This window comes from Zingiber officinale, chromosome 4A, assembly GCF_018446385.1.
Source record: "Zingiber officinale cultivar Zhangliang chromosome 4A, Zo_v1.1, whole genome shotgun sequence".
Lineage (NCBI taxonomy): Eukaryota > Viridiplantae > Streptophyta > Magnoliopsida > Zingiberales > Zingiberaceae > Zingiber > Zingiber officinale.
The window spans coordinates 8861994-8917733 of NC_055992.1; the positions used below are offsets into that span (position 1 = coordinate 8861994).

Here is a 55740-nt window from a genome sequence, read left to right on the forward strand (position 1 = left end):
TAGCATCGTCACTGTTTGATGATGCCCTATAACTAGTCCTTGATATTCAATTAATCAGTCAACGTCTACCTTTTAAATTTCTTTATTCATGCAGTGATGTGGGTGCATACTGACCATTAAAATGCCTTCGTTTTTTTTTTCCTTTTAATTAAAGACGACAACATCGATCACTGTCTCAGGATGGCTCCCCTGCTTCAGGACAAAAGATTTCATTTTTTTTTTCCTTTCATTTTTATTGTTTTAAAGAAGAACATAAACAAGCATTAATCTGAAGTCTGGTGGAGGAGGAGGACTGGAGGAGGAGGAGGAGGAGGAGGAGGAACGTTGCTGTAGTACAGAGAAAGTTTGGTGAGTTGCTTTGTGTGCATTAACTCCATGCATGTTTCTTGCAAATGTAAGGAGATATTAGAGGTCAGTTCGTGTCCCCTCGCCATGCACCAGTGGGGGAATCTCTTAATCTCATCCAAATTGATTAAAAAACATTCCGTCGTTCAGCTTTATTTCAAATAAAATAACAAAAAAATAAATATGGAAAATTGTTATACGGATGTGATACTTTGCACATTCACAGATGCGCAATATACAAATTTAAATTTAAATTATATGTTGAAATGGCTTGTGCGATTAATGATCATTACGTATCGAATTACGAAACGTCAACATTTCTCTCGATCATGTTAGTTATTTCACTTAGATAAATTTTACCTCGATCGATATGGTATTTAGCATGTACAGGACGCGCTTGCACACGAGTTAACTTGGTTTAATGGAATACAGGTCTTAGATTTGCACTCCCCTGTGCACCCACGCGTAAAAGAGAGTCTCTCCCCATACATTTGTTCACATCATCGAAGTATATGAATCAATATAAATCAACCAATAATATGCCAAGAAACTTTCAATATAAAACTAAAGTTTCATTTCTAATGAAATTTCTATCTCATTCCACCTCTTCTCTATTCACTCATATTCAACAACACTTTCGCGAATGAATGATTGAAGCATCTTTAAAAACAATGATCTGAACGCTCAAAAACGTTAAACTACACACCTTGGTTGGAGAATTTTTTTTTTTAAGTTTATGAGTATTTAAGCCGTTTAAAACAAAAAAAATAAATAAATAAAAATAGGTGCTCACAAATATGCAGAATTCAAGGATTAGTTATAGTATTAAACATAATTTTAAAAAAAATAGTGTGCACGAGTTATGCGGTGTAAAGTCATTACAGTATGTATATATATTTTTTTTTTTATTTTGATTTTTTTATTTAATATTATAACCTAACCCCTAAAAAGTAAAGGTAAAATCTAATTGTTTAAATAAAAAAGAAAATAAAACACCCCATTTACATCCAAAAATATCTTTCAATTTGATTTTTTATTGTTAACATTATAATCCAACCCCTAAATACTAAAGATATAATAAAAAAAATAGAAGATTCAATGACACAAGGAGAATAAAAATAAATTTTCACACGCTTTCATTTAACGTTTATTTATAGGCTAATGCATAATACATACTCAAGAGCCCACTAACTTCACTAAGATCTCAAAGTTAATCATTAAAAATATCCATATCAATTACCCCTATTCAACAATTTTATTATGAAACTTAGATAGGACATCAACTACTCTATTCATTCCTTAAATTTGATATTTATTAATAGTACTTTTTAAATTAGGAACTAAAATTCGCTTTCTAAATAAAAAATGAATATCTAAATTTAATAAAATAATTTTTTTATTTTAAATTATATATTTTGGATAAGAAAACTGATCATTAGTTATTCTAACATCATATTACAATCATTATCCTATTATTTCTACACCATTAACTCAATTACTAATTAAAATGCGTTAACTCGTCAATCCACTAATACCATATTACAATGACTATCTTATTATTTCTCGTACACTAACTCAATTATAAATTAAATACGTTAACTCATTAATCTATTAACATACTAATTTTATGAGCAGGTAAAATTTTATTGATATAACTTATGAGTTTAGAAAAATTAATCAAACAGTCCGGATAAAAATGCTTTATAATAATAATAATAACAATAAATAAATAAATAAATAAAATCTGTGTTTGCTGTTTGATACCGCAATAGGGATGAATAAATGTGGCGGACCCATAACATTCACTTAAGCGTACCCGGTTGCGTCAAGACTTGACGCGTCGCATCAACGTCTGTCCTGGATGTCCATCCCATCCAATTTGCGTATTTTTTATTATTGTTATTCATGTAACAAAGTTATTATATGATTTAAAAGGACATTTAGTTGAAAACAAAATAAGAAAAAAGAGGGATTTTATGATATTTGTTTTCTTGCATAATTTATTACTCGTCTTGTCTCCGTTTGATTTGATGTCATTTAATCGTGCAGGCTACCACATAAGGAAACGAATCACGATCATTTTCAACGCCTCAATGCGTGGGTCCCTGCCGAGAACTGTGCCACTTGTTTGTTCCTGTTCTGCACGTTGACCGAATTTTGCATGCGTGGGACATCGAAAGAGGGAGCGGTAATTTCTTCCTTTTATCCAATCGCCATTTTATTATATTTATTTTGCTAAATTTTTTTGTTTATTTTCTAAAGTGGATAAAGAGATAAATAACTTTAAAATATTTTATACCAAAATATTCTTTATTTTATCCCCTTAAAAAATATATGCTTATATGCGTTCAAGCAAAAAAGAATAAAGGGAAAAGTATTCTTTCACCTATATATATATATATATTTGTCTGTAAATAAAATACAGACTTAAACATATTAAAATATGATTTCAAGGAACAGTTGGAGGACGGAGATCTTCATGAGAGAGAGAGAGATAAACAAACCCATGAACAAATGGCCAACTGATATCAATAAATACAGGATTAGATTTTTTTTTTTATTAAGAAACATGATTGGCGGAGAGTTTGATGATTCATTCCTAAGACGATGTTATTGTTGGAGTAGCAGCAGTTTGTCAGATTCAAGTGCACTGTTGGAGAACAGGATAGATGAAAACATATCAAAATCTTAATTAATCCTTTGAATTTTATGGTGCATGGCAATAATTTAAGACCTCCCTTCCCCCTGCCATTTCTGATATCATAGTTACTGCAAAAACAGATTCGGGACGTTTCTGTGTCGTTCTTAAAGGCTCAATATTTCTTCACAAATCCATTTCTGAGAAACTGAATATATATATACACACAATAAATTTAAAAGAACAAGATAAATATTGTTATTTTATTTGACTCTTCTGAATTGCTGGTTTTCTCTGGAAGCTAACAGCAGTCCCGTCACATCAAACTGAGCGAGGGATGTTCACCACAGACGAAACACCTCCATCTTTTGTTTTTTGCACGTACTTTTTTACCCTTTCTCAAACTTAAGGGAACAGTGGCAACAAAACTGAATCGTTTATTTTTTTTGTTTTTTTATTTTTTTGAGAGAGAGGAAGAAAAGCTGATGAATTCTTCAGATCTTTACCTGTTTAAAGAGGCTTCTCATGTCTACAATGGTTCAAAATCATGACAATTAATTTCAAAGATAATTATCAAGCTGTTATCCTTCTAATTATCAGACTCTCTAATCCATTTAGATCATAAATTAATATAACAGTAGTGTAGTTTAAAAAGAGAACCTTTGGGAGGAATTTCAGTGAAGTTTAGATTATTCTACTTTAGCCGCTATCCAAAAATAATATAACAGCTGTTCTTAAGCACTGTTCAAAGCTTGTTTTGGGAAACTTCAATGAAACTATGGTCTAATTTTAGCATCTACGTTCACTGTTCTTGATTTGATCCATAATAATCAATCTAATAAATGGATAAGAAGGAGCAAAATAAGATTTTTAGTGCATGCAATGAAACAATATATCTTTTGAAGAGATGTCATTTGAATAAGTATGAAGTAGCAAGATAGATGGTAAAGCACAAGTATTAATTATATATAGATGTTACAAAGTTTCTCTTCATGTATTGATCACTTTTCAATTTTTGCAATTGTCAGAAGGGAACAAATTAATATTGGGTATGAGAATCCACAAAGATATAGAAATATATAATTTTTTAGGACAAAATGATCTCATATATGTTCTAGATAGTGACAAAATGATCAAGCTATAGCATGAGGTAGCTAGAAGAAACAACATGCATCCAATATAATTGATAGCTACAAAATAGTTAGGTAAACACTTGGGAAAATAGGGAGAGAAAGATCAAGAGACATAGAAAAGATATATAGAATTCCAAAATCACTCATGCTAGCTACCTCAACAATAACAGTATTGATTCATGCAATGTGAACCCTCCACATCAAAGGAAAGCAATGAAACAAAAAGAAAAGATCTGTACACCAAGAAATAAGAAGAAGAGGATCAGCTTCTCAATCCAGTACTCCTCGAGCCAAACCCTAATTATCATGATCACACGCAAATTAATTACCATGTCGTACAAACCCTAATTAGTGCTTGTTAGATTAAGCTGAGAAGATAGCATATCCACCATTACACATGTCCAGAGTCGCTAATTAACAAGCATAATTAGAAAATTGAGGATTCATAATATACATACTGACCTTGGTGCATATATATGATCTTGTTCATCAAATAGAAGTAGATGTTTATTATTTGACTAATCAATTGAGCACTGAGAGCGGCAAGACCACCGCCGATGCCGAACTTTCCCCGCCGGCGGTGTCCACGGAGGGCATCAACAGATGGCCGTGAACGTGATGGTACTGGAAGCTGCCACCATTCAAAAGGCTAAGTTCGGGCGGCGGCAGAGGCGGCCTAATTGCATATCCCTGCACGACGTCCGGCGGCGGTGGCGGAGGAGCCACGACCATGGGAAGTGTGAGTGGCTGCTGCTGCTGATGATGATGTTGATGAAGAGGCGGCGGAGGCGCCGGGCGCTTCCGCTTCTTCTTCTCGTAGGCGATGCCCCTGGCCTTGGCCTGGCTGTCCCTGACTTCCCTGAGGTAGAGGCGGACGGCGCGGGCGGCGAAGGGGTTGGCCTCCGGGGCGCCTCCGTTCTCCTCGAAGGCCGCGCGGAGGCGGCCGACGAGGGCGTCGAGAGAGCCCCAGGCCTGGCGGAGCGGGCAGGGGCAAGGCGCCGGCGGGTGGGGGTGGCCGAAGAACGGGCACCCCTCGGCGTGGACTTTGGTCTTCCCGAACTGGTCGAGGTACCGCAAAAACTCCAGCACGTGCGCGCCGCTGCACCGGGACAGCTCCAGCGGCGGCCGGTGGTTGCGCAGGTACTGCCGGAACGTGTTCCAGTCGCGCCGCTTCTGCGACTCGTACCGACTCGGCCTCCGGCTCCCAGCTGCTGCCGCGCCGCCCCCGGAGTTGCCCGAGCTGTCCGAATTCGCCGACGACATCGAATCGATACGCTCTCTTCTACAGAAGCAGCAAAATCTGCAGCAAATTGAATCACCACATCAGAAGCTTAGTCTCTCTCTAGATCTCCGCGTAGAGATTCAAAGAAATCCAAAACAGAGACTGATCAAAGACTCACTATCTGTCTCTACCTTGCCAAAAATACATGAGATCTAATGGCCAAACGCTAGATCTCGGAGATACATATGCAAAATTTTCAACACGTACCTTTAATTTACATATGCGTAATCTCAGCGATTAGCAAGTTAATCAACAGCACTGGGAGCTTTAGTTATCATAATTAGATAAGATTAACAAGAAGATCTAAGAAATGGAATATAAGGAAGTGGAAATATTGAGAGGAGTAGGAGGAGGAGGAGAGGAGAAGAAAGAGGAGGAGGAGGAGAAGAAGGCAGGAGGTGGGTCCATGAACGTAGACATCCACCTCGTGGGAATGATGGGTTTCCTGACGAAGCACACTGCAGTGAGAAACGTCTTCTCACACCACGCTTAATTCTCTTCTCTAGCTAATCATAGCGTTTATCTTCTTAATTACGTCAATTAATCTTAATTCCCCTGCAGATCGCTTCATTTAATTTAATATCTGTCATTTTTAGTTCATTGTCTCTTTCACTACAACTCGTGACAGGCTTGCTTAGCTTTGACACTCAAGTGGTTGGAACAGATACAAATTAAACTACATTCAAGTCCCAAGGACTGGTCGAACTAATTGTTTGACCTAAATATGTATCCACTGTAAGTAGGAAGATTGTTGTTAAATTCCACTTTAAAAGTTCTCTGTATACAACAAATTTCTAAAATTATTATTATTATTATTATTATTATTTTTAAAAAAAAAGAGAGAGAGAAAATAGTTTGAGTGAGAAGGATGACAAGACCATTCGCTTTCTGGGCAAAGTGCATGGAGTTCCTCGCCTCGCCACCATGAATAAAGCTCCCTCATGATCAGTCAGTGCCCTAGCTATATCTTTCTTCTTCCCATGCCACCTTTGAATTTTTTTTCTTCTTCCACAGGATCCGATTCACTTCGCCGGCCAGTAGCAGTTGCAGAAACTCCAGTCTCATAATTCTGCATCAATTAATTATATACAAAATATTTGCGTCGAATAATTTAATTTAATTCTTCTTGAGTAATTTATCTTTCTGTGTCAGTGTGACTTTACATCTCAGAAACAAAAATCCAAGAATTAATTGCCAGAGCAATTTAGAGTCTTCCCGAACCTGTTTGATTTGATCGATCGAGAAGGAATATTAGATGAACTTGAGTTGAAGTTTTTTGAAAATATTTTTATATTTACCCTTCAAAATTTTAAAATTCTTATTAAATGTTCTTCCACGATTGTTGAAGGGGCACGCCTAAGAGTTTAAATTATCTAAAAGGTCTTTCCTCTCTCTTTCAACATTACAACTTAAAGCGCGGATATGGTATTGAGAAAAGATTTTTGAAAACATGTAATAGAAACCGATTCAGCAATATTTTATTTTTATTTTCAAAAATATATTTATAATATTTAAGTTGTATTACTGATGTGGTTTAATTAACATATTCTATCTTTCTATTTAAACTAAATTTTTAATATATTTAAGTTGATTTTTTTTTATGTGCACTATTCTACGAATCTATTTAAATAAATTTTTTTTAAACATATTTGTCTTGAAATTTTGAATGTGGGAATATTACATCTTTCTATTAAGTAATTCACAACCTAGTTGTCTTGAATTATTTGATGTGCAATTATTTTATCTTTAATTTTATTTAACTCTCTTAATTAATGAATGATTTATTTTATTTATTTAATATTAAATTTATAAAATAAATAAGTTTTTATAACAATTATTTCGCTTAAATAATAATTTTTATGAAAAAAGAAATATCATTTATTTAAAATTAAAATTATGTATATTAGAAGCTATCATTAAATATATATAATTGATTACAAGATATAATTTATATATATATATACTCCATTTAGATTCATAATCGGATCAACGGGCTAGTTTCGATTATTAATTTTTTTTTTATAAATTTATAATTTCTAAATAATTTTTAAGTAATAATAATAATAATCTAATACCATCTTGAACCGTGAACCATAATCATCTTAGCCGGTTAAAATTAAGTGTCAACATTCTAAAAACCGTCAAACTACAATTTCTAACTGTGGTCGGGTTTGGTCCATATCTTATTTTGACATTTTTATGATAAGTTATGTGTATATGCCAATTACTTTAAATTCATAAATTGTTAATGATTTCAAGTTGATATCTAATTGTATGTATGGACTCTAGGGTACTTCAGAAACATGTAGCACTTGGAATAAATCCGATCGAAGCTTTTTAGGTCCATCAAATAGTTTTGACCAAAACATATTAACATATCTAGGTAATTTGATTTTTGAAAAATTGGCATGTAAGAGAAGAAAATAGTGTAGTGAAGGTATCTATGATGTCTATGTCTAGTTCTAACATCCCAATGATAAATTATGTGTATGTGTCAATTGTTACTTCATGAACTATAACTTTTGACTCGGGTATCAGAATAGGATGATCTACGCATCAAATCGAAACTCATTCAAAGATCTATATTTATTATGGAGTGAAACCCATAACAACCTAGTTTCAAACACAAAAAACATCGTTTAAAACCTTTTTAGATCCATCAATGAGATTCAATCAAAACTCATTGATAGACCTAGAGAGTTGTGGTCGGACTCATTCCATGTGCTATAAGTTTCTGAAATGTCTTGGAATCTATATATGCTCAAAGATATTAACTTGAAATCATTAACAGTAGTGATCAGAAAATTTCAAAAGTTTATAATTTTAAAACAATTGTCATATACACATAATTTATCATAGAAATGTCAGAACTAGGCATGAATACCATAAATATCTTTCACTATACTATCGTCGACTTCTATTACATGTCAACTTTTCAAAAATTCAGATCTCCTAGATTCATCAATGAGTTTCGTTCAAAATCCATTAATGATCTTAGAGAGCTTCAATTAGATCCGTTTTAATTTTTATGAATTTTTGTAGTTTTTGAAATTAAAATATATCATTTTTTATTGTTTTTAAAAAACTAATACCATAACGATGCTGATGTTTAAGTTATGGTGCTTATATTTAAAAACTAGCATCAGTGTGGTAAAATCAGCATTATTGTCATTCTAGTGTGTTAAACTATGATGTTGATTTTTAAAACCAATACCAAAGTAATACTAATATTTAAAAATGAGCACCATAACGATTTAAAGCTTTGGTGCTGATTTATAAAAACCAGCACCAAAGCTCTTTTTTATTATTTTTATTATAAAATTAGTTCTCATTTTTAATTTAATTATTATTTTTGTTCCTTTATATTAGATATTAAATTTTTTTTAAAAAAAAAGTATTTTTTTTTATATTTTTATTAACTTTTTTATTTTATGAATCCTGAATTAAAAATTATCATCTATTGAAAATTAAATACTCTTTTCGGAGTCCTGCATCAAATAAATCATATTCCAATTTTATTTCTCCGTGTATGTTAGTTTTTTTATCTTTCGTCTCTTTTTGTATGCCACAATTTTAAATTAAATTAAACTTTAATTTAAACATCCTCTAAATTTATTTATTTAATAATTTTAAAAATTTATTAAAAAATTAAAGCATATAAAAAAGAGTTTAATAAAAATAATTTATTTTATTTTATTTTAATATATAATTATAAAAAATAAAATTAATAGCGAGAACTTATTTTATAATAAAATAAAAAATCATTTTACTATTTTTTTTAAATAACACAAACCTTAAAGCAGCACCCAACATCACAACTTCAACACTAATATATCTCAACATTGATTTCTAGAAAATAGTAAAAAATAATATATTTAGAATTCCAGAGAACTATAAAAGTTCATACAAATTAAAATGAGTCCAATTAAAACTTTTTAGATTGTCATAAAATGGACCTTTCATATGAGATTTTTTTTTAAAAAAAATTGACATGTAATGAAAAATAATAATATAATAAAAGTATTTATAGTGTTCGTGCTAGATCTGATATCAAGTCAGGCCCGAATCAAACCTAGCCTAGCCCGTAATAAAGTCACTAGGTCAGAACCAAAAGCGACCAAGCAAGGGGTTAGGCCGATTACGGTTCCAATCCAATAAAAATGGTTGGTTAGGTAGTTTTTTTTTAAAAAAAAAATATATATTTATAATATTTAAATTGTATTAATAGTATGATTCGATGTTCCTATTCTACCTTTATATTTAAATAGATTTTTAACATTTTTTTTAATTCTTTCGTACGAGACTATTCTACCTATCTATTTAAATTAATTTTTAAAACTATTTACCGTTTTTGATATATATGAAACTATTCAACATCCACACCCTATTCAAAAATTTAATCCTAAATTTTAAATAGGGTAACTAAAAACCTTGTACATCAATTATCCTATCTATTCCCTAAATTTATATTTAAGTGATTATCTAAATTTAGGAAATGAAATCTTTACCCTAAAAATAAAATAATATTTCTTTTTAATCTCTTTCCTTCCACTCAATCTTTCTCCTTCCACTCATTCTATAAAAATAATAAAAAAATTAAGGATGATAGAAATTTTAGGATATTTGATGTAGTGTGTAGTGAAAAGTGATTATCTAAATTTAATAAAGTGAATTATTTATGTTAAATTTTAGATATAATAATAAAGAAATTGATGTGGATGCTAACTATGTATTAATGTAATCCACAACCTATTTACGATGTGGGGTTATTCTATCTTTAATTTATTAATAAAAATCAATGATTTTATTTTATTTAATATTAAATTTATAAAAAAACAATAATTTTTTTTAACAATTGTTTAACTTAAATAATAACTTTTATGAAAAAGAAATATAATTTATTTATTTAATTATATATATATAATAATAATAATAATAATAATAATAATAATAATAATAACAATCTTCAATCATTTTGAACCCTGAACCATAATCGTCTTAGGCAATTAAATTTAAGAGTTGGTAGGGGTGTAAATGAACTAAGCCGCTTATGAGTTATTTGAAGCTCGATTTGATAAAAGCTCGTTTAATGAGGCTTGTTAAGATAAACAAACCAAGTTCAAGCTTCACAATATTCGGCTCGTTAGACTCATGAATCAACTTTTAAATAAAAAATATAATAGTTTTGATATTGAATTTATAGATTTTACACTCTACTTATGAAAAAACATAAATAAATATATTAAATTTATTTATTAGAATAAAATTATAAATTTTAATAAAAATATTATACTTTTCTTTAAATATATAATTTAGTTTTTAATGAATATTTAAATTTATAATTTATATTTATTACGCTCATTTAGGCTCGATAAAAACTCGAATAAGCTCGTGAATCATGAATATATTTGTTAAATAAATCTCGAGCTTGGCTCAATTATAAATGAGCCAAACTCAAACATTTAAGAGTTTGGCTCGACTTGGCTCGATTACACCCCTAAAAGTTGGCATTATTGGAGCAATCTGGGTACCTTAGATTTTGATATTTTGGCAAAGATTTAAGTTAGGTTTATTGTTGTATTTGATATGCATTATGAGTGTGTAGGATACAGGTATAACAAGGAGAGTCTAAGTATGATCTTGGTAAAAGAGGAAAGTCCAAGGGTGAGTCTTGGCGGTGTAAGTTCAAGCATGTAGTTTTGGCAACGTAAGTCCAAATGTGACTTGACAATAAATAAAATCCCGGAGGCGCGACCTCTTAACAAAGGAACACTCGACAACAATGACAAGACTGATGGAAGCTCTAGAAGGCAAGGCGTGAAGAATGAGGAGGCATCCGAGGGACGCGAGGCTAATGAAGGAGGATAAAAGTCTAGGTCTAGGTTAGTCAAGCGAGGACGAGGTATGAGAGATTGTACTCAGGATAAAATCATATGTTAGCAATTACTGTAGCAATATCGTAGTAGTTACTAGTGTTTTCATCAATCGATTGGTAGCCAACAGAATGCCTCTGTTTTCTCAACCCATGTAGATTAGTTGACTGATATTTTCATCAGTTGACTGGTATCGAGCCGTTGGCCTGTAACGATCGAATTTCACTTAGGACCAGTCGACTGGTGTTTTTACTAGTCAACTGGCGGTGGGAAAATAGTTTGGTGTTTTCTTCCTGAGTTTTATTTAAGAGAGCTTGGGGTGCTTGGGCAAAGTTGACGAAATTAGTGGTCGTTAACCTTAATTAGAGTCTCCAAGTGTTCAAGTGATCTAGTGTGATCTTGTTTGAGTTGTGGTGAGGTTTCTCTACCCACAAGAAGTTATGCGAGCTAGCCGGAAGTTCTTCGGGGAATCATCCACCGACGGATCGGGATTGTCTACTTTTCGAATAGTCGTGGAGTAAGAGCTTTATCTCCGAATCACATTAAATCAATGTGTTAGATTTGTTTTCTCTTGTTAGTATTTGATTTTGTATTCCGCTGTGCGTACTAACGAGTGTAGGAAGCAATGTTTTGGATGAGATGTTATTCACCCCCTCTAGCGACGTCAAGGTCCCAACAGACATTACAAGAACCGTAGAACTGGTAGTTTTGAACCGGGGTCGGGTATAGTCCATGCCTGGTCTAACATTCTTATGATAAGTTATATGTATGTGTTAATTTTCTTAACATCATAAATTTTGAATACTTCTGATCACTATTATTCATGTTAAATTTTGAATGCACTTATAGACTCTGGGTCACTTTAGAAACATGTAACACTTGGAATGGTCCGATTGAAGTTTTTAGGTCCATCAAATAGTTTTGGCTCAAACTCATTAATGGACTTAGGGGATTTGGATTTTTAAAAATTGATATATAATGGAAGAAGATAATGCAATGAATATATTTATAGTGTCGATGTCTGATTCTAATATCTTTACAATAAGTTATGTGTATCTTATTGGAACTCCAAAGTTGTTTTGGTGTGATCAACAAGTTAAGTTAGGTCTTGTGTGTTTTTAACCTGTGTCTAAGTGTGCAGGAGCTTAGGAGCACAGGTAGTCGAGTGAAAGACGCAACTAGCGAGAAGGATGGCACGCGGTGCGTTCGAGGGACGAGGCGCTGCAGAAGAGTACACCGGCGGACGAGAAGGAAGCATGCGGTGGTTCCAAGGGACGAGAAGCCGGAGCGGAAGACTGCTCGAGGAGCAAGAGACGCAGCTAGCGAGAAGGTCGGCATGGGGTGCGACCGAGGGATGAAGACTGTGGATGAGTACGCTGGCGGACGAGAAGGAAGCACGTGGCGATTCCGAGGGACGAGAAACCGGAGCGGAAGCCTGCTCGAGAAGACCGGAAGTTGGGTTCGGGTGAGTCATATTCTGGATGACAGAGATCACCCAAGCTTGTGGAAGACTCGGTCTAAAGCGAACGGAGCGGAGTAGAAGACCCGAACTAGAAAAAGTCAATGGGGTTGACTTTTCCCTCCGAGGCGCCCGGAGCTGTCCTAGGCACCCAGAACAGTCCGGGGCGCTCGGAATTGGCTTTTTAACCGGATCGATTTTTGACTAGATCTGGACGTTGGGGGATAAAGTTTATCCCCCCAGGGCGCCTGGAACCCTCAGGGCGCCCCGACCAAGGCTATAAATATAGCCTTGGTCCAGAAGCTTTTCAACAACTCAAGCAATTCATTCTTTCTACACTTGTACGCTTTCTCTGTAGTTAAGCTTCTGTTTTCTACGCTTCATCGTTGTAAGAGGCTTCTCCGCTTGAAGGAGTTCTTAGTACGATCATTTTCCTTAGATTAACAACCTCCCCGGTTGTAACCAAATCAAATCTTGTGAGCCTCGTCTTTTTGTTTGTTTAGTTAATTATTTATGCAAGTGTTAGTTTAAGAGTTCGAGAAAGGTTTGATTTTTATTTTCAGGATATTCAACTCCCCTTCTAGCCGGCCGACGCGATCCAACATATCTATCAATTGTTTGCTTCTAGAGGCCATAACTTTTGACTCATATATCATAATAGGTCGATTTACACGTTAAATCAAAGCTTATTCAGAGATCTACATTTATTACAAAGTGAAACCCATAATAGACCAATTTCAAGTCCAAAAAACATTGTTTAAAGTTTTTTCAGGTCCATTAATGGATTTTAATTAAAATTTATTAAATCTAGAGAACTTTAAACAAACTTATCCGAAGTGCAGTTTCTAAAGTATCCAAGAGTCGATACGTACCCAGAGATATTAGTTTGAAGTCATTAATAAAAATAATGATAAGAAAGTTTTCAAAATTTATGTCTTTAAGGCAATTGACATATATACATAATTTATCGTAAGAATGTCAGAACTAGGCATGAACATCATAAATACATTTCGCTAAACTATCCTCATATATTATATGTCAACTGATCTGGTGGTCAAGGCAGGGGACCCCATTGCAAGAGGTCAACGCCACGTGGAGATCAAAGGGTCGGGGGTCCACCGGAGGAGGATGAGCCGACCGGACTCGGAAGAAAAGGATAGACCGATCGGCTAACCGAGGAGCATCCAACAGTAAAAGGTGCCCTGACAGGGGTCGGGGTTCCGACGCTCAATTGAAACAATGTCTAAGAGCTGAGCAGAAGGCACTCGCCCGGAAGTCTCCCCAGCCTATCAATGCAAGCGACAGGCGAGGCGTGAGGGGCGTGCCGCCCGGCCGGCGCAGGGGATGAGGGCCGTCCGGATGACGGTCTCCGTCCAGCCGGCCGGACGTACGTCCCGGCCGGCGGTGGGTAAAGGGGGATAGGAACATCTTCTGACAGCCGTCAAGTCTTATGGCTAGGTCATACTCCAAGTCTGACAACGAGGTGTTCTGTTGTCCCATCGAAGACGTGATTGGACTGTAGCAGTATGATGTCAGGTAAACTTTCTGACAGACACATACCGAAGTATGGGCTGCGGACATGTATGTGCCTCGGTGGACGCACAGGAACCCTTCCACCGTTCTATATAACGAGCCTCATGCTTCGCCGGAGGTACGCAGAAAAACACCTTTGGAGCTGCTTTTTTCCACCACTTGCTTGCCTGACTTGAGCGTCGGAGGGTCGCCGCCGGGAACCCCTTCCCGGCCCGACTTCTGTGCAGGTTCGCCGGAGCTTCGTGCCTCCAGTCGAAGATCCACGTCAGCAGTCGGAGAGCGCCCCGTGCCCAGCGTCCGTTGATTCAGCATTCGGACAGGATCAATTTGGCGCCGTCTGTGGGAACTCTCCTGCATCCGAATGGAAACAATGGATGAAGCTGGACGACCACACATGGTGATGCTCTCCATGGAGAAACTCGACGCTCTGATAGAGGCAAGAGTAGCTAAGCTCGTGGAGCAACAGGAGCAGAAGGCTTAAGTAAAAGGATAAAGCAGCAGGCCACCTCCACCTTGGGGGGGCCGAGCGACCATGGGGGACCGACCGGGAAGTTTCGCCATCCTCCTAGCCTTGATAAATTTCGGCGAGTACATTGTATCCACCTCACTCCACGGGTATTCGGGAGTTGAGAAATTGAGTCAGATCTTATGCTGATCGACAGGTTAGTCTTTTAGATATAGTTTCTTTCGGGAATAGAATTCATCGTAATTTTCCGAAAGAAGGCCCGTGCCGTTCGGCCGGGCGTATATCATCGGAGCCAAAGGCTTGACAACGAAGGCCCCGAGCCATTCGGTCGGAGGTATAATATCCGAGCCAAGCGCTCGACGAAGAAGGCCCCGAGCCATTCAGCCAGAGGTATAGTATCTGAGCCAAGCGCTCGATGCCGAAGGCCCCGAGTCGTTCGGCCGGAGGTATAATATTCGAGCCAAGCGGTTGACGAGGAAGACCCCGCGTCGTTCGGCCAGGAGTACAGTATCCGAGCCGTTCGGCCGGGAGTATGTTATCCGAGCCAAGTGCTCGACAAAGAAGACCCCGAGCCGTTTGGCCGGGAGTATGTTATCCGAGCCAAGCGCTCGACGGAGAAGACCCCGAGCCGTTCGGCCGGGAGTACGTTATCCGAGCGGGGTGAAAGGTGCGCTAAATGTAAATTTATATACATTTCGGTCGCCTATGTCCTTGTAATGCAGGAAGCAAAATTATAAAGATGGCAAATATCTTCGCCGACCGGCTGTGTTAAAAGTAGCCTTAAAGGCCGTCGAGTTCCGATGTTAAATATCGAGAGACGAGCCGGCGTCTATAAACGTCCGAGCGGAAGACCGTCGAGCTCCGACGTTAAATATCGAGAGACGAGCCGGCGTCTATAAACGTCCGAGCGGAAGACCGTCGAGCTCCGACGTTAAATATCGAGAGACGAGCCGACGTCTATAAACGTCCGAGCGGAAGACCGTCGAGCTCCGACGTTAAATATCGAGAGACGAGCCGGCGTCTATAAACGTCCGAGCAGAAGACCGTCGAGTTCCGACGTTCAATATCGAGAGATGAGCCGACGTCTATAAACGTCCGAACGGAAGACCGTCGAGCTCCGACGTTAAATATCGAGAGACGAGCCGGCGTCTATAAACGTCCGAGCGGAAGACCGTCGAGCTCCGACGTTAAATATCGAGAGACGAGCCGGCGTCTATAAACGTCCGAGCGGAAGACCGTCGAGCTCCGACGTTAAATATCGAGAGACGAGCCGGCGTCTATAAACGTCCGAGAGGAAGACCGTCGAGCTCCGACTTTAAATATCGATAGACGAGCTGGCGTCCATAAACGTCCGAGCGGCTCGCATTGCAAAAATCTAGCAAAAACCCCTTTGAGGTAAGGCGCAAAGCAAAAGATGGTTAATTAGAATTAAAAATGTGAGCACGTGAACGAGTGACGTTCGCGCGCCTAGCGGCTGCCCAATTGCATGGCGAAAGACGTTATTGACGGCAAGCTGCTTGAGTCCACGTTAGAGCGTGAAGTCGAGCGGAGGAGTTTTAAAGAACACTTAATGTTACGAAAGAAAAATTTCTTACCAAAACAAAAGTTGAAGGAATGGAAAAGATAATCTATTTATGCCAAGCACTGAGCAAACCAAAAAAGTTACGGCAAAAAATAAGTTTGGCCGAACGGCAAGGGTACAAAAAAGTTGATGAAAAACACTCCTCACGCGTCAAAATCAAAAAGTGCACCAGGAATGGCGCCCATCACGGTAGCCAGATCCTCTGGGGGGGATGGTCAGCTCGGCGGGAAGGTGGCCCTTGGTCTTCAAGTGATCCATAGCCGCCTTGATCGCCTCTTCAAAGGTGAGGGAGATCTTGTCAGTAAATTTCTCCCCAAAGGCATCCGAGCGGACGAATGCCTTCCTCACTTCCTCAGAGCGAGCCGACTCCCCCTCCTGATACTCTTTGAGCGCGGCCTGGGAGGCATCGTTGGCAGCATGGAGAGCCTTTAAGTCTTCATCAAATTTCAGCAAATCGGCCGAGCGGCTCTCCTTCTCGGTGGTCAGAAGGGCATCCAGATCCTTGATGCGTTGCTCTAGCCCTCTGATCTCCACCTTCATTCGGTCCATGTCATCGATGGTCTGGCGCTTCCGAGTGGTCGCCGTCTTGATCTCCTTATCTCGTTGTTTGACCACCGCTTCAAGCCGAGCGACCTCGCTCGCCAGATCAGAAGCTCGTTTCCGTTCGGCTTCCAGTAATCTTTTGGCCTTCTCCAGAGCGGCCGTCGGTTGTCGGTTGTCCCCTGCGGCTTTAAGTTTTTTCAATTCATCCTCCAGCTCGGCCAACCGGTTGCTAATGGCAATCTGCTCCACCCAGTTCTGCGAGCAAAAGTGAACAGGTTAAAAACTTAATTCAAATACACGAACAAAGAAAAAGAGCATACCTCGGTGGCCTGTTGAAGGTTGCTGTCGCCGAGCTGCCCGGGAGTCATCGCGGTTATTCGGCACCGAGCATCCTCCCAAGCTTTTGCAAGAGGGCCCGTCAAGGTGATCTGCTGCTCGGGGACCGCTAGCCGATCAGCAGCAGCCATATATTCCTCTGAGGGGAGGCGCAGGACGGTTTTAATTAAATTCGGGCCGCTCGGCTCGCTCTGAGAAGCATCGGCCTTACCGGATGGCCCACCCGGTGGACGAGGAGGGAAGCTCGCCCAAACGCCTGATACGGCGCATAGTTCTTGAAGGGCTGGACGGCGGCACCTCATAGCTTGCCCTCGGAGAGCCATGTGGGGTCGGGGTACTCTCTAGAGAAATGGTCCCAGATAACATCGGAGCATCCGCGCCCCGCTCGGGTTGTGGCTCATCAAAGGCAGTTGATGCAGATGCCGACTCTGGCCGTCTGTGCTTCCGAGTGAGCAGGGGAACATCATCGGCCGAACGGCCCACCACCTCGGCTTGGGTAGAAGGTTCTGTGCCGCCCGCTGCCTCGTCGTGAGAGGTAGTAGCTGCTAAGGCTTCAGGGGCATCCTGAGTCGCCTCACCTACTTCGCCGGTCGGATCAGCTGGATCAAGGCCCCGCTCGGCGACCCCCTTGTTCTTCACCGCCTCAATCTGAGCGGCTTTCAATTTGAGCTTCTCGGTCGCCTTAGCACGCCACATAACTTCAGCTGCAGAAACAAAGATTAAATCAATTAGAACAAAAGAAAAAGGAGGGATGAGAATCGCTTACTCATGCTGCAGGGCAGATCGGCTGGGGTAGAAGACAGGCCGAATATATACATTACTCCCGGAAGGAGCAGCTTGTCAATGTGATAGCGCTGACCCACCAACCGCTCGCCCGCATGAAGGTAGGCCGCATCGCCTCTAAATTTGCCGAGCTCCAGTTGCACCGGCATCGCCGTCTGCCACTTGGTACGGAAAGTTGGCGGCTCGGGAAAACGCACATAGAAAAAGTGCTCCTTCCAATATTTGTTGGAGCTTGGCATATTATCAAAAAGGACGAAACCTATCCTAGACTGGAAAATAAAGGTACCCCACTCGGCTTGCTTGGGATAAAAAAAGTAGTGAAAAATCTTAGGGTCGAGGGGGATGTTGTTCAGTTTAAAAAGGACTATCACTCCGCTCAACAGCCTAATGGAGTTAGGGACTACCTGGCCGAGCGGAATGCGAAAATAATTACAGACTTGTAAGAAGAACTTGTGGGGTGGAAAACGCAGCCCGGCCAAAAATTGGTCTCGGAAGAAAAGAACGGTGCCGGGCGGCGGTTCATGTGGCCGGTCGGTGGTGTCAGCTACTATGATGTGGTAGTCGGTCGGCAGATCATAGGTTCGAGTGAGGCGCAAGGCGTCCTCCTCGTCGAACCAACTTTCCATGGTCGAATACCAAAAACCAGGAGCACCGCCGGTCAGCTGTGAGGTACTGTCATGGTATAAGGCCAGGGATGGACGCGTGATGGAAGGAAGGAGAAATAAAACTAGGAAAGAGTGCGGGATGATAAAAGAAATAGCTAATAGAGAGAAGAAAGGAGAGGCAGCAAGGAAAAGGAAGCCTTACGGGCAAGGGAGATGATCGGAAGAAGCTGTAGGGTCGCCGGAGAGCCGGAACGCAAGGTCGCCGGAGAAGAAAGGAGCAGCGAGACGTCGGGAGGAGATGAGGCCGAAATGCGGCGGAAAGCGGAAGTCGGAGCTTTATAAGGGCGGCCGCTATCAATTTCAGCCGTCCGATCCAGGTCGTCGATAACGAGGTCATCATCCAGCCGTTCATTTCAAACGGCGGCTGTCCCATCGGAAGTGACGCCACTGCCATACCCTGACAAGAGAAAGGTAGCCACGTGTCAGCAAGTTACGGGTTAACGCATGTGGTTGACAGACGCCTCGGCATAATTTCCAAGGCACGGGCAAGATATCGCCGAACGGCCGAGCAACCCTCAGCCTGTCCGAGCGGACTAAGGTATTGGTTGCCACTCGATCAGCTCGGCAGTCCAGTCAGTCGGACTTCGCCTCCTTCGACTAGACTTGAGGGGAAGGCAAGTGATCCGGTGGTCAAGGCAGGGGCCCCCATTGCAAGAGGTCAACGTCACGTGGAGATCAAAGGGCCGGGGGTCCACCGGAGGAGGATGAGCCGACCGGACTCGGAAGAAAAGGATAGACCGATCGGCTAACCGAGGAGCATCCAACAGTAAAAGTTGCCCTGACAGGGGTCGGGGTTCCGACGCTCAGTTGAAACAATGTCTAAGAGCCGAGCAGAAGACACTCGCTCGGAAGTCTCCCCAGCCTATCAATGCAAGCGACAGGCGAGGCGTGAGGGGCGTGCCGCCCGGCCGGCGCAGGGGATGAGGGTCGTCCGGACGACGGTCTCCGTCCAGCCGGCCGGACGTACGTCCCGGCCGGCGGTGGGTAAAGGGGGATAGGAACATCTTCTGACAGCCGTCAAGTCCTATGGCTAGGCCATACTCCAAGTCTGACAACGAGGTGTTCTGTTGTCCCATCGAGGATGTGATTGGACTGTAGCAGTATGGTGTCAGGTAAGCTTTCTGACAGACACATACCGAAGTATGGGCTGCGGACATGTATGTGCCTCGGTGGACGCACAGGAACCCTTCCACCGTTCTATATAACGAGCCTCATGCTTCGCCGGAGGTACGCAGAAAAACACCTTTGGAGCTGCTTTTTTCCACCACTTGCTTGCCTGACTTGAGCGTCGGAGGGTCGCCGCCGGGAACCTCTTCCCGGCCCGACTTCTGTGCAGGTTCGTCGGAGCTTCGTGCCTCCAGTCGAAGATCCACGTCAGCAGTCGGAGAGCGCCCCATGCCCAGCGTCCGTTGATTCAGCATTCGGACATGATCATCAACTTATCAAAAATTTAAATTCCCTAGATTCATCAATGAGTTTTAGTCAAAACCCATTGATGAATCTAAGAGCTCTAATTGGATCCATTCTAATTTTTATGGATTTTTATAATTCTTCGAAATCTAAATATATCATTTTTTACTATTTATAAAAAAATCAACACCGATCCTGTCGGAAATATGAGAAGATGGAACTGCAAAATGACATGGCTGAAACGCAGACCAAGTCGCCATGACCCAGAAGGGGAGTGTGATGAGCTGTCTTCTATGTTGACCCTGTCGTAAAAAAATCTCTGATCAACGCTATCTGCAGGCAGGGCCCGGGATTCTCCGGTCTCTGGCACCCCAATGTTCGAGGCAGATCCCACGGATATATAAGGAACAGATTAATGGTAGAATAATGAAATAAATAAAGAATTAGTACAGTGACATACCCCTGGCACAAGGGAGCACTCTCGGATGGATTGGTGAGCTAATCGCGAGCTAATCGAGTTGTCGTGATCCGGAAGAGTAGATAAATGTGAGCCGAAGGAGTCGGATCTGATGTCACAGAGCCGGACCTGACGACATGGAGCCGGATGCGATAGGGATCTGTCGGCACATAGTTGGATGCGGTCTGGATCGCCAGAATATGACAGCGACCTGTAGGTCGGAATACAACAATAGCTCGAAGATCGAAATACAACAACGACTCGATGGGCGGAACAGAATAGTGGCTCAAAGGTCGGAGATAGGCTATATCAAAGGAGTGAATGCTGGATCATCATCGGGCATGTACAGTCGGCTGGATCTGAGGGGCATACGGTAACGATGATGATCCAAAGAACAGCTGAAGACGTGTCATCCGACTGTGGTCGTCGATCGGCTACAAGCAACATTGGTCGCTGGAGGTTGTGAGGAGGCCGAAGACGACTCATGGGTCAAAGACGGCTCGTGAGTCAGAAAGGGGTGTGCCTCTTTCTTCCCTTCTCTAACTTTTATATAGAGGGGACCTACCAAGGGGGTGTGCCTCTTTGAGGGAAGGTCAAGAGTTGCATCCCATTGAAGAATGTCATAAAGGAGAAGGGAAGGAAAAGTCTAAAAGATGTTCTCTATTAAAGGAGGAAGAGAAATCTAAAAAGTATTCCTCTTAGAGGGAGGAAGGAAAAAAATCTCTCCTCTCCATATGGCTCTTATCCATCCCACAATTCCTCTAAGAGAGAGGAAGGAAAAAAATCTCTCCTCTCCATATGGCTCTTATCCATCCCACAATTCCTCTAAGAGAGAGGAAGGAAAAAAATCTCTCCCCTCTATATGGCTCTTATCCATCCCACATCCAACATCATATTGATACTGATATTTAAATTTTTTATGTCGTGGTGCTTGTTTTTATATAATTATACTACTGTGATACTGACTTTAAAATTAAAGTCACAGCAGTGCTAATATATTAAGTTATGGTATTAATTTTTAAAAACCAACACTATAATTATATTGATGTTTAAAAATTAGTACCAGGTTTAAGATTTGATCATGTTTTTTAAAAATCATCCCCAAAAGATCTTTTATTTTATTAATTTAATTATTAATTATTAATTTTTTATAATTAGACATTAAAAAAGTTTATAGTAACAAAATCACAACGGTATATTGCTCGTTTTTCTGGGCAAACTGAAACTTTAGGGCCGGCGCCCTTTGCGAAATTGCCGAATGTTTTTTCTTTATTGACGGGATAGCCATCAAATAATTGTGAGCGTTTTTTATTTTATTTATTAAAAAAGACTTTTTTAAGATAAAAAAAATAAGGAAAATTGAGTCGTTTCTGTTTATGTGTATACAAAAGAAACCGATAGCAATTAACAAGTCAGTTTTTTATTATTATTTTATTACAGTTCATTGGTTAGCTCATTTTTTTATTCTCACCCAGCAACCTCCGTAGGTTACGAAAGGGAAAGAAACAAAAGGGCGTGAATTCTACAAAAAAGGGAGTGTATTTATTATAGTTCTCCATCCCCCCGTCTCCGGCGACTGCATGGAGGACCCTGACGGAGCCTTCAGTTTCGACTTCGAGGGCGGCCTCGATGCTGCCGCCGACCTATCCGCCGGATCCTTCGCGCCGCCCGACCATGCCGACGCCGCTGCGATCACGGGCGCGACGCCGCCTTACTCGGCGGGCGGCGCGCCTGCTGACGGCTACGGAAGGCGGAACTTTCGGAAGACCGTATGCCGCCACTGGCTTCGTGGCCTCTGCATGATGGGCGACGCCTGCGCCTTCCTTCACCAGTATGACAAGGACCGGATGCCAGTCTGCCGCTTCTTCCGGCTCAACGGAGGGTGCCGCGAGCAGGACTGCCTCTACAGGCACATTACTGCGGACATCAAGGAGTGCAATATGTACGCATCCCTCCCTGCACACTTCTCTTCTCCTATATTGTGTTTTTTTCTCTCAAAAAGAAGGAATTTTGCTTCTGCTATTAACAGAGATACGGCCGATTGAGTGTGTGTTTTTTTTGTTAACAATTCTACTGTGCAATTTGTGATCAATGTCTCGAGATGAACTATCAATTACATATGCAGCGTTTAGCTGATGCTTGTGTTGGTGAATGTAACAGGTATAAACTAGGGTTCTGTCCAAATGGACCTGATTGCCGATATCGACATGCAAAGCATCCCGGCCCGCCGCCACCTGTGGAAGAAGTTTTCGAGAAGATTCAGCAACTAAATTCTCAGTTATGGTTCTTCAAGATTTCGTCCAGTCACCATCAACCCCTGGATTAATTAATCAAAGCAGAGTTAAACCAACTTTGGTGTTGATGCAACCACTATGACTGACAAGAAACTATAATTTTCTGGGTGGACTTGGAGTTTACAGATTTCTTGGCATATGAAATGTTGTATTTTATGCTGTCATGATTTATTTTTGAGATTATCTATATTGTATTTGATTTACAAATTTATCAATAACATGGTTGGGAGCTCAATATTAGGTTTCGTTTGTTTCTTCTTAATTGACAATGAGGAAGCAAGCTCACTGGTCATGAATCATATGACAATAGAACAGAGCAAAGGGACAAAGAGTAGCTAATTTAAAATTTACTTTGTAACGTTAAAATGAGATTATGTTTACCTTCATTGTTTCTTATTCTAGTACGAAATTGTTCTCGTATAGATCATGAACACTGTGCTCTCAATTAGTTCTTAGTAACTCACTCAATAATGAAGATGAAAGCAATAGAGCTAACGAACCATCTCATGCACAAAAATAGTAATATTAAAGCACAGGTATGGTACAACACAACGTGTTCTTATAATACACAGCATGAAAGCAAAACAAGGTCGTATTAGCTTGTTGCTCCGTTTTTGAACAAGGTGCCTTCTTTTAAATGATTGAACTAGGTGAAGAATTTGGTTCAAGGAACCACAAAATGTTCACACTATTATCAAAACCACATGTGGATTTATAAGGGAAAGAGAAAAAAAAAAGTTTCATATTCATGTACTGTAAACTGAACCAAACTATACGATGCTTTCAGAATCTTTACATGTCTGTCGACAGTTGTTTCTTGTGTTTTGCAAGCTTCAGTTGTTCTTTCTCGAGTATCTTCAAAGCGTCCATCTCTTTGCTAACGACATCCCCGCTCGAGCTACAGATCTGGTACCTGAGATTGGTTCTGAACTTTCTCCCACTCCCCCTTGTTAACTTCTCGAGTTCTTCCCTCATGCTTGAACACTCCTTTTCAAGTTCAGAAACCCTCATCCTCATACTGTCCATGCTCACCTTTAGTACCTGATTCTCCCTGACGGCTGATGCCCACATGCCCTCCTCACCTGAGATTGGAAGACCACTCCTCAAGGGTCTCGACTGGTCGAGGTTGTCAGATACGAGAAAACATCCAGCAATTGATGTTTTCAGCTGAAGTTGTTCAAAGAAGAGGACCTGAACCACCACTCTAAGTGGAAGTCTCTCATTCTGGGCTGCGTGGGTGCAAGCTTCTAGAGAAAGCTTCTGACAGTTCATCAGCCGACACAGTCCTTCCCTCTGATTCTCTGTGAGCCATGGGTGGGCCTGTTCATCAATGCACAAAATAGAACATAAAAACAGAAAATCGAAGTGTTAAGCATTACAATTCTACAGAAGAATAATGAAAAATGAATAGGAACTGATCAGTTACCTTTAAATATATGTCGATGGCACGATATAGGCCATCATCTAGTGGCCGGGCATCTTCCGGTATAGCAGCAGCCAAAGCTTGAAACTTGGATGGCATTAGATTACCATCAGATGCAACCTCTGCCAGATAACTGTCAACTAACCTTGCAACTCTAGTTATTGGTATCAACAATGGTGATCCTAATAACTGCTCATCATCATCTACATCAGGAGAGGCCCCAGCAGTCATTGGATCCTGAGCCAAAAAGTGCTCAACAATTCTCTGAATACAGTCTACATCATAGAGCATTTCAATTGACTCAGAAAAGTTAGGTATCAACAAATCTTCCAAGGAAGCCTGATCTAGTTGGATTCCGATCCTTCTCTCTAAGTTAGAAATGCAGGTGGAACTGGCTCGCAGAATCATAGCTGTGCGAAGAAGTCCAAATAAAAGTTTAGTGGGTATCTGACCTATTTGTGATGGCAAAAGTTTATCAATCTCCTCAAGAAGATACTTCTGTTCCTCTTCTGATGGAGGAGCCACTAATGTTCTAGATTCTAGACGAAAGTTGATTTCAGATATGCTCTGACGCCTGTCAAGGCCTGGCAGGTGCCTGTTAGCATAGAAGGTGATAGACTCTGAAATTATCTCTTGTCTGACACCATGTGATTCCATAGCTGAGATAAACCTCCTGTACAGTGAAAGATTTAACAAAGAAACATCCTCATACCACCAATCAGAGCTACTAACTCTTGGTTTGGCTCCTGTACTTATACCATTCCACAGAATACTGCCGCCAGGACTTTGCATGGGTGTGTGCTCAACAATGGGCCACTCAACTAAGTTTGTGTCCTTGCATGCTTTCCTAGCCAAAGAATCAATGCACCTTTTAACAATTTGAAGATCTTCTGCATGAGGAAGGACATCACCACAAGTTTGTAGTGCCTTAATAGTGTCTTTCCAGCTACGAAGAATGATTTGGTTAAGAAAAGCTTCAGTTTCATTGATCAAGTTTCCCTCAGCAATTTCTTCTGTCATTTCAAGGTACTCCGCAGCACAACGCATATGAACAACATTTGCAGCAGTCAGTTCCAGTTTCATACCATAACAAAATTTGGCAGCGAGTTCCAAAGCTTTCGGCCCACCAGGGCAACCACGCAATTCTATAACACAACTCTCTTCTCCCTCCTCAGATTTTTCTCTAATCATCTTTTCCAAAAGACCAGACTTTGATAGAAGAGGGAACTGCAACATAGAATTAGGAAATACTTGCTCATATCTAACCTTACAAATTTAATAGGAGGATTCTAAACAAAGTTGGAGAGTATCATATACCACGATCAGTTAAGTAAATCTGAAATTATAGTTACCTTGTGAAGATGAAATGTCATCTCATCAACTTGTAGAGTCACATCACTAGGTAGACCAGTTGTGCAAAACCTAGATAGAAAGAATTAATAAAATGACAGTAGACTAGATACCAATTATAGTTTGGTAACATTCTGAACTTTATTAACAAAATGCTAACTTAAATAGCAGTAAAGTTTTTATTGAAAACAAACTAATAGAACATTGAATCTTCAATAAATAGTTACTTCAATATTCCAAGATTGTTTACTAAAACATATGCACAATAAATATTCAGATGGCAGAAACAAGTAACAAACAAATGCAAAAATGGATACTAAATTCAATTTCTTCCTTGGCAACATCATTGCCTAAACTAAGGGAAACAGAATAACACGCGATTCATCCTAGTTTATGCTTAGAAGACCAATGCAATGATAATGGAGAAAAAAACAGAAAAAAGCTTGCTTTTTTGACAGGAAGGCTCATTTGATTAGCTGTGTTTGTACAAGGGCTACCAGCATGCACCATTTAAAGGAGTGATCTACTGGGGGAATGAGAAAAATTATGTAAAGATACAGGATGAAAATACTGGATGGTGCTGCTTATAAGACAAACCCTAATCCAAGGGAATTGATTACTGGCAACCAAATAAGATACTTCGATCTGAGTATCTGCTATTACAATTTCACATTATTTTAACATGTTAATAGGCTTTCAAGCTGCTATGTGAACATGGATGTCGTACCTGATATCATCAGGAAGTGCATTTTTAATCAAGAAATCTTTAATTAGGCTCTACACCAAACAATATATTGTGTCACTTTTAACCACGAGTTCAAGTGTTTCAGAGGATTGGTTCATTTGTTTACATGGTTAAACATGTCAGAATCATTTGCAGAACTATGAACCTAGTTTCAAGGAATAATTATAATCAAGACCCACAAAAGTAAGGTCAGTTGCTTTTGTCAACAAGATCATCAAATTCTTTGGAACAACCTTTTAGCTTGCACAACACATAGATTCCCTCTAAAAATATATTTAAAAAGAAAAGCTACCACATGCGTGGAATTCTTCTGTAATAAAGTAAATGATTTGGCATCATTCTTAGGTTAAGATAAATCTAGCTTTGGATAAAGTATATGACTTTGCATTAGGAAAAAAAAAAAAGAGAGAGAGGTTCTGATTAAGTTTTGCTTGAGGAGAAAAGCTAGAGAGCCATCCAGAACAAAAGCAGTTTATGTGAATAACTAAGAATACTTTTTGCCCATTTGCTATCAAGCCTCATTATAAAAAAACATAAATCTTCCATACAATACCTATATTGGGGAGTAATACTCATAGGATTCATCCGTTATTCACGGGGGACTTTTTTTAGCCCATTTCTATTAAATCACCCTAAGCCCTTTATGTAGTTTTAATAAAAAAGTGTATCTGACAAAATAAAGTAACCCATAACAAAAATACAAATTCATTGATAACTAACAAGCTTTCTGAATAACCTTAGTCTAGTGCTAAAACTGAGAAAAAACACATAGGAAACTTGGAGCACGCATTCATCTAAAGAAAATAAGTTGGAAACAACTAGTTCCATAGGCAAAATAAAGTTGCAGAACAAATATTTCACCTGAAAATACATGATGAACAGAATGTCCAATCCGATTCACTGTTAGCATTTCACAAGTCCATCATATATAAATTCTTCATTGAGACACTACATATATTAATCAGACAAGCATATACACAAATTTGGTTTCGGTTTGAAAGGCATTATTTCAAGTAGTAGATGTAACCATCTAAGTTTGATAGGAATCCCATTTAACATTAAATGTGCCTATCGATTGAGAAACTCTAATCAACAAAATCAATAGTGAACAAATAGTTACACGAAACAGAGGAAGCAGCATACCATGTCCGCCCTCGCCGTTGTAGTCCATCAGCTTTGGATCCTAGCTTCACGCATGCCATCTCGAAAATTACCAAGAAATCTGAGTCCAGAATCCCTCCTGGAAGTCTTACTTGTTGCTTAAACAGATAAATTTGCTAAATTATCTTTCATCGCTCCCATCTTCACTAAATTCTTCGCATCAAGTTCATATTCATCCACCAAACTACAGATTATTTTTCTCAACCGAGAGTATATCTAGGGCTACGCATCAAAAGCCAACCCAAAAAGAAAGACTATAATCTCAAAGAGCCACACGAAGTTGCACATTTCAGGCGTAGCCGACTAGAACAAAAAAAAAAAAGGAAGAAGAAACCCTAACCAAATCCACCACAAACTAACACGCTACTCTTCCAGCTTAATCCCAAGCAAAATAAACAATAAACAACCCAAACCAAAAGACAACCCTCCTCGAATCAGCAGCAAACGCAGAAAGAAACGGGTGCTCAAAGATCACCTGCCTTATCGCAACTTTGACCAAGTCGAAGCAAACTCAACCAAAAAGCATCAGGCAAATCAATAGGAAAAAAAAAGGCGAAAACTTTCCTAGATTTTCATCTGCAAACCCCACGACCCGCGAATTGCCCAATTGGAAAACCGCAAGTTAAGCAAGTTAAGCGATCAGCTCCATGAATAATCTAACAATATCCACTTCAATCTCACGTCCAACCAAGACATGAACCAGAACCAGAACCAGACCAGATGAAAGAGGAACTAGAAGGCCCTTCTGCTACTCATCCACCAAAGTCCAGTAGAGAACAGGTTCCATTCTGTCCGTTTGCACTCGAATTCTTGGAACACGCTCCAAGTGAAATACTTTAGAGGGATTTGCAGGCGCCGGACGGTGGCGGGGCGAGGAAGGAGACAAACGGCTGAGGAAAGGTAAAGGCTTCGGTGGGAAGAAAAGGACAAAGTAGGCCACCTTCTTCCGTTCGCCTCCGGAGGAAATAAATAAATACAGAGTGCTTTTCAAATCGCCCCAAGGTTTAGCAACTTTTTTAAAAATACCACTACGTTTTTATAAATTAAAATATCTCTAATTTTAGATAACGATCTAGAAAAGGAAAATAGTTATTTTAATAGTAATATAGAGAAATTAAAAAGACTTTTAGTATTCATAAGATCTCAACATATATTTTTAGAAATTAGTGAATTTAAAAGGTATTTTAATAATCATCCTAAAATAATAACTGAATGAAATCGGAAAAAATAGATAGAATAAATGCAACCTTAAAACTGTAATGAATGCACATTAAAAAATAATAATAAATGGGAAATGGAAGGTGAATGGAACCTTGCGATATAAATATTGCACTGTAATTATTATTTAAAAATATAAATTTAATATTACCAATTCAGTTGATTCATGATCAATTCGATTGACTTGGTGAAAGCCGATTAGTTTGGGGCTAGTTAAGTTAGGTTGATTGGACTTTAAAAAAATCTTTCTTTTTCCTGATCGGTAATTATTGTTGGCTCAAGATTTTGGTAGAACTGCAAACTGGTCAACCTCCCTGCCCCACGCCGAATATGGTGGACCTAAACAGAACAGTGGTAGTGGTCCTCCACAAAGTGGGCAACAGGCATACCTTCTGTTCAAAGCTTCCTCCAATCACTCAGACAGACGCAGCTTTTCTTTTCCCATTTTTATTTCAATTTCGGTGGGTGCATGATCGCCTGTCTCTCCCTTTGAAGACCGCCCCTGCAAAAACTTGATTTCTCTGGTTCTTGTTCAGCATACTTCAGAACAAAGAACAGTATTGAAATAGCATTACGAATCCAAACGACCATACATCTGGTTCTTATTTAACAATCCACACTGCGTGTGTCCGATTTATTCAAATACAAAGCATCCGCATTGCGGTTTACTACATACGGGAGATGAGCAAAGGGACTGAGATGGAAGCGGCTTCTTCCCCCATAGCTGGGTGGAACATCTCTAGAGTGTCTGGATTTCCATATTTTTCGAGCACACGCATCCGGCACTCTTCGGCCGCTATCAACCCGGTGGAGAAAGCACCGTGCACGGTGCCTGTATACTTGATGCTTGTAGCTTCTCCGGCGAAGAAGAGGTTGTCCACAGGGATGCGCAGCCTCTCGAAGTATTCGCGAGGTTTGCCAACTGCGTCGTAGCTATAAGAACCGAGCGAGTTCTCATCCGACCCCCAGTGAGACACGAGATATTGGATCTGAAACCAAGTGAGAAAGAAACTGTTTAAATTGAGACATTTTCCAGGCGATTATTAATTTCTTAAATATTTCCTTTCGAGTTGCAATCTTCTCTAGTTGAGATTCATACCTCCATAAACTAAACAATGAACCTATATATCATGTTACAACATGAAAAACGTATGATTAATTCAGCCAAAGAACAAGAATTGCACAAACTGCACACAAAATTTGATACTGCCAAAACTGAGTATAAGATACATATCGCGAAAACATTGAGGTTTTATATATTGAAACATTTGAGAAACAATATAATGGCAAATAACAATAAGGAAGAACCATGAAACTAGAGAGCAATGCATACCGGTTCATTTGCATCTGGAAGGATCCTTTTTAACTGACTAAAAGCAAACTTAGCAGCATTTTCATCGGACATTTTCTCAATATCATAAGCAAGGCAGCCTGCAGGCATGTAAACGAGAACAGGGTGTCCGGTTGCCTTGTGAAGATTAAGAAAATAACTGCAACCGTATGTATTGGCTGAGACAAGTCCAAGAAATTCCACGTTTGGCCAGAAAACCTTGTCAAAGTGAAGAGCAATTTTGTTCTCTGTCCCAACTCCAATTCCATCTATTGCTTCTTCTTTCCAATCTGGAAGTCTTGGTTCAAAGTTGATGGTTTTGGCTTTGAGAACCCCCAGGGGGACAGTTACAATAGCAGCATCGACAGAAAATGATTTGCCATTGTTGACCTTTACCTCTACTCCCTTTGTGCCCCATGTTATTTTTGTTACACTGGATGAACATTTAGGTAAGAAAGTTACAAAAAGGCCTTTTTTGTCTGAATCTCAAAAAGGCTTTTAAACATGTGAATTAACCATCAAAATTACTAAACTAGAGAAAAATAATCATATCTAGAAACGACAATATAAACAAATATAGCTTAACTAATCGAAATTAGTAAATTATTGGTAACAAAGAGCTTACCGGTGATTCAGGCGAATATCAAGGCCTTTTGAAAGTGTGTTAATTATAGGACGGTAACCTCGAACCATAAGACCGTGACCACCAGGGAGCAACACTTCCTGCATTTTGTGGATCATTCTGAACCCATCAAATACAAGCTGACTCAAGATATACCTATATATTAAACTTGTAGAAGAGCTTGCAAAAATTAATCATGTTTAAAACTTTTTAAGTTTTGCAAGTGGACTACAAGTTTGCAAAAAATATTTCAAATATATTTACCTGATCCCAATTCTTTAATGAGATGTTGTCAGCATCCGTAGCAAACCAACCTTCCATTCTGCACAGGTACCACTGCAATACATTGTTGGCAAGGCCCTCTTGTCTGCAGGAAACAATTTGAAATAAAGAAAAAGTATAAATACTTCATAAGATTAAGTGAAGAAAAACAAAAATGGCCAATCTAACCTTAAATCTGAATGTCTCTCCATTACTATCTTAATAGCTCGTGCTATAGATATATCTTCATCAGTTTCGTGCCTGAGTTTGTTAGCCTGGAAATGGAAGAGTTGCTTAAAAGACATTTTTTTAAAAAGTTCTAAGCATATAAAGGATGGATAAAGACTTGCCTCTTCCAAAATCTTTTCAAACACCTGGCCAACCTTTTGGACTAAATCTTGAGGAACTTGACGTCCATCATCTTCAAAAAGTGCATAACTGAAAAGAAAAGTAAATTTCGTTCTCAATAACAGCATAATTTTCATAATATGGTATCTCTTATCTAATTAAAACTGAATCAATAATCAAATTTAAGATATACAGTCATCAAGTTGACCATTACCTCTCCAGGTCATGATCAAACAAAACAGAATTGTCACCAGAAGTTTGATAAATTGGTAGGCCAAGTCTTCCAATCCAAGGTGCCAATGGATTCTCTTTGCCGACACCATGCAACCTGATGCATCAAAGTTAACAAATTTGGTCATGGTTAGAATTTGCAACGCTGGTCAAGAATGCAGAACCAGAACAACAAAAGTAACTTACCAGGCTGCTCCCATGTCCACGGGGAAGCCAAATGAGTGGTCAGTGTAAACTCGACCACCAATTCTATCCCGAGATTCTAAAAGCACAACCTGAGCAGCAAATTAAAACATTATGTGATACAAATTTAGCCAATTACTTGGTCTACTATAACAGCAGAACTGCCAATGAAGATTTTAAACATACTTGAAAGAAATGTTAAATTACAACCTCAAAATACCTGGAAAGATGCATTTTTTAGCGCATGAGCAGCTGCAATCCCTGCAAACCCAGCACCAATGACTATGGCAGAAGGAGAGCGAGATTTTCCCTCGGGATTCATATAGTAACAGGCTGCAAGGACATGAAGTCTTATCAGTATCTATCCATGACAGTGAAGGATAAACCATAAACATGAAAGCTTGATAGAAAGTGATTTCTGGACTACTATAGGCATGCAAATCCTCTATGTTATTGGAATATTTTACTGAAAAGTGTGAAATTGGTTGATGTTAAGTATTCAGATATATGTTTTATATAGTTACAAAATCGCACGCCACAGCATTTGGCCATATGCGTTGATATATTGATGAGCAAACAAAACAAGTAGTCAAAATGTTTCCTGGGAATGCCCGCATACAGACGAATTAACTAAAATACATGAACACCTCAGCTGAAAGAAGGGAGAAAGGCGGAAGTTTGATGTGATACAGATTTCTGGGGACCACGGTCGAAGATCAACGACTATATCAGACATCCTTTTTTTACTCTTTTTTCTATTTCGGATAGTTATTTTTAATCATAAATTCCAAAATTTGTTTTCCCTGCGAGCGGGCTAAAGCCTAAAACGATAATATCACCAATTTCATGCCTAATTTTCAGTTGCTTTTGGCCGATTACCAATCGCCCGATATTTTCGGCAAATTTCTGGTGATTTTATAGCAGGCAGCAGATTTCTCAGGATATGGAATCTTCGATTCCGACCGATCCTGGTCGAAATCCGACGATTTTGCGAATTATTCGATTAATAGCATAAAACATGAACGGAGCTAACAACTCCGACTGGCTCGCATCACAATCGCCGATTGTGGAAAATATTTCTCAAACAATAAAAGAAGAAGCTTCAAAATATCTAAAAAAATAATGAAAAAAAAAAGGCAATCAAAATTTCCACATGAAAGGAGTCACCTTTGTTGACGCCGTTCCCATCACAGCGATTATCCATGGCTACGACACCGACGATTGAATCTCCAGCAACTCTTCGAGCTCAGAATGGAAGGGGACGATTGGGGGGAGTAATGGAGAATAAAAAACAAGAGACAGGTGACGAAGTGGCTGGAATTCGAATTCAACCCCAAGTTCACGAACCAGTTCATACGTAATCACCGGGGAACCGATGGCCGCCTCGGGAACGTAGCGATTCCTCCCCGAAACCACGAAAAGTGACGATCGCCGCAACAAGACCGATCAGCCGAGAGATCGGAGCAGTCCCATACTCAATCCTCCGGTCGAAATCGGGGTTGCTGAGCAATCGGGAAGGAAAAGGGCAACCTTTCCGTGGAAATTGGAAGGCAGACAGACGAGAGAGAGAGCGAACGAAGCAAAAAAGGGAAGAAGAAAAAGGTTTAATGGCTTTCTCCGTCACGATTCTTTTACGCTGCTTAATGGCTTCCATTTATAGCTCCCGCACAGTGTTTGGATGCTCCGCACGAATCTTAAGGTATTAATCCAGACGAATCTTAAAGTATTAATTACAAAAATCAGCTCTCATTTTTAAATATGAAATTCATTAAACTTTTATTTAAAATAGCAAGTAAGGACAATAATTTACTTGTAGATTCATCTATGAGCAACTGTACACGTTTCCTATGTTGGGAAGAGGTGTAAAAATAGTTAAAATAATTAATCAGTTGGGTAATATGAATCGGGGTATGATTCTATGACACCCTATTTGAAAATAACTTGAGTGAAGGAATTGAATTGAATTATATTAGGAATTGAATTCAATTCTTATGTTTGGAATGAATTAGTGAATAATAGAATTGAATTGAATTCCTTAATTTGGAATCTATTTGAATTGAATTCCATTTTTATACATTTACCATTTTATCCTCATAACTAATCATTTAATAATCAAGTTAAGTATTAAAGAATAGGAAGAAGGGATCGCACAGTTAAAACAGCAGTATGAAGAAGGTGGCGCACGGGAGAAACGGTACAAGGAGAAGTTTTCGACACAAGGAGAAACGGCGCACGGGAGAAAGACAGGAGAAAACAAGAGAGCACGGGAGAAACGGTACAAGGAGAAGTTTTCGACACAAGGAGAAACGGCGCACGGGAGAAAGACAGGAGAAAACAAGAGAGTTGGCAAATGGAAAAAAAGGTTTTAAGTTAAAAGGACAATTAAGTAATTTTAGTTGTTCATAGTAAATCCCTATCCAAATCTGACCATTTGAAATCTGATTCACTATTCACATTTTGAATGGAATTGGAATTGAATTCCATATCAAATCAATCTCAAAAATTCATTCTAAACTATGGAATTAAATTCTAATTACCATAAGAATTCAATTCCATAGGATTCCAAACAGGGTGTGAAAGTATTTCAAGATAAATTAGAAAGTATTAATAATAAATGGTCTAAAAATTTAATATTTCTGAGTTATAAGGGGGTGTTTGGTTGATAGGTTTAGGATGAGGGAATGGAATGATAGTAAAAGATAATATTTGGATTGTGGATTTGGGAATAACATTTTAGGAATGATTACTAGATTTATGGGAATCAATCAAAGTTTTATTTCCATTCCTATTCTCATTCCACCCTACTATCAAACTCATAACCATAGTCATTCCCATCATTTAATCAAACGTCCCCTAAGTCTTATTTAGAAGATATAAATAGATCATAGCTGAGAATTGAATCGTGGATATTTAATAGACAACTGATCATCTTTACCGTTGCATCATAATCCCATGAATGTTGGGACAAAGTGTAGTCGTGTTGGTAGTATTTGATTTTTGCTATGTGCGAATATTATTTGAAATTATTAGGTATCATCTGTCTAAAAAATAAGCTTATGATTTATCTTCTTAATTCCAAAGGGCATGGGCCGTTAAAATGACGATTTTACTTATTAGATGATATTTCTAAAAATAAAAAACTAAAATTATTATTTATTATGAGAATCTTCATTTGGGTAATTGCTTGCTAAGTAACCAATTTTAACAATTAAAGATTTTTATTTAGTCATGCACCACAATGAAGGATGAAATACAAGAAGTCAAACACTTACATTCTGTTTGTTTTTCATTATCTTTCTTGCTTAACAGAAGAATACTGAAACAAAAAAGGTGCTCCAATGCAAATACTTAAGGAAGATTTAGGTTAAACTTGTGAAGCATCTCTTACAAACTGAACTAATAAAGAATGATAAAATATAAGGTTCTTTCTACAAGTTAGGATTTATTAGGTTAATCCTCTTGCAACCGAAAAAATTGTTAGGCCAACCTTCCTTAATATTAATTGTTAATTCACTCTCTCTGTGCCTCTGTTTGCTGAAAGGACAGCGGGAAGCTAAAATGGTGGGTGAGGCATCAGCCAGCATCCGTGGAACACATGGCATATTATACAGCATGGATAGTTTCCTGCATGAATCATGCATTCCTTTTCTTAATATTGTTTGTCTCTTAATTAGCTTCGTTAATACACAAAGGAACTTTTATGTGGATGTGTAAACTTGAATTTAATAACCAAATACAATTCACGATATGAAAGGCTAAAGTAGGCATGACTGTTCTTCCACCATTGCAGCATGCTCAGAAGCATGGCACCACTGCAATAGGACACCGAAAAGAGAGAGGTTAATGAAAGCATCACTCTTTGATACTTTTTATGTACCTTTAAGTATTGTTTAGTAGATTAATTATAAAAAAAAATATGATGATGTCCTCAACATGACACCATCAAACGATCCTCCATCTTGGCTCTAGTAAAGACATGGAAATATGGAAGTCGATGCTGAGAAAATGACAACTCTGCTTTTCTTTTCCCTTTCTCGAATGAGACTGAAAGCAAGGGAACGTGGAGAAATTAGAGAAGATTTGAGGTTGTTCATAATGGCTCATTGATACTTGATGTGATAGCTAGCTAGGGTGAATGTTCTCCTTGCCGACAGTGCCTTTGATCACTGAAAGAAAAAAAAAGTAAATGAAGAAACATGAGCTGGAAAGAATGCAGATTACTTGAAACAGTTCAGTCATCAGTGCATTGGGGAGGCTAACAAACTGGTGCCCTGGCTACGATCTTATCTGATAGGGAAATATCCCCTCCTAGAGCTTCAAATCATCACAAAAACCTTAAGCGTGTTTTCTCCTCCACGCATTGGCGCCTTTCAACATCAACTGGATCAGTAGCTGTTGCCATCTGCACATGTGTGGTCTTCTTGCTCTGTTTCTACAGTTCAGTAATTCAGCAGAGAGTGATTTCTCAGTTCTTCAGAAACTTGGCACCAAATATTCGAATGATATTCATGTCATGTTTGGTAAAGTTCATACGCTAAGCACACGGCCGGTCCTACAACTATTTATAGAGACTATTTCTGTCGACTTTGTTAGGAATGGACTCTTATTTAATTTGACAATTCTACTATGTGAAGGGGAGATCAGTGACGATCAACTCAGCCAAACTTGGGACTGATATTTATGTAATCGGCGAAGAGGGAAGGAGAGATCAGTGAATGCATGACTATGATCGAATGCATCAAAACTGTCCTTTAATTTGTTATCTTTATTGTGTTTGTTGAGATCCAAGCACCAACCGTGAGATCCCCTGTGCATACGTGTTGCGCTGCTTCATCACAGAAGCCATGAGAAAGGGACGGGTAACGTCGGCAGAGACGGCTCACCTAAACGATGTGCTGTGCTTGAAGGCTTCTTTTTCACGTGCATTTCTGTTTCGATACGGTAGATCTCATCGAGGTTATTTTAACGTGTATGCGTCAATATGAGATTCTTTTCCAAGAATTGTGGCAATTTAAAATTCACTGTGCGTACCTTATAATAAATTTATAAATAAAATCTTCAATTGAAGATATAAGATAACAAAATTATTGTCAAATAGGGCTAAAGTTTCTGTTTGAAAGTTAGGTAGACCTGACTCTATCAACCAAAAAAAAATCAGCCTTGCTACCTAACCATGCTGCCCAATATATCAAACATCCGCTGAGTATAACAAACATGTGTGTATATATAGCCCATTAGAGAAATGATATGCTACGTGACTTTGGGTCTGTAGCAGTAGCCCGTCGTTTTTAAAATTTCTTTTTCTGCTATAGCACCGCCCCATTCGAAATTAAAATACCCTAAACTCTTGTCTTCCCTTTCTTTCTTAAAAATCCAAACATTTCCAACCCTTCATTTCCCCTTTCCCTATAAAAACTCAAACGCTACGAACCCTCCTCCTTCGAGCTCCCTTGTGTCGCCCTTCGCCATCTTCACTAATCGACTCTCTCGGTGTCGCCTTGCCTCCCCTCGTCTGCTTGTGATTGTTCATCTGCATATACATATACATGCTCACATTCTATTATCTATCTTTTAACTCTTTGCTCCGGCCTCGTCTTAGGATTTATGGTTTAGCACGTTGTAAACTTGTAGCAGCTACGATTTGGTAGCTACTACAACATGAAAACCCTAAAATAAGAGAATTGTAGTAGCTGCAATTTGGCAGTTGTTACAATGTGCTTGTCACACCACACTACAACAAAAGTTCTGTAGTGCATCATCAATGACACATGGTTAAAGTGTGCTGTTAATAATCGTTTTTACGACCGTCAAATTATGTGCGCGGCGGATAGTATAATATTTATACAAACAACAATGTGAAAAAAAATTCGTTGTCAATAAACTTATTTACAATGTGCTGAGTATGTCGTTAAAATTAACTTAATATTAACAGTCCGCGAAGCATGCTGTTAATACTTATTATACATATATATAAATGACGCATGCAAACATGCATGTTGCCAATAAATATTATAAAATTTTAACAGCGTGTAATGTGCATCATTAATAGTCACTACAACGAATATGACTTTCCATGGCGCATCATCAACGGCACATGGTTAGGGCACGTCATTAATAATAATTTTTACAGCGTGTTCAATTAAGTACGTTGCGGATAGTATTATATTTTTATAAATAACAACGGGAAAAAAAATACAGTGTCAAATATATTTTTGGCAGCACATATTGTGTGCTGTTAAAATTAAATATTAACAGTGCGCTTTTATGTGCGGTTAAGAATAATGTATAAATAAACTTTTTTCTATATTGCCGAGAGAGTTATAGTGTATAAATAAACTTTTTTTCCATGTTTATGACTATTAGATGCTAATAATCATCTAGTTATTAAGAAGATAGAAGATATATCTAATGACCTTATATTCATCAGTTTAAATAGTTTGTTGCAATACATCAATATTCATCATCTCAAACATTGCCTATGTAAATAAGATTCATTTTTAGCAGACTAAACATTGTCGATCGACAGTTTTGTCGGTTAGCTATTTGTTGATAGTACTTCTCTATCCTTGAGGCCCTTGCTTGTCACTAGAGGTTACTGAAACTCAGGTGGGGTAATCGTAGTAGGATGTGTTACAAGACAATGATTACTTGCATTGTCTCCATCGAGTAGCTCGAGACCTTGACCACATGATCATTTTACCAAGGTCTTAAAGTTTATAATTCAGATTGGAGTATTCGATCATTTATCGATATTTGTTGAGTGTTCGACATTTTGACGACAGTTATTGGAGGACATTTTACGGATATGATTATGAGATTTGTGGTGATATTCTTTGATGGGTAGACTCTTAGTCAGAAGGTTGAGTGACCTTTTGAAATTTGGATTATGATTCTTTTATTGTGGATATCTGAGTATATAAAGGATGATATTGATATACTCATTAGACATTTTGGATAGGATTAGTAGAGTTTTTATACTCATCTTTTGAATTGATCGTATCTCTACTACTTGGAGAGTTGTTGATTATCGATCCGGAAGTTAAGAAATATCTCTTGGATTTTAGTAGTCATACATCTTAGGTGGAATTGTGATATAATTATATATCTTGATAGTACACCAAGATGAGAATTTGTTACTAGAAAGTTATCAGGTTTAATTATTATTGAGGATGGTTTGAGGGATATTGTGAGATTAGATATTATGATATGTGATCATGCCCGAGCGCTGAGTCGATGAAAACCGGGGACGTGGCGCTCTCCGCTGCCTTCGGGTGATCTCCGTAATGACGTGGACCTCCGGTGTGTTAGAGTGTATACTAAAAGCCTAGCTTTTGGTATAAACATTTATCTAGAAATAAGAATCACATTGGTCAAATGTCTACATTTATGATATATGTAGTTGTTCAATTAATTTATATTGTAGATAACATGGTGTGTGGTGTCACACACAGAGGATCATGTTATCAGTACCTTATAAATTATAAACAGTAACTCACGACCATAATGGAAAGGAACAAACTATTGGAAGGTCGTAGTGTAATTAGGTATTAGTTTATCTTAACTATATAATTACACTAATACACTTAGAGTGTATTGAGTAGGACCATTAGAGGTCGTTTCTTTTATACTGACTTTATAAAGAAACAAAGACCTCAGTTATTATGGAAGTGTGTGCTCTTAATCCTAATATAATAACAAGCACATATATTTGATATTTATTTCTTTAATTTATCAATGGGTGAGATTTAGTTCGATGAATCAATAAGCCCGATAAGTTGGGAAATGATATCACTTATAGTGTGTATTGTTGATTATAGAAGGAAAGCGTGTCCTAGTGATCTAGGTTGAGAATGTCCTCAAGAGGAGCTCATAAGGATTGTCATGTTAAACCCTGCAGTTGGAGTCAGACATGACGATAAGGTTGAGTGGTACTACTCTTGGACTAAGATATTAATTAAATGAGTTGTCAGTAACTCACTTAATTAGTGGACATTTGACATCTTAAACACAGGGAGACTAACACACTCATAATAAGAAGGAGCCCAAAATGTAATTTGGGATTGGTGCGGTAGTTCAATAATAGTTCTTTAGTGGAATGAATTATTATTGATGGAATTAAGTTGTGTGTTCGGGGCGAACACGGGAAGCTTAATTTCATCGGGAGACCAAAACCAATTCCTCCTCTCGGTCCCTATCGTAGCCTCTTGTATATAGAGATTTATACCCACCACATACCCACCTTCTTACCCAACCAATAGGGGTCGGCCAAGCTAAGCTTGAAGCTCAAGCTTAGGGCCGGCCAAACCTTAAGGTGGCCGACCAATAGCTTGGAGCCCAAGCTTAGGTGGCCGGCCACATCATATTAAAAAGGATTTTTTTAAAAAAATTATTTCTTATGTGGATATCATAGTTTTAAAAGAGAGTTTAAAAATTAAATCTTTCCTTTTAAAGCTTTCTACAAAAGATTAAGAAAAGATTTAAAATCTTTTCTTATTTGTAGATTGAAAGGAGATTTTAATTTTAAGAAAAACTTTCCTTTTTAACCATGATAATAATTTAAAAGAGAAGTTTAAAAATTAAATATTCTCTTTTATTAGTTTCTACAAAAGATTAAGAAAAGATTTGGTATCTTTCCTTATTTGTAGATTGAAAAGAGATTTTAATTTTTAGAGATAACTTTCCTTTTGGAAATTATCCATATGTTTAAAAGAAGAATTTTAATTTACAAAATTTCCTTTTTATTAACCAATCATGAAGGGATAAAAATTATTGGAGAAATTTTTATAAATTTCTAGAAACAAATTAGGAAGTTTTAATTCTTGTGTGAATTAAATTATCCTTGTTTTGGGGAATTAGAAGTGGCCGGCCATTATTATTAAAAGAAGAAAATTGTTTTTTAATTAAAATAATTTTTCTTTTTTATGACAAAAGAATTAAGGAATTTTTTATTAAAATTTCCTTATTTGTCAAGACCAAGGATTATAAAAGAGGGGGTAGAGGTGCCTTCACGGGTGATCAACTCTATTATTCTTCTCCTCTCTTTTCCTCCTTGGTGGCCGGCCCTAGCTTCTTCCTCTTCTCTTCTTCTTATGGCCGGCGGCAACCTCTCTTGGAGCTCTTGATGGTGGCTGGTTCTAGCTAGGAGAAGAAGGAGAGAAAGGTGGTTTTGTTTCTTGCATCCCTTGGAGCTTGGTGGTGGTGGCCGGACCTCTACTTCTCTTGGAGAATTGTGGTAGCCGAAACTTGCAAGGAAGAAGAAGGTGCTTGGTGGTTCTCATCTCGGAAGATCGTTGCCCACACAACGTCCGAGGTTAGAAGAGGAATATGGTAGAAGATCAAGAGGTCTTTTTAGAAGGTATAACTAGTAATTTTTCCTTTCCGCATCATGCTAGTTATTTATGGAAATAATACCAAATACAAGAGGCTTACGATTCTAGTATTTCGAATATGTTTTTCGAAGTTGTGTTCTTTTATTTTTCTTTTCCTTGTGATTTGATTGTTCTTTTTTGGTTGACCTAAAGTTATTTTAGAAAATTAAATATTAGCTTTTCATAAAAGGTTTTGTCTAGTCGGTGGTGGTTGTTCCCATATCCAAGAAGGCCATGTGCCTCGCCACGTCAGTACTGGGAACCAATTATGGAAATTAATATTTAATGGAATTAATAACTTAAGGTGATTTGGGTCGAACGTGTTAAGTTTCGCAGGAGATCCAAGTCTAAACCTAAAAGAACATATAGATTAAGTTTTGGATCAAAAGTGTTAAGTTCCGCAGGCGATCCAAAATTTAATTTAAAAGAACACATGGTAGCTAGGAAAAGGTTCAGACCTTTATATAAAATTTTTATACAGTGGAACCTCTAGGTTTTCCGAGTAGCAACCAACACGGTGGACCTGTAACAAAGTCGGGCCGGGAAGGGGTTCCCGGCGACAACCCTCCGACGCTCAAGTCAGGCAACGCCAAGATGAAATAGAGGCAAAATAACAAGACTGTGACTACAGTAGATGAGAAAAACATACCTCCGCCGAAGTCAGGAGGTCCTTATATAGGACCCCGAAGAGGCGCGTGCACGCTTCTCGAGACGTCCACGCTCCTCAAAGCATACCTCAGAATGGTTGTGTCAGAAAAGCGTGTTTGACGTCATACCACAACCGTCCGAGCATATCTCTGCCATGACAGTGGAAACTTCCACCGTACGATCCTCGGTACGGCCCGACCGCCGACCATGCTATTTGTCGGCGGTAGATGTCTCGAGAATGATATCACTAGCTGCCCTTTTTGTCCTCTTCCAAGTCTTTTATCTCTTACTGGGCCGGACGGGATGACCGCTCGACCTCTAGGGCGCTCGGGTGTGTATGTGCATCGGACCGGGCGAGAAGGCCGCTCGGTCACATACTTGGACGGGAGTATGAGCTGGTTGATTTGCAGTTCGGTCGAGCGGATCGGCCGCTCGACACAACGGTTCCTCTATAAGGGAAACTCCTGAGCGTCGGAAGCTCGACCCGAGGTCGAGCTATCTTCGCACCGACCCAGGATTTACTCCGGTCGGTCGGTCAGGTGACTTCCCCCAATCAGCCAGGACTTTGACTCTCTCGTGTCGTTGACCCTTTCCTATGTGGGCCCCCGATCCTTACCACCAGATCACATACCTTCCCTTCAAGTCTAGTCGAAGAAGGCTGCAAGTCCGACTGACTGGACCATTGGCCTGGTGACACGCCTGCCATTCTGCTACTGATGTTAGTGTCTATCCGATCGGGAACTGCGCAAGTGGGTGATGTCGCTTGGCCTGACACCTGCTGGCACTTGGAAAGTTTTGTTTGCCAGTGGTTGCCCCCGACGCCTCGACATTGGTCAATGATGATGCCCCTAGAATCTTCCAGGAATTCATGCAAATCCTCGCCATTAAGGCTGAGCACGCGACCACATCTGCTAATGGCGCTCATTAAATGCGACCCATGAGCGAGCGCCACGTGGCCACGTAGTCGTCACTGCTCGCTCGAGCCGTCAAGGCTGATGTGACCTTTAGCCTTTTGAATTCGACGGGAAGATCTGCTCCTCGGATCCCGTGACCTGGATCGGACGGCTCCGGTCGATCAAGCCCAACCTTTATAAGGCCATCTCTTCTTCCTCCGCCGCTTTGCGTTATCGCATGTGTGCATCCGAAGGCTTTTGTTCCATCCTGTTCAGTGCTCCGGTGAACTCGTCCTCAACCTTCCATCCACTCGCCTTCTTCTCCGACCATCTTTCTATAAGGACTCTTTGCCCACCCTTTCTTCGTTATTTTTGTGCTTTTCTTCGCATTCTAGCGGCGATGTGCTCCGCTGGCATTGCTCCACACTTCTTCCTTATCAACCTTTCCGTTTTTCTTCGGCCTTCACTCTTTATACTATTCCGGCGATGACCAACACCTCTCAGCCCTCTGAGCTCGCCCCCGACCCATGGTACACGACCATGGAGTCGCGGTTCGACGAGCGGGACGTGGAGGGTCTGGTTAATGCCTTTGACCTTCATTCTACTCTCGAAATCATTCTGGCCTCACCTTCCGACCGGGCACACAAACCGTCGCTCGACATAATTTGTTTTTTCCGCGATCAGTTTGTGGCCGGACTGTGCTGTTAGGATCGATGGACACGGCTAGAGGGGGGGTGTGAATAGCCGCCCCAAATTCTCGCGTTTCTCTCTACAAACTAGGGTTAGCGCAGCGGAAATAACTAAATAGAAACGCAAAAGAAGAAGCAAACCTCAACACGAAGATGTAACGAGGTTCGGAGATGATACTCCTACTCCTCGGCGTGTCCGTAAGGTGGACGAAGCCTATCAATCCGTCGGTGGATGAGTCCCCGAATAACCGGCTAATAAATACTCCTTGTGGGTGGAGAAACCTCGCCACAAACTTTGCAACAGCAATACAGGAGTAGAAAGCAGCAAGAAGCAAAGTACAATACAAATGTATGAAACACCTTCGCTTACTTGTCTTCTCTTCGACTGGATGAAGCAACAGCTTCAAGCGACGCCTACAACAGCAGGAACCCAGCCGAAAGGAAGCTCACGCGAAGCTTCAAGCTGAATCGAGCTCAGCAAACTCAAATCACAGTAGTAGAACTTGCAGTAGCAAGAAGAAGAGCAAGAAGAAGTCCCTTCACAGTAGAAGCCCTCAGCCTCTTATACCTGCATCCACCTGCGAAGAAGAGAAGACAGAAGAACTAGCCGTTGCGTCGCAACGGCTAGATTCCTGATCGGTCCATGGACCGATCAATCTTCGGTAGCCAGCCATTGCAGCCACGTCGCAACCAGCCGTTGGCTGATCGATCGATCAGAACCTCTGATCGGTCGATCAAACTGGAGATCAATCCAAGACTCAGTCAAGCATTTTGATCGGGCCAACTCAGGGAAGGACCGTTGGCTGATCGGTCGATCAAACAATGGGATTGGTCAACCGAACGCAGGCTCGATTCACACAGACTGCATCTGGACGGAAGGCTGGCCAAGTATGCAGGTTCGGTCTATCGGACCTGGGGATCGGTCGACCGATCCCTCTCGACCCTAAACCTAATCCCCAACATCCGGTCAACCTTGACTGTTGGTACATCATCCCTAACATCTGGTCACTCCCTTGCCTAGCACTTCTTCGCTAAGTGTCCGGTCAATCCTTTTGACCCACTTAGACTTTTCCTTGCCGACTTCACTCACCGTGACTTTACCTAGCTTCACTTACTAGGATTTTCACCGCTTCACTCACCAGATTTCCACTGCCTAACATCCCAGTTAGGACTTTCTCATCGCCTGGCTTCACTCACCAGACTTTCCAACCGCCTAACATCCCAGTTAGGACTTTCCCCTTGCTTCACTCACCAGACTTTCCAACTGCCTAACATCCCAGTTAGGACTTTCTCACTGCCTGGCTTCACTCACCAGGACTTTCCAACTGCCTAACATCCCAGTTAGGACTTTCCCACTGCCTGGCTTCACTCACCAGGACTTTCCACGTGCCAAGCTACCTGCTTGAACTTTTCCCCGTGCCAAGTCTCCGTACTTGGACTTTTCCAGTGCCAAGTCTCCATACTTGGACTTTTCGCGTGCCAAGCTCCCTGCTTGGACTTTTCCCGAATCAGGTCAACCAGGTTGCACCTACAATCTCCCAAACACCTATTCTTGTCAAACATCAAGAATACAACTCTCTTCTCGTCAAACATCGTCAAACGTCAAAACACAACTCGAGTCAGGTCAACTCGAGTCAGGTCAACCAGGTCATCCTTGACCTAAGGTTGCACCAACATGTGCTTTCCTCTCCACCCCTTTATAGTTGAAGTCTATAATTTCTTTGGCATTCCGCTCAGCTAGCTCGTACCTAATTCCTTCCGCCTTTTGTGTAGAGTTGTTGTGTTATTCAAAATCCACAACATTCCCCTCCGTCCGGAGGTTTTTTACTACTTCTATTACTCCAACCAATCCGAGCTGGGCACATATCTGTTCCAGTCTCGGATCGACTTAGTCTTTTTCGATAAGATGCCCTTCTCCAACAAGCATTGGAAGGAGTACTTCTTTTTTTCCTTCGTCTCCCCGGGCGGCTTCCTTTTATAACCAAGTGGCGGGTCGGACCACCAACTTCTCCCGAGCTGAAGAGGTATAAGACCCGGTTGGACTACCTCCAAGCCGCAAATATGCCGGCCGGCCTCAAGCTCGATATTAACAAGCTTTTACCAGAAGGGGTGATGTACATGTTCGGCCTGAGTCCGAGCCGAACCAAGCTTCCAAGCAACTTTGGTAAGAAGTTCACTTGTGCATTTACCTTGAGTCTAACTGATTTTCTTCCTTTTCTTTCGCAGCGAATATCGTAATGGAGTCCGTGCTGTTCGGGATCCTAAAGAAGAAGGTTGAAGCGATCGAGGCTGCAGCGGCCAAAGAAATGGAGCGACTGGACATCGCTCCGATCGGCTCTCACGAGGGTGAGAGCGAGGCGGGTGCAGGGGAGTCGGCCGCTCAGACCTCTCCCGCGGAGTTAACCGGCGGAGCAACTTCTAGCAAGGAGTATGCCGCTCGGGAGGAGTATTCTGAACCGGAGGATGATCTCCCTCTTAATCGGAAGAGACGCAAGACGGAGATGCCTCTGCGTTCGGCCACCTCCGCGGTACAAGGGTCCGAGTGGACGGGGGATCTTTCTCCCAGAGACAAGGCTCCATCAGTTGAGGCCCTTTCCTCCGACCGGACACCCTCTCAGTTGGATGTGCCGACAGACCCCCCCCCCCCCAAGGCGGTGTCGGTCAGCTCCTTGCCTCCAGTGCCTCCAAGGATTCGCCGCTCGGGCATACTTTTAGCACCGTCCGACCAGCCGTCTGGTCCTTCGGTGTTAGCTCATACGACGCCAAGCGGACACCGCGTCATAAAGGCTGTCCTGCGCCTTCCAACAGAGGACTATATGGCCGAATCCGCTCAGCCGACGGCTCCCGAACACGTCATCACGATTCGTGGGCCGCTCGCCAAGGTATGGGAAGAAACGTGCGCTCGCGCCGCCGCGATGTCTCCCGGTCAGCTGGGCGACAACTACCTGCAGCATGCCACTAGGGTGAGTTTCTTGCAACTTATTCGCATGACTTTTTCTCTTGGTGCTTAACAACTTTGGCCTTTATCAGAACTGGGTGGAAAGCGTGGTCATCTCCGGCCACCTGGCAATGTTAGATTAAGAGCTGAAGAAGCTCAAAATTTTCGACGGGCCATCCTCCTCTCAGGCACCATCATACACCGAGCTGCAGAAGGAGCTGGTGAAAACTAAAGAGCTGCTTGAGGCCGAGCGGAAGAAATCTGTCGATCAGGCGTTCATGTTAGGTCAGCTCGAAAAGCAGGTCAAAACCTATGACCACAAGATAGAACTGACGACCAATCGGAAGAATCGCGTTATCGCCGATCTAGACGCGAAGAACGTTGAGGCTCGGGCCTTGGCGCAGCGGGTGCTGGAATTGGCCGAGCCGCTGGATGGCGAGAAAAAGGGTCGTTCGACGGAGGTGGCGACTGTCAAGGACGAGATGAAGGCCCTACAGGAGGCCCTTGATGCTTCCCATGCTGCTTTCAAGGAGTACCAGGAGGTCGAGCAGAGCCGATTCGCCGTGCTGAGGCAAAAGTACATCCGCTCGGACGATTTTGTTGAAAAGGTCTGCCACCGGCTCGTTCACACCTTTGAATTGGCTATCACCGCCATGACTGATTATTTGAAGGTTAAGGGCCACCTTCCGGAGTCCTTAACTATCCCCGTCTGGGAACACGCGATGCTCCTCAGCGGCATGCCCAAGGATATTTTTAACTTTCTTGAATGAAGTGTTTTTGTGTAATCCTACCGATCGGTCCGAAGACCCCTTTTTGTTTAATGAAAATTTGTCGTGTTTTGCTGGCTCGCTTTCTCTGGTCAACATAAATAATCGTACATCCCGAGCGAGCTCCGTTTCAGTAGGTTGATTCCTTCCTTATCCTGACCTTTAATAATCGCCGCTCGTCCCTCATTGGGCGTTGAGCTTCAATGTTGCCATTGGGCGATCTTCAGACCGGGGATTTAAAGTCGCCGGTCCGACTCTAGAGTTTAACGTCGCCGCTCGACGGTCTTCCGAGCGGGGTGTTTATGGTCGCCGCTTCGACCCTAGAGTTTAATGTCGCCGCTCGACAGTCTTCCGAGCGGGGTGTTTATGGTCGCCGCTTCGACTCTAGAGTTTAACGTCGCCGCTTGACGGTCTTTCGAGTGGGGTGTTTATAGTCGCCGCTTCGACCCTAGAGTTTAACGTCGCCGCTCGACGATTTGATGGAGCTCAACCGTTCGGTGGAAATCGGTATACCCTTGTGTTTTGTGATTCCATTCCTGCAGCCAAAGGGTACAGGAGAACGAAAACATGCTTAAATGATTACATTGGCGCACCTTTCACCCAGCTCGGTACGGCTGGAGATGATTAGCGCTCCATGGCCGTTCCAACCATCGTCCGTCTTGATCTTCGAGATAGTAGGCGCCCGATCGGAGCTTCTCAACGACCTTAAAGGGACCAGCCCATGGGGCCTCCAGCTTACTCACATCTCCGACCGGCTTTACCTTCTTCCACACCAGGTCGCCGATCCAGAAAGGGTGGTGAGGAGCACCCGACACTTCACACCATCTGTATACTGATGTAAAGTGGTTGTATTGTCGAACTTACCCAGATGATCATTCGGGTCGGTGATCCCGTTGTACTCTCTGATCGCCGAGGGCGTGTAGTGCCTTAGCAGTGGGTCTCGTAAGATGGCTTCGGAGAACTGACGGTTGATCTGCTCAGGGGATGACTCCGTTCGAGGTGCCTTTCCCTTCCTTGTGTCACGAACGGGTGCCTCGCCGGATGAAGACCCCCGGTCGAGATTGGCTTGCGCGACTTCTGATGACGTTTGAAACAAGGCCCAATGGAAAGGTATCGGGGTGGGCGGCGCTTCCACTTGAGTATCGGTTGGACCTTTGTTCTGCCCCCATACTGAGAGCTGCTCTGGTCTGTCCTCTCGCGCCGCCCGACCGCCCGATACTGATGTTGCCTGCTGTGCTAGCCGCTCGGCTAACGCCTTTTGCTGTTGTTGCTCCACGATCTTGGCCGCTCGTGCCTCAATTAGAGCGTCAAGTTCCTCCTGAGAGAGCGTCACAGTGTACGGTCGTCCGACTCCTTCCATCTTCTCTACTCAGATTCAGGTGTGTTCCCACAGACGACGCCAATTTGATCCTGTCCGAGCGCTGAGTCGATGAAAATCGGGGACGTGACGCTCTCTGCTGCCTTCGGGTGATCTCCGCAATGACGTGGACCTCCGGTGTGTTGGTTGCTACTCGGAAATCCTAACGGTTCCACTGTAAAAAAATTTTGTACAAAGGTTTGAACCTTTTTCCTACCTACCATGTGTTCTTTTAAATTAAACTTGGATCGCTTGCGGAACTTAACACGTTTGATCCTAAGTATAACTTATTTGTTCTTTTAGGTTTAGACTTGGATCTCCTGCAGAACTTAACACGTTCGATCCAAATCACCTAGGTCACGAAGACAATTAAATATCTATTTCCAAAATCGACTTCCAGTACTGCATGGCGAGGCACTTGGCCTTCTTGGATATGGGAGCAACCACCACCGACTAGACAAAGCCTTTTAAGGAAATTAAATATTTAACCTTCTCATAGTAACCCTAGGTTAACCACTAAGAACAATCAAATCACAAGGAAAAGAAAAAACAAAAGAACACAACTTCGAAAACTAATTCGAAAAACTAGAATCGCATGTCTCTTGTATTTGGTATTTTTACAAAGAAACAAAACTAACATGATGCGGAAAACAATTATTAGTTATACCTTTCTTTGAAGATAATGACCTCTTGATCTTCTACCGTATTTCTCTTCTAATCTCGGACGTTGTGTGGGCAACGATCTTCCGAGACGAGAACCACCTAGCACCTTCTTCTTCTTCCTTCAAGTTTCGGCCAAGCACAAAAACTCCTAAGGATGAAGAACCTTTTCCACCAACCAAGCTCCAAGGGATGCAAGCTTTCTCTTCTTCTTCTCCAAGCTAGGATCCGTCCACCACTTAATCTCCAAGAGGAAGAGGAGGTTCGGCCACAAAGATGGAGAGAAGAGAAAAAGAATAGGTTGGCCATACCAAGGAAGAAAAGAGGGAGAAATAGAATAGAGGTTGTATTCATGAAGGCACCCAAACCCCCTCTTTTATAATCCTTAGCCTTGGCAAATAAGGAAAGTTTAATAAAACCTTTCTTAATTCTTTTGCCATTGAAAAGGAAAATTTTAATTAATTAAAATTAAAATCCTTTTCTTAATGCATATGACCGGCCACATCAAAACAAGCAAACAAGGAAATTTTTCGCTAGAAAAATTAAAGCTTCCTAATTTGCTTCCGAAAAAATTTTAAAATAAAATTTCTCTTTAATAATCCATTCATGGTTGATGTTATAAAAGGAAATTTCTATAATTTTAAAATTTATCTTTTCAACATGTGGATGATTAATAAGGAAAGTTTTTACCAAAATTAAAATCAACATTTTAATCTACAAATAAGGAAAGAGATTTAACTCTTCTCTTAATCTTTTGTAGAATCTTATAAAAGGAAATATTTTAATTTTTAAACTCTCTTTTAAATCATGTATTCCACGTAAGAAAAAAATTTAAAATTAAAATTTCTTTTCTATTTCTAATGGCCGACCACACATAGGTTGAACCCATGCTTGGGTCGGCCACAATCAATCCCATCTAAACATGGTTTGGTCGGCCCTTGCTTGGGCTCCAAGCAAAGCTTGGCCGACCCCTTTTTGATGGGTACGAAGGTGGGTATAGGTGGGTATAGTACTCTATAATTAAGAGGCTACGATAGGGACCGAGAGGAGGAATTGATTTTGGTCTCCCGATAAAATTAAGCATCCCGTGTTCGCCTCGAACACACAACTTAATTTTATCAATAATAATTCATTTCACTAGAGAACTATTATTGAACTACCGCACCAATCCCAAATTACATTTTTGGGCTCCTTTTTATTATAAGAATGTTAGTCTCCCTGTGTTTAAGATAATGAATGTCCACTAAATAAATGAGTTACTGACAATTCACTTAATTAATATCTTAGTCCAAGAGTAGTACCACTCAACCTTATTGTCATGTCGGACTAAGCCCACCTGCAGGGTTTAACATGACAATCCTTATGAGCTCCTCTTGGGGACATTCTCAACTTAGATTTCTAGGACACAGTTTCCTTTTATAATCAACAACACACACTATAAGTGATATCATTTCCCAACTTATCGGACTTATTGATTTATCAAACTAAATCTCACCCATTGATAAATTAAAGAAATAAATATCAAATATATGTGCTTGTTATTATATTAGGATTAAGAGCACATACTTCCATAATAACTGAGATCTTTGTTTCTTTATAAAGTCAGTGATCCGGTTGTAAGAACAGCGGCCCCCGTCCGGAGGAGTCAACGCCACGTGGAAGTCAAAGTAGCACATGGCCGGGCGGAGAGGGGCGGGTTCGACCGGCCGGGCGACCGGCCGGTGTCTAGTTGATGGTTGAAGGTGTCTCGCCGAAAGTCAGGGTTCCGGCGCTCAACGGACAAGATCGCAGGGCCGATCGGATTGCACGCTCGGCCACGCGACATCCGGCCGGTTGGACTCTCTCCAGGGAGTAAGGGCAAAAGGACAAGGGACATCTTTTTCTGACAGTGGGTATGTTCCACATGTAGGCCATACTGCAAATCTTATGACAGGGGATTCCGCTGTCCCATCGAGGACATGCTTGGACTGTAGCAGTATGGGTCAGGTAAGCTCACTGACAAGTCCTTACTGGGGTATGGGCCGCTGACACGTGTACACCTCGGTAGGTGTACACTCGCTTCTCCACCGCTCTATATAAAGAGTCTTATACTTCGCCGGAGGTACGCGTTGGACACCTTTGGAGCCATTTTTTCATTATTTGCTTGCCTGACTTGATCGTCGGAGGGTCGCCGTCGGGAACCCCTTCCCGGCCCGACTTCTGTGCAGGATCGCCGGAGGTTCGTGCAACCAGTCGAAGATCCACATCAGCCACCGGAGAGCGTCACGTGCCCAGCGTCCGTTGATTCAGCATTCGGACGGGATCAAATTGGCGCCTTCTATGGGAACACTCCTGCATCCGAACGGAAACAATGGACGAGACTGGACGACAACACACGGTAACGCTCTCCACGGAGGAACTCGACGCTCTGATCGAGTTGAGGGCCGCCAAGCTTGTGGAGCAAAAATAGAAGGCAACAGCCGAGCGGCCAGAGCAGCAAGCAACCTCAGCATCTGGTGGCCGAGCGGAAGCACCTCAAGCCACCGTTGCATTCCACCGGGCCCTATTCCGCACCCCCGAAGCCGCACCCACTCATAGAGATCGGGGATCTTCTTCGGATGAAATGCCGAGACGAGATGACAGAAAAGGAAAAGCCCCTCGAGCGGACTCATCGCCCGAGCGGATTAATCGCTAATTTTCAGAAGCTATCCTACGAGACCCTCTGCCCAAGCACTACGTGCCTCCGACGATCGACGAATACAATGGAACCACCGATCCGGATGATCATTTGGGCAAGTTTGATAACACGGCAACCCTGCATCAATACACAGATGGGGTGAAGTGTCGAGTTTTCCTCACCACCCTATCTGGATCAGCTCAACGTTGGTTTCGGAGGTTGCCGGACGGATCCCTCACAAGCTTCAAGGACTTCCGGACGGCTTTCCTCCATCACTTTGCAAGCAGTCGGCGCTATCAAAAAACCAGCGTTAGTCTGTTCGCCATCAAACAAGAAGCCCGTGAATCGCTCCGAGCTTACATCCAGCGGTTCAACAAAGTGGCCATGGATATTCCAACGGCCACCTCGGAGACCATGATGAATGCCTTCACACAAGGCCTAGTGGATGGGGATTTCTTCCGATCGCTCATCCGAAAGCCGCCCCGAGACTACGACCACATGCTACACCGGACCAACGAATACATCAACGTGGAGGAAGCCCAAGCAGCCCGGTAAAAAGAAACTCCAACCGAGCGGGCTCCTCCTGCCGAGCGAAAACAGCACGCTGCTCATCAGCCGCCCAGAGGACCGAAGGCCGAAGCAATCCGCTCCCCCCACGCCAGGTCTCACGTGCAAGAGGTAGCTGCCGCCCGACCCAAGCCAAAGAAACACAAGGGATTGTCGAAGTCTTCCCTTAATTGCTCATCCCGTTCCCCGGAATGGCGGCCGACGGTCTCCCTCAGTCGACAGGCGACAGAGAACTCATGAAGCCGATCGGACGCAAGCCGACAGGCGACAACAGCAGACTCCCGATCGGCATCGCTCTCCGAGGCTGGAGAATCGCCGAATGTCAAGAGAACGGTCCCGACCATCCGCTCGGGAAGAAGAAAATAGAAGTAATACTTCCCGAGGCGAGATCAACATTATTGCTGGTGGGCCGACCGGAGGAGATTCCAACCGAGCAAGGAAGGCGAGCGTCCGGCAACTCCAGATCCATGCGGTCGGCTGCAGCCAGGAACGAGCGAACGGACCCGAAATCAGTTTTGGGCTGGGGGACTTGGAAGGAGTTGAAGTGCCCCACGACGACGCTCTGCTCATCAAAACGGTAATAGCCAACTACACTATTCATCGTGTTTTTATTGACACAGGAAGCTCGGTCAACATAATATTCAAAAAGGCGTTCGATCAACTACAAATTGACCGCGCCGAGCTACTGCCCATGACGTTTACGGCAATGAAGTCCTGCCGGTCGGACAAATTCGGATGGCTATTTCACTGGGAGAAGAGCCGCTCAGGAGGACGCGGACAGCAAACTTTGTGGTGGTCGACTCTCCCTCATCATACAACGTCATTTTGGGACACCCGGTGCTCAACGAGTTCCGGGCGGCCGTATCCACCTTCCACCAGAAAATCAAGTTCCCCGTCGAAGACAAAGTGAGAGAAGTACGGGGAGATCAACTGCAGCTCGGCGATGCTACGTCGAAATGGTCCGAGCAGAAGCAAATTCCGCTCAGAAGTCGCCACGGATCGAGGTGAATGCTATAACTGAAAAGCCTCCCTCTTTAGTTTATGAAGAAAAAGAGGAAGTGCAAATACACCCGACCCGATCGGAGGCCACGACATTCATCGCGTCCGATCTAGAGGCAAATCAGAAAGTGGAGGTGATCCAATGCCTCCGAAGAAACCATGATGTCTTCGTCTGGTCGACACATGAGCTGCCCGGAATTTCACCAAGTATTGCGCAGTATGAGCTCCACGTCCGACCGGACGCTCGGCCAGTAAAGCAGAGAAAAAGAGATTTCAGCGCCGAGCAGAATGCCATCATCCGAGCGGAAGTGGAGAAGCTTCTGGAAGCTGGCCATATACGCGAGGTGCAGTTCCCGAGCTGACTGGCGAACGCAGTATTAGTCTCCAAGCCAGGCAACAAGTGGAGAGTATGCATAGATTTTCGGGATCTCAACAAAGCTTGCCTGAAATACTTTTATCCTCTGCCCCGGATAGATCAGCTAGTGGACTCTACGGCCGGCTGCGAATTAATATGTATGCTCGATGCTTACCAAGGCTGATCCGAATATGTGAAGAGGTCAAAGGTAATTAAGAGGAAGAAGAAGGGCATTTTTGTAAATGGGATGTTTAGGTTTCTTTGGGTGATTAAGGCAAGGACGTGAGAGAGAAAAAGGGGAGGGCTCATGTTTTTGTGGCGGCCGCCGCCAGGGAGAAACGGGGAGCCCGCCTTCGTCGGCGATCGACGAAGCCGCCGGAGTTATCCTCCTCCTCTCTTTTATCATCTCGGCACTCCCGCTCCGTCATCAGGAGGGAGGGGACGGGTGCGTGCAGGGAGCCGCCGCCAGCCAAGGGGTGCCGGCAGCTCTCCTCCTCCTCTCCTCCACCCCTTTCCTCAGGTCTCATACCATCAACATCGCCTAGGAGAGGGCGTTTTCACCGCTGCCAGGGGGAGAACCGAGCACCGCCGTCGCGTATGGCGTCCAGCGCCGCCTCCCCCTCCTGTGTCGCCTCCTCCAGCAGCAGCCGGCGTATCCAGCCGCCACGGCCGCCTCCGGCGACTGCCACAGTCGTCGCCGGCGTCTCCAGAAACCTCCTACACCTCCGACACTGCCGCCTGCACTTCCCATGGTGGGTGCCGGCGATCATGGCGAATACCACCTCCAAACCACCGCCATAGCCGCCCTTGGCAGCCCGCCGATGTGGATCCGGCCATCGTGCCGGTGTATTTCATTGTTCGTACCATTATTATGCTCGTTAGTCATTCGTATTATCCGGCCTGCGTGACGTGTGCCGGCCTGTGAGCCGCTGTATTGTTCCGGACCGCTGCGACTTGATTATCGACACGACCAGCTCACTCATCCATCCGAGGGCGCCCCCCTGGGCCAGGGTACGTCATTACACTCGTTTCATACTTATTTTATTATCATGTTATTATGCGGTTACTTATATGTCTGTGGGACTCGCCTCGAGCACCGAGGTACCAGAGACCGGGGGAATGCAGGTACAGATGACCGGAGGAGGACTTCGACGATCCGGTCAACATAGAGGACAGCTCATCGACCGGGTCATGGGGATGCGGTCAACCTTCCACACGTCTGCCGGCAGTTCGCCTTCCGGCCAGACAGATCAAATGGCGCCGCGTGCGGGAACGCCGATCCAAACGTGAAGATGGGCGATGCGGATAGTTCGCCATCCTCATGACCCACGAAGCCGGACGCCGAGTTAGAGTTTCGGCCGTTCGCCGAAGGATTATCAAGGCAGCCCGGGCTGCAGATGGGATCAAGCGATGCTTGAAATAGAAGATCCCGAGCTTCGGTCGGGAAGGATATCCAAGACCGGTGCCGCCGGGGCACGATAGAATATAAGCGAGATTCGAATCAAGACCCAACCACTAGGCGGGCTGCGTGGGTGATACTGGGCTAGGCGCTTGAAATGAGACCTCAACCATTCGGTTAGGTCGAAATTATCAGAATATCCCCGAGTTCGTGGGAAGGGTATCACAAGACCCCGAGCTGCTGCCGTATACTATTATGGCGGGATGGGAAACCAAACCTGCGTTGTTCGGGATGATAGAGGGAGGTTATTGCCTTGTATTCAAGAGTGTCTTATGTTCTCCTAACTCCACGGGTGTTCGGGAGTAGGGAGCTAATGCAGATCTCCGTTGGTCGCTAGGGAAGGTGCGCTCGGCCGGTACATTTTAGTGAGTACTTTCTCGGGAGGCGAGGCTGGTGCTCGGCCAGTACATTTTAGTGCTTCCTCGGGAGCGAGGCTGAGCCGCTCGGCAGTACATTTGGTGAGTACTTCCTCGGGGAGGGAAGGCTGGCAGCTCGGCCAAGTACATTATAGTGAGTACTACCTCGGGGAGTGAAGGCTGAGCCGCTGTGAGTGCTTCCTCGGGGCGAGGCTGAGCCGCTCGGCCAGTACATTTTGAGCTTCCTCGGGAGTGAAGGCTGAGGCTCGGCCAGTACATTATAGTGAGTACTACCTGGAGGCGAGGCTGGCCGCAGTGGTGCATTTTAGCGAGACTACCTCGGGAGGATTATATCTG

General features: G+C 42.0%; 4 protein-coding genes across 7 annotated transcripts; 1 reads left to right on the forward strand and 3 right to left on the reverse strand.

Annotated features, from left to right (window-relative positions):
- Positions 1-4134: 4134 nt before the first annotated feature.
- On the reverse strand, positions 4135-5794 carry LOC121969488 (protein G1-like1). Of its 2 annotated transcripts, XR_006108572.1 has the most exons (3): positions 5606-5794; positions 4579-5416; positions 4135-4413 (listed from the first exon to the last, which is right to left on the reverse strand). XR_006108572.1 is itself a non-coding variant. In XM_042519625.1 (2 exons), exon 2 carries the CDS (start codon positions 5377-5379, stop codon positions 4639-4641), a length of 741 nt encoding a protein of 246 aa, XP_042375559.1. In that variant the 5' UTR covers positions 5380-5416; positions 5606-5793; the 3' UTR covers positions 4521-4638. The 2 variants fall into 2 exon arrangements, 1 of the variants encoding a protein (XP_042375559.1); XM_042519625.1 differs by lacking the exon at positions 4135-4413 and having other exon boundaries at positions 4521-5416; positions 5606-5793.
- A 16168-nt stretch (positions 5795-21962) lies between these two features.
- Positions 21963-23023, forward strand: LOC121973112 (30-kDa cleavage and polyadenylation specificity factor 30-like). The gene is made up of 2 exons (XM_042524693.1): positions 21963-22447; positions 22666-23023. Exons 1-2 carry the CDS (start codon positions 22086-22088, stop codon positions 22829-22831), a joined length of 528 nt encoding a protein of 175 aa, XP_042380627.1. The 5' UTR covers positions 21963-22085; the 3' UTR covers positions 22832-23023.
- A 283-nt stretch (positions 23024-23306) lies between these two features.
- Positions 23307-28430, reverse strand: LOC121969489 (BTB/POZ domain-containing protein At1g30440-like). Its single transcript, XM_042519626.1, has 4 exons — positions 27461-28430; positions 25575-25644; positions 24226-25449; positions 23307-24119 (listed from the first exon to the last, which is right to left on the reverse strand). The coding sequence occupies exons 1-4, from the start codon at positions 27517-27519 to the stop codon at positions 23592-23594; spliced, it is 1881 nt and encodes a 626-aa protein (XP_042375560.1). The 5' UTR covers positions 27520-28430; the 3' UTR covers positions 23307-23591.
- Positions 28431-29237: 807 nt separating this feature from the next.
- Positions 29238-33294, reverse strand: LOC121969490 (polyamine oxidase 3-like). Of its 3 annotated transcripts, none has more exons than XM_042519628.1 (10): positions 32839-33294; positions 31892-32004; positions 31675-31763; positions 31472-31585; positions 31260-31347; positions 31099-31184; positions 30913-31015; positions 30652-30749; positions 30030-30459; positions 29238-29685 (listed from the first exon to the last, which is right to left on the reverse strand). In XM_042519628.1, exons 1-10 carry the CDS (start codon positions 32873-32875, stop codon positions 29365-29367), a joined length of 1479 nt encoding a protein of 492 aa, XP_042375562.1. In that variant the 5' UTR covers positions 32876-33294; the 3' UTR covers positions 29238-29364. The 3 variants fall into 3 exon arrangements, with proteins under 3 accessions (XP_042375562.1, XP_042375563.1, XP_042375561.1); XM_042519629.1 differs by having other exon boundaries at positions 31882-32004; XM_042519627.1 differs by having other exon boundaries at positions 31099-31347.
- Between the last annotated feature and the right edge of the window lie 22446 nt (positions 33295-55740).

Coding starts and splice junctions, on each gene's coding strand:
- LOC121969488 (XM_042519625.1), bottom strand. CDS start 5,379: ATGTCGTCGGCGAATTCGGACAGCTCGGGCAACTCCGGGGGCGGCGCG.
- LOC121973112 (XM_042524693.1), top strand. CDS start 22,086: ATGGAGGACCCTGACGGAGCCTTCAGTTTCGACTTCGAGGGCGGCCTC. Junction 22,448..22,665: donor GACATCAAGGAGTGCAATAT/GTACGCATCCCT, acceptor TGAATGTAACAG/GTATAAACTAGGGTTCTGTC.
- LOC121969489 (XM_042519626.1), bottom strand. CDS start 27,519: ATGGCATGCGTGAAGCTAGGATCCAAAGCTGATGGACTACAACGGCGA. Junction 25,450..25,574: donor TGACATTTCATCTTCACAAG/GTAACTATAATT, acceptor TCTATGTTGCAG/TTCCCTCTTCTATCAAAGTC. Junction 24,120..24,225: donor CCATCGACATATATTTAAAG/GTAACTGATCAG, acceptor ATTGATGAACAG/GCCCACCCATGGCTCACAGA.
- LOC121969490 (XM_042519627.1), bottom strand. CDS start 32,875: ATGGATAATCGCTGTGATGGGAACGGCGTCAACAAAG. Junction 31,586..31,674: donor GTGGACATGGGAGCAGCCTG/GTAAGTTACTTT, acceptor TTGATGCATCAG/GTTGCATGGTGTCGGCAAAG. Junction 29,686..30,029: donor TTCCAGATGCAAATGAACCG/GTATGCATTGCT, acceptor ACTTGGTTTCAG/ATCCAATATCTCGTGTCTCA.